This window comes from Ceratotherium simum, chromosome 26, assembly GCF_057802395.1.
Source record: "Ceratotherium simum simum isolate JZ-2026a chromosome 26, ASM5780239v1, whole genome shotgun sequence".
In the NCBI taxonomy this organism is placed as follows: domain Eukaryota; kingdom Metazoa; phylum Chordata; class Mammalia; order Perissodactyla; family Rhinocerotidae; genus Ceratotherium; species Ceratotherium simum.
Window position 1 is genome coordinate 11,809,512 of NC_141925.1, and position 72,089 is coordinate 11,881,600.

Below are 72,089 nucleotides of genomic sequence, written 5' to 3' on the forward strand. Positions count from 1 at the left end.
TCACTAAAAGGATGGGAGAAAAGAAAGTGAAAGGGGCAGCAGGGTGGACGTCTCCCTCTCTGGCCAGGCTACTGAGCTCCAGGCCTTGGAGAGAATTCAGAAGAATGTGATGGAGCAGAAGGAAAAATGAAGCAGTCAAACTCCCTGCTGGCAGGGAAGCCTGCTCAGATCTGGCTGCAGCCAATGACTGGCAGCAGGAATGCTCTGGGTGTGTGAGGGGAGGAGGAGGAGGAGCAGTGCCAGGAAGCAGCTGGGGGTGGGGGGTGCCTAGGAGCTGGGGCGCAGGACTCCCTCCACCCTCCGAGGACAGACTTGTGGAGGGGGCCCTGGAGTGACCATGTGAGCCAATCAGACCTCTCAAATCTCTGTCCTGCACCCCCCACCCACCCAGACCTCAAGAAAGCCAGCCCTTGCCTTCCTCCAGCCAGGGCAGCCTCCTGGCAGACATGCAGATGGCTCTGACTTAACTAAAGCCAAAATTACCTTTCCAGGAAAATGCTTCCACCTTCTGAAAAGGACTCTGAGAAAATATTATACACTGCAGAGGATTTCAAACTTTTTTAAAGCAAAGGAATCTTTCTGTCAGTGAACAAACATGATCATCATTTAAGGGTCTGCAGTCAGAGTTTCTAAAAAGTATTTGGCTGGAAGAAAGTGAGTACACAAAAATGTATTTTTTTTTTTTAATAATTTTATTTATTTATTTATTTCCCCCAAAGCCCCAGTAGATAGTTGTATGTCATAGTCGCACATCCTTCTAGTTGATGTATGTGGGACGTGGCCTCAGCATGGCCGGAGAAGCGGTGCGTCGGTGCGCACCCGGGATCTGAACCCAGGCCGCCCAGCAGCAGAGCGCACGCACTTAACCACTAAGCCACGGGGCCAGCCCTCAAAAATGTATTTTTTAAGTGAATGTGTATATAAACAAAAGTAGAGCTGCTCTGATTAAAGTTGCCTGGGGGTAAGGGGTAGGTTCCAGAACTCCAGCTCCTTGCCCCCACTCTGTCACCTCTTGTAAGTAGCTAATCATAGACTGAAAAACACTGAGCCAAACCATCCACGCTGCTCCCTTTCCTGCCATGCTGGAAGAGCCTTGAGCCCAGGTTTCTTTTGGGTCTAAAGTCTCCCGTATTTGAAGAATCAATGGTGAGAGAAAATAGGAGTCTAAAATAAAAGTGCTCCTTATCCAGAAAAATCTTGACGATGCCAGAGATGCAAAATCAAAATTTTCAAAACTAAAGCTTGGATTCTCCCAGGTGTTTTAGCTCATTGAGCTCTGCCACCCATCCCTACATGATCAGTGTATTGGTTATCCATTGCTGTGTAACAAATAATCCCAAAACTTAGTGGCTCGAGGCAACAGTCATTTATTTCACTCACCATTCTATGGGTCAGGAATTTGGACTGGGCTCACCTGCATGGTTCTTCAGCCCTGGGCTGGCTCAGCTGATCTTGAGTGAGGTTCCTGAGTGTGTCTGAGATCAGCTGATGATTGGTTGGGGCTGCCTGGGGATGGCTTCGCCCATGTGGTTGGCAGTTGGCAGGCTGTGGGAGGGGCAACATGGGTCTCTAACCATATGTCTCTCATCATCTGTGATGCTATCCTGGGCTTGTTCACATGGCGGTGGAGTTTCTAAAAATATCACAAGGAAGCTGCAAGGAGGCCACGGCTCAGCACTGGTGCTGTCACTTCTACCACTTTCTACTGGTCAAAACAAATCGCATGGACATCCCTGATTCAAAGGATAGATAAGTAGGCCCCACTGCTTGATGAGAGGAGCGTATGGGCAGTTTTGCAATCTACTGCAGAGACACAGAGAGACTTGCCAGAAGTGGTGGGAAGGAGAATAGCTTATTTAGGAAGTCCCACTTGCCTGGTGGGTGAATGATTCACCTGTTATCCATGGACTTGTATCCACAAGGTCTGGAAGATTATGGAAATGTGCTCTCAAGTGTCCCATCCCTCCTGACACACCCAGCACAGCACGCTGTCTCATCTGCTTCTTGCCATCCCCCCCAAGAATAAGAAGTAACTGCCTTCTTTCATCAAAGGCCAGGCCCCCAAGTCCCCAATCTTCTCTCAACATCCCCCACTCACAACACACCCCTCATCCAACCCCACATTCTGGCTTTTCTGGCAGGGCACCTTGTCCCCTCCGCCTTCTACAGGTCAGCCCAACACACGCAGATGACTGGAAATGCAAAGAAAACTGACCACAACGGGAGGGAATTCAGGATGCAGATTATCTCACAGGGTAGACAGTGTAGCAGTGATGCCCACAGACCTGAATTCAATTCCCAGCTACTCTACTTCCTACCTGAATGACTTGGGCAAGTTAGTCAACCTCCCTGAACCTCAGTCTCTTTATCTGTAATGCAGAGCTGCCTTACTCAATTATATCAATGATATAAACATGCAGAGAGTGCTTATTATGTGTCAGAAATAGTTCTATGGGCTTTGCACACTTATTAACTCATCTAACTACTCTATCAGGTAGGTTCTACTTTTATTCTTATTTCATGTAGGAGAAAATTGAGTTTCCTAGAGGCTCAATGCCTTGACCATGGCCACACAGCTGCTAAGTGTCAAAGCCAGGATTCACACCTAGACAGTCTGCTCCCAAATGTGTGCTGTAGCCACTACATTTAATTTTTGCATGGCATATAGGTTTCATTACAATGCCAATTCCATTTACCCAATAGTAGAGATCTGAGGGATTATGTCGGGAAAAATTATGAGACTGAGTCCATGATCAGTGGAGAAATGGTGCTGTGATTGATTAGCAATGTCTGCCATGGTACAGGGCTTAGGAGCAGTGGTATGGTTACAGCACATGGCTTGCATCTCTGTCTTATCTTCTCCATACTGCTTCCAGGCACTGTCTGATTCTAAAAAGAGCCCCCTCCAGGTTTCCAGGTTGGAAAAAACATATGCCTTTATAGAATCTCTACCCGGGAATTCACATTGCATATTTGCACATTGAAAGCACTCCCCCCTCCCCGCCTGCCCCTTTGACTTCTATACCTAAGTCACTCACATGTGTTCCTACGCCAACACCTCTGGCTTTCTCAGACTGCTCTCAAGGTGGGCTAATAATCCACAGTACCATTTGGGAGAACGGACATGTCACCAAACACGCTCCACTGGTTTTCAGAAGATGGTACTATGCAGTGCCCTGACGTTTGTCGACCACAAAGAACAAATGTTTGGATGTTGTGGGGAACGGATTTTGAAACAAGCAAGGAACTTCTCTGACGTCTTACATCTTATCTTTAAACCTCATGTGACTTTTGCACATGACTCGTGTTACATCTGTATTTACTTTAATAGATGCCTAATTTGTTTATAACTTTTCATCAGGAACGAATGATGCTCTAGGATGATGGGTCTCATTTATCTTGTGGCTTGTCATTCTGCCTGGAAGCTGGTCTCATCTCCTCTACTCTAGACAAAACTCAACCTGCAAATCATGGCATAATAAAAAGGTCATAAGATGAATAAGCCATACAGACCCAGGCTCAAATCCTAGCTCTCCTGCTCACTAACTGGATGACCTTGGGCAAATTCTTTTACCCCTGAGCCTCAGTTTCCTCACATGCAAAACAGGGGTGTTGTAAATACCTTTGTAAAGTTCCCCAAACCTAAAAAGTACTTAATAAATGCTGCTTCCTTTCCCCTCCTTTCATATCCTCCAGGTTATTTCAAGCTTTCTCAGCAAGCTTTGGTCTATGCCATGAGAAAATGCCTCACTGCCAAATCAACATGGCAAAGGAATCAGAAGGCTCTCACCACACCTTCCTTGGGACCCCTCCCCACCACCTTTGTTCAGTCCAGAATAATAAACTTGAATTGAACAATTTGGGGTCTCTCTTTGTATCTGGCAGCTTAGAAAAGAAGATTAAATCCTGTAAGCTGCAGTTTTTGCAAAAACTAGATTCTGTCTGGTAAATTAACTTTAACTTCCAACCCCGGGCGCTGTGTGTTCATATGTGGCTGGCTTTTTTTGTTCAATCATCAGGAAAACGCATGTTTTAATCAAATAGTTTCTAATTTAAATTTTTTTTAAGTAATACATGCGAATAGTTATTTCTTTTTAAATCAAATAGAATGAAAGGATTTCAAATGAAGAATAATTCTCCTCTTGTTTCTGACTTCCCACCCACCCCATCCCCCAGTTCTTCTCCATAAAGTTAACAAAGGGTATTAGATTCCTATAAAGCTTGCCAGAAATATTCTATTTGTATAAAAGTAAACAAGATGGATATAAAACATGGTTTTAGATAGGTATAGGTATAGTGTAGATATAGATACAGATACAAATATAGATATGTAGACTCATTTTTATACTAATGTAACTTAGTTTACACAGAGTTCTTCATGATATATCCTAAACATTGTTTTATTTCAGTATGCATGGATCCGTTTCATCCTTTTAATATCTGTTTTATTATTATATGTATTGCTATTCCGTTATTTGGATGAACTATAATTTTTTCATCAGTTTTACTGATGGACAAACAGGTTGTATTTAATATTTTCCTATTACAATGTTATATAATATACCTGCATATGGGTCCTTGTGCAAAGATTTTTTTACAGTACACATTTCGAGTGTAGGATGGTTTGTTATTGCCCTGTGAGTTAATACATTCAACAAGAATTTAGTAGAGCAAAAATACCCTTCTATTAGACAGTTCTTATGCATCTCACTTCCTGGCAGTGATCCTGGTCCAAACAGCCCAGCATATTGGTACATTCCAGAAGTTTGGTGAGCGCAGATGCTTCCTAATGAAACACTTCTATCAGTGGTGGATGAAAATTAAGTAACCTCCCCCAATCTTCTCCCCACCACCCTCAAAGGAGCCAACCTTGATTATCATAGCTCTAAAATGCCTCTTGCTATGCATAACAAGCAAAAAATTTTACTTGTACTAGCTTGGAGATTCTTGATTTTTTGAGGTCATATACCTGCTAGAGAACCTTATAAGAGCTAAAGACTCTCATTGCTCCTCAGGCACCCCCAAAAAAATGAACATACAACTGATTTGGGGTCTCAAGTTCACACACATTACCCCACAGATATGCAGATAAAATGCAGTTTATTTTATGACCGATCTGGTCTTTCTCATGAGCCCCTGCCTACTAGGAAAAACAACACACAAAAATAAATTTTAGTCCAGTTGGATGCAACAATTTTTTTTTTTAAAGATTTTATTTATTTATTTATTTCCCCCCAAAGCCCCGGTAGATAGTTGTATGTCATAGCTGCACATCCTTCCAGCTGCTGTATGTGGGACGCAGCCTCAGCATGGCCAGAGAAGCGGTGCGTCGGTGCGTGCCCGGGATCCGAACCCGGGCCACCAGCAGCGGAGCACGCGCACCTAACCGCTAAGCCACAGGGCCGGCCCTGGATGCAACAATTTAAATCATTCCTTCAGATAATGTACAGCCTCTCAGGTTACTCATCTTCTACCCAGAAGACCCCTCTGAGTCTCTGCCTGGGCAGCCCACCCCCTGCTTCCACTTAGGGATTATCTCAACCTTGGCCATGACAGTATGGTCAGGTGGAAATAGCCCTGGCTGTATAACACTGGTCCTGAGTCATCGGTAACCCATCAGATGTGGATCACCAGATATTTCCAACAAAAATATGATCTCACGTATGGGATCTTAAGAAGATTCACTCCTTCACTTCCTTCAGGTCCTTATCAAATGTCACCTTTTCAAAGAGTCCTTCCCTGGTGACCCTTTTCTTACTATTAAGGCAAAATTCATATAACATAAAATTGTGCATTTTATTTGTACAGTTCATTGGCATTTAGTATATTCACAATGTTGTACAACCATCACTTCTATCTGGGTCCAAAATATTGTCATCACCCCAAAAGGAGACCTATAATCATTAAGCAGTCACTCCTCATTCCCATCTGATGCCCCTTTATAATAATAAAAATAAGTAAAGAAAACACAACATCCCTATTCTCTTCCCTGCTTTCTTTTTCTCCCTATGACTTATTGTCATCTCACACATATAGTTTTACTTATTTATCTTGTTTATTATCTGCTACTCTCCCATCCCCTCTAGAATGTAAATACCACAAGAGAAGAAAACATTTTTAACTGTTTTATGTGCTGCCTAAAATGGTACCTGGAAGAAACACATAAAATATGCTAAAAAGAAATCTTTGTTGAATGAATTAGTGAATGGCTTTTGCTTAGTGAATCCATGTTGGTTCCTAAGGATCACCGCTATCTTTCCATTTACCTAAAACCCGTATTTCCAAATCCCATCTGAAATTTGACTAGAAACTGACCCGTAAGTTCTATAGCCACTCGTTCTTAAGAATATGCCTTTTTTTTTTTTCTTAAAAACCAGAGAATTCATCTCAGGCAGCATTACAGAAGGTTTTTTTCTTAATTAAGAAATCAAACCTATTTCAACACACAGGCAAGTCCATAAACAACATAAGATTCTACTGAATCTCATTCCTGAAAGACTTCCCTTTCTCCATTAGCATTATTTTCTTGCTGCAGTCATGCAGCCCTGTTTTGGCTTCCTTACTAACCCTGTGATCCTACAGTCCTGGAGAGACCCCACCAGTCACTTGGTTAAGTCCTGCCAATTTGTAGACGTGAAAAGTAAGGCCCAGAGATAAGGATTGGTGTGGCCAAAACCAAACAACCAGTAAGCCCAAGTAACAAAAGCCGTGACTCAATTCCCCATAAGACAATGAGCTCCTCGAGACCAGACAATATGTCTTATTCGTCTTTCCACTCCCATTACCCAGAAGATTACCTAGCACATAGTAGGTCTCAACAAATGCTTGTTAAATGAATAAATGTCTCTGCCATCTATTCCTAGATAACTAACCATACCACATCAGGCCCAGGGGCTTGGACCCTCCCCAGGTTGAGCCTGCAGAATGATTTAACAGATTTCTTATCTCACCTGCTGGAAGCCAGTAGCACCCAGACCTATCTGTGCTCATACAGGTCTGAGACTGTTTTGGGGGGAGACATGAGGCTCTAGATTTCAACAGAAGCCGATCAACGGCTTAGAGATTTTCCAAAATTGAACAGCAACCCAAACAGTGCTCACTGATCATGAAGGTCACCATTCTGTTCATCCCCAAGTTGGATTTGCTCCCAAGGCCTTGATTAGATCTTGGGTGTCCCTAGACTGACTTGATCCAGAGTATTGTGCTGTTTGGCAACCCAGAGTTAATAAGTTATTATTCTTTAGAGAGGAAATGTGTGGATCAGAAGTCAATGGGAACTTTGGTCAGAAAATCATTTAATACTGACACCCGCTGTTCCCTCTAGCCTCATCTCCCAAACCTTTCCCCAGCAGGCTGCTTCTGAACCTCCTCAGCTCAAATGACATCCCTCATAGATCTCTTTCCTGGGTACCCCGTTATGTTGCCCTCTTCTGCCAGCATCCTATCACTATCATATCGCTCTGTTTTGTTTTCTTCATAATGCTCATTTCTACCTAAAATTATCTATTTGCTTTCTTGCTTGTTTATTGTTACTCTCTCGCTAACTGGAATGTAAGTTCTCAACTACTTCCCTCGTGCCTAGAACACAGGCAGGCACATCGTAGACACTCCATGAACATTTATGGAAAGAATGGTTGACCAGATGTTTCCCACGGTTGGCAGAGCTAGCTGGAAACACCTCTGGCTAGTGAAAGGTCTTCATGCCAGCCCAGGGTCTTGTAGAATGATCTACCAGTTATCCCACACTTCCTGTGACCACCTTCACAACAGCTCCATAATGGATGTTCTATCATCATCCCATTTCTCAGGTAGAAACTAAGAATCAGAAAATAACATGCCTAAGAGAACTCAACTTGTAAAAGACAGAGCTGAGACTCAAAGGCAAGTCTATCCAAGGTCAAAGAGGATGCTCATCAGTACGCTGCTGCTCCCACAGCCCAGCTGAGCAAAGAAACAACAGCCACAAGAATAATAATAGCTAGCAATGATACAGCACTTACCTTGTACCAGGCACTGTTTTAAGTGCTTTAAAAGGGGCAGATGCAAGAGGGGGAAATGTGGTCATCATGAACAAAAAGAGTCCATCTCAGTCCATAAAATATAGATACTCCACCTACCAACAGCATTGTTGGGTGGAATAAATCAAAGCGTGAACAGAGAGCACCAGGCACATGATGGGCACTTTGCCTCTCCCCCCATTTCCCCCTGTGCTCATCTCTCTTAGTGTGGAAGGGAGTCTTCCATACTGAGCATCCAGCCGCTCAAAGGGGACATGATACAGCATATTTGGTAAATGGCCATCATAGGCCTTTGAGGAGAACAGAGGGGGTGCTCAGGGTAGAGGGTGGAACTCTGTGCAGTCATCGTCAAGAATAGCAAGAACCCAGATGGACGCATATCCAATGCGCCTCATGCACGTGATTCGGCCACCTCCCTTCGCACCAAGCCAAATATCCATAACTTAGAAAGTTTTAAAATATAAAGGTTGGCTGCTGATTTTCCATTCCTAAATTTGGGAAGGGGTAGTCATCACTTGCCTGGCAGCTTTAGAGGTCTTCCGAGCACTAGATGCTTCTCAGCATCCTTTGGAATTGTTTTAGATGACCATGCGCTTGCTGGTTTCTAAAAATGAGCAATACAGGGCTCATTATGTGTGTGCAGGGGAAGGAGAGGGGTGGAAACAGACAGGGTGAGGAGGGCAAATGGCTGTGTAAGGCAACAGAGGCTATGCAATCTTAACTAGCAGACTAGGGCAGGTCAGACATCCTCAGAGATGCATGCAGCGATGTCACGTGTGTGTGTAGGTGCATGTGTATGTGTCCTGAGGGAGGACAACTGGAATATTATTGCTCTCCACGTCACAGAAATAAAATATTCCTGATGCCTCTCTCTCACACCAAGTGATTAACTCTTATGGCTCAACCATTCATCACAGCCCTTCTTGGTTCATTTTAGCATAACACATTCTCGGAATGTCCTGGCCTCTGCAAACAGCATTCCAGACCCTCCCGAACACCCAGAACTAGAGAGGAAATGCCACGTTTTGGTTAAATGAGTTACCCCCTTCCCCCCACAAGCAACACAGCACTCAATGCTGAAATTCTACTGAGCTTTTCAATTCAATCTTCCTCTGGAATCTAAAAAGTACTTCAGGATTTTTCAGAACCTGGGTCATGGGCAGAAATCTGATTTTGGATGAAAAGGGATACAGATGACTGGGCTGACTTGAGGCAGACCTTTTAATCACCTTGGACAGAAGACTTGCTCCTTCTGATAGAGTCCAAAGGGAGGTGGTTTCATCCATCACCTTCCATAAAGGTAGAACAAACACATATTATAATACTTAAAAATTCTAGTTGTTCACCTTGTTTTTTAAAAAGGCACTTATAGAAAAATGCCTAAAAGGAAATAAAAAAAAACAAATTATTAACTGGATTATCTTTTAGTTGTGAATTTTGCTTTCTTCTTAATGTATTTTTTAACTTTTTTCAAAATTTCTACAATAAGAAGGTATTTACTGTTATAAAATTTTTATAGTTTGGTTTTATGTTTCAAATTCCATTTGTCTGACCTTTCTATTTTAGATTTATTTTTTCAACTAATATTTATAAAGCACCCATTATGTGCTATATCTGGGTCAGCAAACTCGATTCCTCAGGCCACAGCGTCCTTTCGTAAATAAAGTTTTATTGAAACAGAGCTACGCCCCTTTGCTTAATTATTGCCTATAGCTGCTTTTGCACTACAAGAGCAGAGGTGAAGAGTTGGAACAGAGACCACATGGCCCACAAAGTCTAGTATATTTGCTCTCTGGCTCTTTCCAGAAAAAGTTTGCTGACTCCTGTGCTAGATGAGAGGCTCTAAGTTAGGTAATAGGAATCAACAGTGAGCAAAAGCAGAAAAGATACATCCCCAGGGTCATGAAATTTGTCATTTTTTTGCCTACAACTTTCCCATATTCCTAAAAACAGCTGCCTGTGCTTGCAGGAAATGTAACCTGGCTTATGGTATTCACAGATCTATTCTCTGTGGTTAAAGCAGATTCTTGGTGGCTCAGAGATGGAGAGACCCCAAGTTTTGTTTTCCCTTCCCAAAGGAAGCACAGTATTAACCTGTGCTCTCCCTCCCCAACACAGTGCCTGGCATATGCTTAAGCAATCAACCAACTTCAGCTGTTATTACCAGCATCATCCAGGGGCCCCCAAAGGTATTCACCATTGCTGATACCGGCTCAAGACAAGATTGACATAAAGGAAGCCATATTGTAGAAAAGAAACACTATTGTAACTTTGAATGACCTCTGACTAACTAACCCAGCCAGATATGCACTCTCCAGGAGATTTACCGGCTCTGTAGATTTTACGACTCCTGCTTGTGCATGGACCTCCCAGTGGCGATAAGATGATAACTTTGTTCTTTTGAGTGCCTTAGGAATGTGAAGACCCCCGAACAGAGAGTCTATGCTAATAGCCATCATCAATGAAAACTGAAAGAGCTGGTGTGGCACTCCCCGTCCGTAACACCAGAGGGTCAACATTCCTAACCCATTCCCCTATAACACAAAGGCCTATATAACTGCTGTGAGATTCTGTGCCCCTTAAGATAGTTCTTTCGAACATTAGTCAGCCATCTTCCCTCTTGCTAGCAAGCTGTAATAAAATGCCCTTTCTCTGCCACTATCTTGCCTCTTGACGATTGGCTTTTGTCTCGCAGCGAGCAGATCATGCCCTTTGTAGGGTAACATTGCCTGCATGGGACTCAAACTTCACCCCAGGTTTAAGAGGCTAATGTCTCTTATGTCAAGGCAGCAGAACTCACAGGTCTAGAGAATTTAACACGCTTCTCTTTATTTACCTGAAATAGCTTACTTGAGGGCCATGAAGCTGGGAGTTCAGATATATGGTACATGGAGGGCACCCAATTCCTTCTCAAATGCAAGCATCACCTGGTCCAGGAACTGGAGATGAATAATCAAGAAATGAGCTTCCAAACCCAGTTCTGTAAACAGGCTCCCAACAACACGCAACCATCCTTTGCCTTCTGCTGAACTCCATCTCCTTGGAAACATCCTAATAGGCTTAACAAAAGCTCAGAAGATTCGTAGAAGATCAGCTGTTCACTGCACAACAGGAATGTGCTTAAGTATTCTATTAAAGAAGCGTGCATTGGGTTGGCCCCAGCATTAACCTGCCAGGCAGGCAGAAACACATCAGAAACAGGTGGGGAGAGAAGCAGGGCTCTGAGGCTCCTCTGCAAAGGGAACTCGGTGAGTAAATGCTCTAATTAGGAGCTTGGAGTCTGTCCAGCATTCAATAGGATCGTTCCAAGTCTGTCTCCTTTATCCAATTAAGGAAATGATAGGAACCTTCAATTTTCCCTATGATTTAAAATAATGATAAATGATCAGGTAGAGTTTGGGGATTTTTTTAAGGCACATTTCTAAAAGAAACTTCTGCTGAATTTAATTATGCCTGCTTCTGGGAAATAGTCATTAAACACGCTATTGGCAATTCAAATTGTCTCCCCCACACAAACACACCCTTTGTCAGCAGCAGTATCCATCACAGAATGAATCATTCAGAACTGGGAGGGAGGCTGTGCATTTCAAACATAAAGCAAAACAATAACAATAATTATTATTATAAAGCTAATTTAATCCAGAAAGAGAGAATAGAAATGATTCAGGTAAATGTTCAAATTGGAAGGAGTAACAAAAGAAGAAAAACAAGAAAAACACACACCCAGCGACACGGGTAGATATATTTAGTGAGCCACTTCACCTGTACAGGACTCACTGTGCTCTGAGGACTATTTTTTTCACTGTCTACTGAATCTAGTATGTCTAGTATGCCTGAATTTTTTCATATAAAGTATTCTGTATTATTCAGGGTCCAACTACCCAAGATTTTTGCTTTATCTTTTGAGCCATTTCTGGAATGTGGAACTAGGAAAAGGAGGTGAAATCCTATGAGGTTTGAGGACTTGAGTGGAATAAGTTCCACCTAAGACTAAAGAGCATAGTTCCTGGGTTCACAGGGTCTGAGTTTAAATCTGGCTCATCAGATAAATGACCTTGTGTGAGTTACCTAACTTCCTCATTCACCATGTGGGGATGGTATGTCCCCATGGGGTTATTGTGAAGAGGAAATGAGATAACACTTATCCCAGTGGCTGGAAAACAGTAAGTGCACAAAACTGTTAGCCACCATTATTGTTTTTATTATTAACCAGCCCAATCCTGGAGTTAACACTTAAATCCTCTTGAGGAAATCACTTGTAAGCGGTTACCCAGCCTTCGAAAACCCCCACGGATAGGAAGCTCACTATCTACATCTACGAGTATCTCTGGTTCTTAGAAAGTTCTTTCACGTATTCAGCTGAAATTTCTCTCACTGTGGCGTCTGCTCCTTCGTCTTAGTTCTCTTCCTTGGGAATCTTAAACAGCAGGGATAATCCCTCTTGTACTTTGTACTAGTGAAGGTTTGGTATTACTGTAAGTAATGAAAACCAACTCTAGCAAGCTTTAGCATTAAAGGAAATTATTTGGAAAGATCCTGGGACATCTGATTAATCAAGAAGAAGAAGAAAAAAAGAAGAAGGCAGAGAAAGAGGGGCAGGGGGAGAAGGAGTTGTTGGGGAGAACAGAAGGAAAAGGAAAAGGAGAATCAGCCTCAGGGAATGCATAAACCAGGGCAAGTGCAGGACCAACCTCGTCAGGAGTCACCAAACTTTCATTTCTAGCACTATCATTAACAAGCCTTACCCACAGCTCTAAGAAGATGATTGGCTCAGCCTGAGTCAGGTGTCTGTCCTTGGATCAATCAACTCTGGCCAGGGGGCTGAGTCACCTACTGCAGATCTTGGCACTAGGAGCCCACCTGTGTACTGGGGAGTAGAAAAGCATCCCATAGAAGGGCAAATTGCTGTGAACTGAGCAGCCTCCCAGCCACCATTCTATGAGGAAGCCCAAGCCATGTGAGTGAACAAGGGCATAATTTTTAGATACTTCAAGAAACTATTCTCTAGAATAAGTATCCTTCAGTTCTTTCAACAACTAAGATTGAATTATTAATTTAAAATAATTGTGGGATTGGTTATTTAGTTTTCTCACTAGAATGTTAAGCTACATGATGACAGAGGACCATGTCTAGCTCATACACTGACATATCTTACCACTTAGCCAGGGGATTGGACCGCAACAGGTTTTCATATAATTGCTGAATCAGTTAATTGATTGATCAATGCATTAATTAAATTATCATTTTTGAGATCTTTGTGGTTACTCGCTTCCAAATGTGGCAAAACAGAAAGGAAGGTAAGATAAACTCAAGAGTCTTATTTTCAATCGCCTGAGGATTTTAGTTGCCCATCTGTTCTGATTATCTATTCCTGCATGACACATTCCAAAACACCGTGGCTTAAAACAACGATAATTATTGACTTGGCTCATGAATCTGCAAATTGGGCAGGACATGATGGGACAGCTCATTTCTGTTCCACATGGCATTAGTTGGAGTAGCCTGGCTAGGGGCTGGAGAATCCACTTCCAAGATGGCTGACAAGTTGATGCTAGCTATCAGCTGGAAGCTCAGCTGAGGATGTGGACCAGGACCTCAGTTGCTCTCCATGGGTATCTCTCCACACCTGTGCTGGACATGATCGCAGCATGGTGGCTAGGTTCCAAGAGTGAGCAACCCAAGAGAGCAAGACAGAGGAGTACATGGAATTTTTACGATGCAACCTCAGAACTCACATGGCACCATATCTGCCATATGCTATGGGTCAAGGCAATCACAAAAGTCTGCCCAGTTGAAGGGGAAGGGACGGAGACCTCACCATGTTATGAGAGAAGTGTGAAGATCACACTTAAAGAAGAATGTGTGGGATGAGAGATCCTGCTGTGACTGTCTTTGGAAAATACAATCTGTCCCACCATCTCTTCTCTTTTGGCCCATGCAATCAAATTGAGTTTCAGAATTGCTAGTTTACTGTTGCCCAGTCCTCCACTCAATCATCAATTTTTGAGTCATCTATGCTGGGCATAGGATTACGTCCTGGAAGTACAAAGATAAATGAGAAAACTCTCTTCCAGTGGAGAGTTCACAGATGGGTAGAGAAGATGAATAACAAAAATCCAATGTTATGAGTGATTCAGCCAAAATATGTACACGCAGTGTTGGCAGAGAAAGAACTGATTGATTTTTCCTAGGATGGAAGTTAGTTTACTTAAACACTTTTCTTCAGTGGACATAGGTTCTGTCATGCTGCTAGGTTACCATTTTCAGAGTTAACATGTATTCTCCAGATAAGCATGTGGACAGCCAGATGGCCCAAGTTGTGCCATGTGGGAGCCACACTAACCAGGACCAAAAAGAAGAGGATTTCTTGGCTAACAAAGGTAGTAGCAACTGGAACCAATGTCTTGGACTTAATAGATCCTCCTGGGAGTCTTGAAATTTTCACAGGAGAGAGAACTCCAGAAAACAAATAATAATAACTTTTTTAAAAACAGACTTTATTTTTCAGAACTTTTTTAAATTTACAGAAAATTTGAGAAGATAGCACAAAGAATTCTCATACCCCCTGATCCCAGTGCCCTCTATTACAAAGAGATTTGTTGTTAATTTATTACAATTAATGAACCAATATTGATACATTACTATTAACTAAAGTCCATGGTTTCTTCAGATTTCCTTAATTTTTACCTAGTGTCCTTTTTCTATTTCCGGATTCCATCCAGGATACCACATCACATTTAGTTGATGTCTCCTTAGGCTCCTCTTGGCTATGACAGTTTCTCAGACTTCCCTTGTTTTTGATCATCTTGGCGGTTTTGAAGAGTACTGATCACATGTTTTGTAGGATTCCCCTCTATTGGGATTTGTCTGATGTTTTCCTCATGATTAGACTGGGGTTTTGGATTTTGGGGAGGAAGACCATTGCCATTTTCATTACATCATATCACGGACACATAGTGTCAACATGATTTACCACTGTTGATTTTAACCTTGATCACCTGGCTGCGGTAGTGTTTGTCAAATTTTTCAATTATACAATTACTCTTTTCTCCTCCTTTTTATACCATCACCTTTGGAAGGAAGTCACTATGTGCAGCCCACACTTAAGGAGTGGTCTGCTAAGCTCTTCCTCTTTGAGAACAGAGCATCTACATAAACTATTTGGAATTCTTCTGTAAGGGAGATTTGTCTCTTTTCCTCATTTATTTACTACTTCAATCATTTCTTTGTGTCAGTATGGACTCCTGGATACTTATTTTATACTTTGGGTTATAATTCAATACTAATTTATTTTGTTGCTCAAAGTGTTCCATCTTTGCCATTGGGAGCTCTTTCAGTTAGTCCCTCTGTCCCCTTGAAATACTTCCCATCACTGGGGTGTAATAATGACTTTTTTGCATATATGTGCAAGCACTAGAATAGAAACAGGATAGTATTGTGTGTATTTCTAACTTAATCATTCAAATAAGCCTATGGTGTAAGTGCTCCCATTTACAGATGAGGAAACTGAGATGCAGAGGGGCTCGGTAAATTACTCAAGGTCACAAAGTCCGTAAATGATAGAGCTAGGATGTGAGTCCACACTGGCTAGCTCCAGATCCCCCACTTTTAAAAAGCTGAGTGTTAAAAGGAATACAACCTCAAACATTGGTTCGAGACACAGAGCCAGAGGAAAGAGCTTCCAATGACCACAAACAGTGGCAGCCACTTTTCTGTATCTTTTGGCTTCCATTCCTCACCCCACCGCCCCCTATACACAGTCGAAAGGAAAAGCTGGCCAGAGAAAACCGCCCACGTGGAAGTGCTATAGACTTAATGTGCTGCTCCCTTGCAGGAAGTTGTGGAAAGATGTGATGGACACGTAGAGATGGATGTTAAAGCTGACATTTCCAAAATCTGAAGGTGATATTTTGGGGCTTGAGTGGGTCTTCTTGGAGTCCCTTAAATTAGATTTCATGAGCCTAGTCTACCCACTCAGGAGCAAGCCCTTAGCTCAGAACACTCCCTTCCAAACTTTGGAGCTCAACTCCCTCTATCTTCCCCTCCAACCCTGCAAGGGCCCAAAATGGCTTCAAGGGAGTCTGCTGACACTTGCCAATCATTTTTACCTTGGCTTGGATAAAACCCAGAGCCGAAGAAAAAACGTAGACCCAGATCTCCTTTTGAAAGCCCCACCGTAATGAGAGACCTGGGTGCAAATACAGAATCCAGTGTCCCTGTGCTGTGTACCCAGGACATAGGAAACTCAGGTAGGCTGGTTTCTGCCTCCCCATCCAGTGCAGCCTGGAATTATAATGTGGGATGTTACCTCCTTTCCCCTCACATTCGGCACCTGTGGTCTTGCCTCCCCCAAATCATGGCCCCTTCTTCCAAAGCTATCAGCTTGCTTTCCATTGGTTAGAAGACAGTCGCATCTTGCACAATGGAAGGCCATTTTAGCAATTTCTCTGCTGCCTCCGAGAAAGGGGGAAAATTCTCAGCATGAGGGCAGCCTTTCTTTATCAGTTCCTGCTTTGGAAGATGACAATGCCATCCTTTAGATTTCTTAAGGAAATAGAGCAGAGCCAAAGTAGTCGCCGGCACTCAGCTGGAGTTTAAGACCTTGTTCATAATGCCTAAAGAACTTCAAAAAGTTTCAAGGACAATACCCACTGTAATATACTCATTGACATCTAAAGATCCCAAGAAAACTAGGCCATGGGCATAATGAGAGGCAGAAATACTGATAAATGGAAGGGGAGACGCACCGGAGTGTCCCTGCGAGCTTTGGCTTCCTACTTTAAGAATAAAATTGGATGGGAGAAGAGGCTTTCAGAAGACGTCAAAACCGCCTCCCAACTCTGGCAGGAGCTAACTTTGTTTTCTAAATTTAAAGACATTGCAGCTTCTATAATTTGTCTCCAATGAAGCTGTGCCATTTTTTGAGTCCTGGTTTTGTTGCTAACTCACTGTACGGACACAGTTACCCCCATTGAGAATATCCAATTTACTCATCTGTAAAATGGGGACACGCACATCCTCATGGAGAGATTTTTACCAGAAAGTTTTCATCATCAGGCGCTTTGACGAGATGTACGTTAAGATGCCCCAGGGCCCTCCGAGAAAAAGCAGAGGCGTTCCTGTCCTCTAGAAGCTTAATTATGTAGCAGAGACTGTGAAATTCACATGGACACATGATGAAAAATAGTATGGAATACACACACACACACACACACACACACACAAGTCCCAGAGCTACTGGCAACTCACTAAGTTCTCATCTCTTCCTGACTAATATGCTTTCCAGAAAATAGCAGTTAATTCACTTTAAAGGCAAAGGTGGTTATTTTCATGCAAGGACACTTCCCTTCAGATTATGTCAAGGCCGTTGGTCAAAGTTAAAGAGTATCTTGACCCTCTGCTGTGCTCTTCTCAGCAACCTTCATCGCCCATTAGCATGACCGTTAACAGACTGACCGAAGGTTGGAGAAGGAAGACGAATCAAAGTCAGTTATTTTCTGCTGGAAGCAGCTATGTCCAAAGATCTCATTGATTCCTTTATTTATTCATTCATTCAACAAACATTTACTGAACTGTGCTAGCTGGTCAAGTACTTTACTAGGCACTGAGAACACAACAGTGAGAAAGATACTCAGAGCCTGGAGGAGAAGACAGAAAATTTTAAAAGCCGATTATGACACAGTATTACAAGCTCTGTGATGGAGTAAGCATGAGACACTGTGGCAGCACAGATCTCTCCCGTGAGGCAATAAGGGATGACTTCCTGGAGGAGGTGACATAGAAGCTGAGATCATCTGAACAAGTGGAAGCCGACAGGGTGAAATGGGAGGGAATGTGATGAGAGGGTTCAGGAAAGGGAACAGCAGGTACAAAGGCACGGAGGTAGGAAAGAACATATTGCATTCCTGATGGGGGCAGCAGGGGAGGAGGACGGGGTTGAAACACGAGGCTGCAAAGATGAGTTTGGGTATATTACGCGAGTCCGTGGAAAACCACAAATAGCTTTTAAGGAGAGAAGTGGCAGGGTCAGATTTGCATTTTAGGAAGAGCTCTGTGACTATGGTAGATTAGGTAGAGACGTAAAATTTGGGGACACCCTAGAGATCTCAATAATCAGCGAAGATGGCCACCACTTATAGAGAGAAATCTCTCACACATTACCGTCTTCAACACTTAGAACCACCATGTGAAAGAGGCAGAGCATCTACTCCCAGTTTACAGATGAAGGAATTGAAGCTCAAAAACAGGGTTTCTCAACCTCGGCTTTATTGATATTTTGGACCCGATAAGTCTTGGGCGGGGGGGGGCTGTCCCGTGCATTGTAGGATGCTTAGCAGCATCCTTGGACTCAATTCTCAAGATGCCAGCAGAACCCTCCACCAAATGTGACAACCAAAAATGTCTTCAGATGTTGCTAAATGTTCCCTGGGAGGGCACAATCACCCCTACTTGAGATCCACTATTCTAAAAGATCAGACCCCACTGTTCACACAGCAAGGATGCTAACGGGGGCTTCTGTCTGCGCGGTCTACCCTCTTTTGACTCCATCAAGCACGCTCCTCTTCCGTGCTAGCCTCATCCCTCGTGGCCTCGGCCAATATATCACCTGCATCAATTTGCCTCTTTCCAACTGAAGTTTTCACAGGGAATCTTAAGAACAGATGTCACTTTCCCCCATCATTTCAATTTTCTAGTACATTAAAGCAAGGACTTTTTTTTTCTTGTGAGCTAAAAATTGTTAGCACACTGGAAGCTAAAGAGATTTCTCTCATCACATGTGCATTTCTATACATTTCCTTTCAAACCAGTAAAGCACTGACACCAAAAATGGGAATGATTCACATGACATTGGAGTCAGTCGATTTCTGCCCAATTCCAAGGGTGTTTGCCCCTGTCTCGGGCACCACCATCCGTTCGGTGATTTGAAGTCTCTTCTTATAAATATGCATTTTAAAAACTCATTCTTCTCGCTGATCTGCATCAGGAAGTTAGCCTTGGGATTAAAGATATAGATATTAAAAAAAAATTGGAATTTCACAGAGTGGGTACACGCAGCAAGAGCATGGTCGAGCCAATTTCCTCTGTTCTCTCTTTGAAAGTGTGGCGGCTGGGGAAATTGTCTTCCCTACACTTAAATCACCGTGCCAGACAAAGGGAATTTTTTAAAAGAGTCTTGAGCATGTAATTTTATTACCTTAGCACCGATTTTAATATAATTCATGTAATTTCTTCTGCAGGAGAAAAGTTGTTTTCCTGAATGCCTGGTAAAAGGAGAGCTGAAGGATTTTTGACTCCCACCAACTCTCTCTCTCGAATTTTCTACTAAAAGAAGAAACACGGAGAGGTGCTTAGCTCAAATAGCCTCATCTTGGAGCAGAGAGGGTTTGCAGGGCCTTTCAAGCTTGTTGATATCTAATGACTCTGTACCTCAGAAGAGACAAAATACATCTCAAAAATTGCCATCTGATCAAGAGCAAGCCAAGGTCAAATTTGGTCAGTGTTCTCAATCTCTGCACTCACAGCCGTTTGGGGTGGGATAATTCTTTGCTGCGAGGGCTTGTCCTTGTCAGATGTTTGGCAGTATCCTTGGTCCTACCCGCTTGATGCCAGTTGCACACTGCCCCAGTTGCCACAACTGAAAATGTCCCCATTCATTGTCGCATGTGAGAATCAGTGAATTTTGCCTCTTGGTTCCAGGACCTCTCTTGCCCTATTCGTGGGACCCATCCAAGTAGTGGAGAAGAAGAAGCTGCATTTGGTGCTCAAACTGAATCCATGGGCAATCAAGAGTTGCTGATGGGTGACCCAAGAGAATCGAAAAGGTAGATCTACCAGGTGTCCTACACCAGTGCATCTTGTAATTTCCCTCCAGTACCTCAGGGCCCATCAGCACAGCAGAATGCTAGAGTCGGACATTACTCTCCTTTCTATTAGTTATTTAACAAATGTTTATATAATCTGCCATGTACCAGGCACTGTTCTAAGTGCTTCAGAGAAGCAACTCATTCGATCCTTATTACAACCCTACGAGGTAGGCACTTTTATCACCCTGTTTCACAGATTAGAAAACTGAGGCACAGAGGCATGAAGTATGAATTAGTGAGTAGCAAACCAGAATTCAGACATTTGATTCCATAATCTGGGCTCTTGATACAGCAAGTGTGCCATGTATTGGCAAAAGGGAATTGAATTTGGACTCAGGTTCACCTGGGCTCAGCTCCCGACTCTGTCACTTCCTAGCTGGTGAACTTGGTCAAGTTCTCTGATGTCTCTAAACCTAATTACCTCCCATCTCCAAATACCCTCACATTGGGGGTTAGGGCTTCAACATATGAACTGGGGGAGGGACACAATTCAGTCCATAGCAAACTCTTTGTCCAAACAGTTGCCAGCATTATCATTTTAAAATCTAAATCAGAGTATGCCACTCCCCTGACTGTGACTCTTTAATAGGGACTCATCACACTTAGAATAGAATTGGGGTCCCAAACCATGATCTACTACTTTCGGCATGACCTTGCCCCAGCCTATGTCTCTGACCTCATGGCCCACCGCTCTCCCCATTGCTACACTTTGGCCACGCTGGCACTTCTTCTGTTCCCAACACATACCAACTTCGTTCCTGCCTTGGCACTTTGCACATACTATTCCTCTGCCTGGAACACTCTTCCCAAACCTGTTTGAACGGCTAGTTCCTTCTTGCCATTGAGGTCTCAGCTCTGAAGTCAATTCTTCAGAAGGGCCTTCCAGGCCACCCAAAAGTCACCCCTGTTCACAGTCGCCCTTTGCATTCTATCTGCTTTGTTTTCTTAAAAAACGCTTATCAGTATGTAAAATGATGCCTGCTCCTCCCCACAGAGCAGAAGCTCTCTGAGAGCAGAGACCATGCCTGTCACGTCCACCAGCATAGCCCCAGCACCTGCCATGGAGCCCAGCACATCATAGGAGCTCATTAAGTAATTGGTGAAGGAGGCCAGGAAGGTGGGGGCGCCTTTAGTTCAGGCACGAACCTCTCCCTCTGCATCGTCTCTCTTTAACCTTCCTTCTAAGGTAAGTGGCTCATGAAAAATATATATAGAATTATGTCCTCCAATCGCCAGATGTGCAGCTCAAGAATGAAGTGGAATTAGACTTGAAAATTACATCACAGGCAAACCCATGCTGCAAGGCTCTATTAAAACCAAAGACAGCTGACTGCTTGTCGCCTCCTCCCATCACCAGATCACGAAAGAAAAGAGAAAACCAACCCCCCACCCTTTTTGTGGTTCATAATGCGGGTGGGGAAGGGGTGTTGATTCTCCTCCTTGCTCCATAAATCTCTTCAGTCTTTCAGTCCTATGTATTACTTTCCTAACTAACAAGAAGAAATACACAAAAGAAGAGAAACCCAAATCCTGTCTGTCCTAAGGGGCTCAGACACAGGCAGCGACAAACCTCTTAAGATCAGGGGCCCACGGTGGTTCCTCTTCTAAATCCCACCCCCAACAGAGAAAGAAATGAATTTTCCTTACCTTCATCCAGCTGCAGTGCTCACCCCAGCAGCCCCGAGCCAGCTGTGCTGTGCAAATAAGAACACGGAGTTGCCCCTATTCACATTATATATGTCAGAGGTCCCTAACTGCCAGCTCGTGGGTTCACAAAGAGCCTACAGATGTTTCTTGTTTCACCCACAGTACTATTTTTATTCGAATTAGTTGTCAACATTTAAAAGTAAGGATATTTTATATAAAAATCTATGTTTCCAAGTTCTCTAGAAAACCAGTCTGACATTGGGCTCACATTTCCACAATGCAAAACTGCTGGGACTAAGAAATGACTGCCCACTGTGGCATTCTGCAACTTCCCATTTCACCACAGTATCCACTCAGCCCACTTCACTCATTGACATCACCTGCCTGGATCTCATAGGTACTGAGTTTGCAACCCCTGTTATACACAAGCACACACACACACACACACACACACACACACACACTCAGTAGTGAAATTAATAGACTCAGAACTTTTTTTGCTGGTCAATAACATTGCACACCTTGAATGGAGGAGATCTTTATAAGACAGCCCTCTTGAATCAAATAGGAGGATCCAGAATTCCAAACTTCTCCTTTGCCATATCTCTGCAGCCTCCTCGCAGGGAGTAAAGAGGAGCCACAAATCCTAGTCAGTCTCCTCCCTGTAGAAGCAGCATTTGTTAAGATGAACAGGAAAATATCATTCCTGTGAGAATAGGGACACATAAGGGCAAGAATCTGATTTTAAAGATACCCAATGTGGCAGAGATTACTAACTGTTCACCTAAATCCATTTCCTCTTCCTGGGCACACAGCTAGCTTATTTCTCCTGTCCTCACTTGTGGTTAGGTGTGGCCATGTGATCATTTCTCACAAATGGATGCAGCTGGATATTGATGATGAAGGGGCCCTGGGGGATAATGCAAAGGCACAACAGATAGAAGGATCTTGGGTCCCTGAATCACCACATAGAAGTGAGTCATCCAGCTCAAAAATCAGAAACATCCAGGGCCGGCCCCGTGGCTTGGTGGTTAAGTGAGCGTGCTCCACTGCTGGCGACCCGGGTTCGGATCCCGGGCGCGCACTGACGCGCTGCTTCTCCGGCCATGCTGAGGCCGCGTCCCACATACAGCAACTAGAAGGATGTGCAACTATGACACACAACTATCTACTGGGGCTTTGGGGGAAAAAATAAATAAATAAAATCTTAAAAAAAAAAAAATCAGAAACATCCAACTTGAATGGGTACATGAGAAGAAATAAACTTGTGTTGGAGCCACTAGGCATTTTGAGAACTATTTGTTGCCTCAGCTTTGTCTACCCTAATACACCCTAGAAGCTTCCAAAAAAAACATAAAAATACTGAGCCATTTTAGTAGCTGCCATTATTAAGTGCCCATTACATGCCAAGTGCTTTATGTATTATTCTTATTATAGCAATAAGGAAACAGAGACTCACAGGAGCTAAGTAATTTGCCCAAAGTTACAGCAACTGGGTGGGTAGGTCTAGAATTGGTCCCAGGTCTGACTCTGAAGTCCATGTTTTTCCACATGGATACTAATTTCTGAGCTCCTATGACAGACCAGTCTCTCTATGGTTGTCTTACCCACTTTTCATTTAATCCACCCTACAAACCAATAAGGTAGGCAGCATTACTGTCTCCATTTTATAGAGGAAATTGGGGCTCAGAGAGGAAAAGCACCTTTCCTGAAGTCTCCATTTGTAAGTGTGAAATTCAGACCTATAACTTTCTGACTCTTTCCACTATTTCCCATGGAATGGCAGGACTGAGAAATGTTGACATATTTTGTCATTTTGAATAAATGAATTGTAATGTATACGCATTCACAAATTAGAAATTATAAATTTTTGCTTTGCAAAACCTTGTTTATCACTACATTCCTTGTAATAGCATTATAAATAATTTTCATTTATATACTTGGAAGACCTAGTATATATCTAATCTACGTTACAGCGTCATATGGTCGACACTATATTCTAGTGTCATATACATACACTACATTCTAATGTCATATTATAAACAATAAATGCTGAATGAATTATTGTGAACAATGAACTCCTGGGAGCTGCCCAGAGGTGTGCTATTTCATATTTCCATGACTTTGCCCTTTCTGTTTCCGTCGCCAAGGATACCCTCATCTTTGTTATCTGACCAATTCTGTTACAGACCAATTTCTGTACATCTCTCAAGACTCTGCTCAAGCATCTCCTCCTCCAGGAAAACTTCCATGAACACCTAGGCAAGGCTAAGTGCCCTTCCTCTGTGCTCCCACAGGATGTTCTGCCTACTTTTGTCCTTGTGTCTACCACATTAGATTGAAATTGCGTGTTCTTCTGTGTCTCCCCCCAATGTGTAAATTCCTTAAGCCCAAGAACTAAATATTTTTCATATGTAAAATAGTAGTACATAGTAGTTGTTCAATAAAAATAATTTCCTAATCTAAACAGAGGCAACATGGGCTGGAAGCATAAAGAATTTCCAATGAGGTTTTGGCAAAACTTGGGTCTTCTTACCCTTGAGGGAACCAAGGCTGTCTGATAGTAACTCCTTGCACTGGAAACTGACTATTGCTTCTTCCCTTTGATTAGTACTCTTTTAGCATGCAGAATGATAAACCACATGGCTGAAAATGGACCAGACATATGGCAGGTGTTCAATAAATATTTGTTGAATGAATGAATGAATGAGTGACTAATCCCTGTCATTAAGGGGACCATTACCATTTATAGGATGATGAAATGCACCAATAACAACCAAAACTCTTTCTATCTATGAGCCATGTTACTGAATGCCTTTGAGCCCTTGCACGTGTAACCCAAATAAATTCTGAGGGCCCATGCAGCTCAGGCCCTACATGGAGTCAACTATAGTGAAGCACAATCTGGCAGCCAAAGAAAATGAAAAGTAAAGGGAAGCCAGGTCATAAACCTCAGCTAGATTTCTCCAAACACCATTTCCTCTCCTCAAATTTCTCTCACCTCAAAACATCTCCAGATCCCCTCTCTTGCCAACCTCCCAGAAAATTCTCCCCAGCCTCCACACGACAAAAATTCTCTCTTCTTCTCTCCTCTCCCCATTTTCTCTCCACTCCTTATGTTGCCTCTCTGACTTCCTTCTCCCTCTCTTCCTTTCTGCTTCAAGCAAGAATCCTTTCCTGCCATCTACAGCCCTATCTCTCTCTTTACCCATCCTCCCATTTTTCATCCCAAAGAGCCTAGAGGTACTGGACTAGCAAAGACTCAACTCTATGGAACACGAGGATGGAGGAGAGAGGTGAGAAAATCTGGGAACACTCACACGTTTAAAAACATTCCTGTCCCCATCACACACATGCTCCTCCCTCTACCAGGAATGCATAATTTTATCTTGCCCACTCAGTGTTTCATCCTTCAAGACTCACCTCAAAGGTCCCTTTTCCAGGACTATCCTTTTCACTCCCATCAGTGTTAGTCACCAACTCCCAGCCTTGCTTCCATAGCATCCTGATCATTCTGCCTTTAAAGCATTCCTGACGGAGTGTCATGATAGTCTGTACACCTGTCACCCCCTGTCTCGGGGGCTCCTTAAGGAATGGGGCCACATCCTCTGCACCTCTGTGTCCTCAGAGCCTTGTACGGAGTCTGGGACACGGCAAGCACTGAGTGAATGTTTGTTGAATGAATTCACGGAAAATGCTTGAAAGCCCACATTCAGAACTTTGCCTCTTTGAGGTTTCAAATTTAATTAAAAGGTGAATACTCCTATAAAGCAATATTTTAAAGTTTCACTCATTTTTACCCTAGTATCAGGAGAAGGAGAGGCCAGGAGGGCACTGAACATCAAAAGAAAAGGTAAAATAAGTTAGAGAAAGATGAAGACCCTGCCAACAAATTTCCTTTCCTCACAATTTTATCCAGATCCCACAATTTTGCACTTGTTCATTGGTGACTCTTAAGAATTCTGGAGTTCCCAGGAATTTATTAGGTAAAGAAAGACGTATGAATCACCAACACAGAAGTATCTGTGTTCTTTCATACATACTGTTATCTGGTCAAAGTGGTAAATACAGTCCTGGAATCAGACAGATATGGGTCCACATTCTGGCCTCACTATTTTTGCAGCCTTTAGCAAGTCTCTCAGTCTTAGTTTCCTCATCTGTAGAGTGGGGATAATAATTTACTTACTTGAAATGTTTGTTAGGCATAATAAACTAGTTAACGTATATAACGTGCTTAGCACCGTGTCTGGCACACAGTAGGACTCAATAAATATTTCCATCATCATCTTTTAAATATGACCTCGACTCCCCGGAGAGCCCCAGTGTCTCTGTCATGGGCAGACAGATATAGAATTCCTTGAACAGATGTCAAAACAACAACCAATGCTGGCACATGTAAGAGATGAGCTGAGACGACAGAAAACACGAGAAGGGAATAGTTGCAGAGGGGACGTCAAAGAGGGACCTACAGACACACAGAGATCAGCATTACGTACCTGACTTCTCTCTAATACACCATCCCCTGCCATTGCCAGCTGCTGAGATAAGCCGCCTGCTAGGAATCATCAAGAAAGAAATGCCACATCACAGTTCCAGAATTCGAGCATAAAATACTACAGACTCAAAGGAAAAACATATGGTACCACAGGGGAAAAAAAATGGTTTTGAATGTCTCCGAGAAGCAGGACTAATCAGATGAAGGAGAGGCAGCCACCACCACAAAGCAATTTGCAAAAGAGCAATCTCCCCTAAATGAAGAGACTCTAAATAAACAGCTCCCAGCATTCCGGGAGCCCTGAAAAACCCCCCACCCACCAAGAGAGCTTCTCCGTACCCAGCATCCACAGGTAGGGGCTGCCTGGTGCATTGCACCAACCCACACTAGAGACTGGAGGAGTGTTGGAGAGAAGAGCCAGTATCAGGTAAGGTGAATTCCTCGTTGATTTCACCTCTCCCTCCAAACTCCTTTTTGTAGGCTTGACCCTCCTGGAGGAAGCAATAGGCGGGAAAAACAATGGAGGTACCAAGTCGCAACAAGAGATAGCAGCCTGTATTAACCACGTCTTTCTGTTTTCTGTAGTTTGATCTCTGATATATGGGGCCTTGCTGACCTGGAGTGACTGCCTCAGAGTTAGCCAATTCCTAGAGACAGCAAACTGTGAGTGCACCTTTCATATGCAAACCAGCCACCCCAGAGCCCATTCGCCAGCTGCCTTCTTTGTAGGGCTCTCACATTCCAGGCTACTGTCCCCTGCCCTAATCACCCTATGGCCAGGGACCAGACAACTAGAGGCAGCCCTTACACCCCAGAGCCTGCTGAAATTAGTCAAGCCAGCAAATCCTAAGCTTGCTTACCGTGCCTCACCTTTTCCTTCCTGCAGAAACCCTAGGAAAGGCTCTGGCTCACGTTTTCCCCTCACACCCTCTGCCTCCCGACCAACCCTGGTGCTTCCCCATATGGGTCAGAAGAATTTTTAATAGAACAATTTATCATGTTAATGCCCTGCTCTGAAATACCAGATGGCTTCCCACAGCCAATATAATAAAGTTCAAATTCAAATAGGAGACGCCATTGCAAGCCAACCCCATCCTTCTGGCTCCAGCCCCATTCCTAATGGACTAAGCACTGTCTTCCACATTCCTTCAAGTTTATTTCATGGCTTATCCTCCCTCTTCCAGAAATACCTGTCCATTCTTCCCTTTCTTGACTATAAAATCTGTCCCATCCTTCTAGAAATTACTATCACCAATTTGGGGACATCTTTGCTGACTCTCATGCTCAGAGTCAACCTCCCTCTTCTATTTTCAATAGCATTCATCAGGCTGATGTGTTCATGGTAAGAACATCTCAGGCAGACTAGAAATGCCTTGAAGATGGAGACCCTGCCTTGGTTAGCTCTGTGTCCTCAGTCCCCAATCCAATGATTGGCGCATGTGCACTAAGACATTAGTTTGTTGAAATAAAGTGGTTTGAAAATTTTCAAGGACACCCAAAGGATTTTTAGCAATGTGTCCTGGACTTTCTGAACCTCCTTGCCTCCATAAAAATGAGATCTGCAGCAGAGACCTTGGGAACTAATTGAGTACTGGGCCATTACTATGCTCAGACACAGGCGCCCATGCACTTCAGTAACACCCCCACAGAATGGCACCATCAGCCCATGCTCTCCTTTCTTAACTCATTAATATTTGACTTCTCTGGCTCTCAGATGTTTTGAATATTTTAATTACAGAATATTATTCCATGCTCAGGGATTTTAAAAGAAAGAGACACAATCTTCATAAAAGTTTTATGAATCTAACTTGATATGTGAATATATTTCAATCCAATAGGTATTAATAGCAATTAAAATTTATGGCACACTTACTTGGTGCCAAGCTTTATCTCATTTAATCCTGCCTACAGTCTTAATGAGGCTCAGAGAAGTTATGTATTTGCCCACGGTCACACAGTGTCTGACCCAACCAATATACCTTGCCAATTACCAAGGTTGGCTGTCTGTTTTTATTTTTTAATTCATAGCTACTACTTATGGAGCCCTTAGTACAGTCAAGGTGGTGTGCTTGTTCTCAGAAATGCCAGGAAACCAACGCTACCCTCCTTCCCCAAAGCAGCCCTCAACCAACGACTGATTTTACTCCTTGGGTAGAATAACTCAAAGGTGGTTTTCGACACTGATTCCCAGAGTTCCCCAATGGGATTAGGCTCCAGTGACCTGCCTTTATGGGCTGTCTTCTTTTTCTTACATTACAGGTTCACTCTCCCGTGGTGTTTCGTGGAATCACCTCCCAAATAAGGCACTTGTACTCAAACCCTTGTCTCAAAGCCTTTCTCTGCAGCAACCCAAACCAAGATGGTGCTGTACATCAGGGTCAGGAAACTTTTTCTGTAAGGAGCCAGATAGTAAATACTGTGTTTTCAGCTTTGCAAGCCAGGCTGTCTCTACCACAGCTATTCAACTCTGCCACTGTAGCACGAGATCATAGAGACAATATCTGAAGGACTGAATGTGGTTGTATTTTTATAAAACTTTATTTGTGGACACAGAAATTTGAATTTTGTATAACTTTCACCTGTTGTGAAATATTATTTATTTTGATTTTTTTAACCATTTAAAAATGTAAAACCCATACTCAGCTCGTCGACAATAGTTTGCCGACCTCTGCTCTACAATAGTCTCTTGCAATCCTGCCATTAACCATACGAGGCGAGAACTATCATTGTTCCCACTTTCTGGATGAGGAAAACTGAAGTTTAGGAAGGTTAAGCGGCTTTAAGAAAACACATGCCCAAGTTCCAACGAACAACCGTGGTCTACAAGGTCCTGGGATGATCCTCTGGAACGCCTGTTCAAAAGTTCTCAACACCCCATCACTCTGGAGATAAAGTGATGACTTCTCTGATGGTTCCTGAATTGGTACCTTCCTCTCGGCACACCTCGCTCTGACGGCAGTGTGGTGACTCAACATGCGGTAGTGGCAGCAGCTGTACCCAGATGCCAGCCGAAAATGGCTTGCTGGAACACGCCTTGGAAACAGCTGCTCCTCCTTACTTTGCTAAGAAACCATGCAGTGTCACAGCAGGACAGGAGAGCTTGAGAAGATGCGAGGGTCGACAGAGTGACACCTTGGAGACAGGACAGCTGGAGCAAGCCTCCATTCACCGCCATTCTGTTGGCATGAGACCAACCTACATTTCTCTATAGCGTTTTTGTACTTATATAGATACACCTGTAAGAGTGATTAAGAACACATACATTGCACACCTGGGGCTAAACAGAGCTTGGCTTAGACAAACTCAGAGCTCAAAACGTGTGCCAAGTCCTAAACTTAGTCAATATAGCATAACTGCCTCATTCCATCAAGTCTGCCTAACGCCCCTGTGGAATAATAATACCAGATAGGACTTAACACGGTCCTTACCATGTGCCAGGCACTGGTCTAAGACCTTATATACAATACTTCATTTAATTCTCACAGCAATCCTATGAGGCAGGTGCTATTAGAAACCCCATTTTACAGATGAGGAATCTGAGAGGTCAAGAGTAATTTGCCCAAGGTCACACAGCCAGTGAGTGGTAGAGCTGAGTTTTGAACCCAAGTGGACTGACTCTAGAATCCATGCTCTAAACCAGGGATTGACAAAGGTTGTAAAGAGCCAGATAGTAAATATATTGGGTTTTTCAGGACACGGATGTTTTCCATCACAAATTATTATTTATTTTTATCGTTATTTTACAACTCTTGAAAAATGTAAAAACCGTTCTTAGCTCAAGGACTGTTCAAAAACAACCTCCTCTAAACTGGTATCCTACAGTGTGGCAGTTTGAAAAACTGGCCCCAATTCTCCACTCCCCGCCATGTCTGCCCACACCCTTGGCCATGTAACTCTGCAGTGCCCGCCCACTCTGACCTTTGGCTTCACCATGTGACCTGCTTTGGCCAATGGGAGGTAGGCGAGTGTGACACACACACACAGAGGCTTGAAAAGTGTTTGCACATCTCTCACTCGTGAATCTTGTCTGCCATCACCACAAGAACATGCCCACCTTGGTCTGCTGGAGGATAAGAGTCACATGGAGCAGAACTCAGTTGCCCCATCTCCCACGCAGAAGCCAGCCTAAACTAGCCAAGCCCCCAGTCAACCCCCAGACTTCCTTGTGAAAGAGCTCAGCCAAGTTCAGCAGAGCTGCCTGCCCAACTCGCAGCCAACCACAGAGCATGAGCAGGCCAGCTGAGATCAGCCAACCCTGAACCCTGCAGACTCATGAGCTTAACACATGTGTATTGTTATATACCATTGAGTTTTGTGATTGTTTAGTGCCAATAGATACTGATACATACAATGTTAGTAAAGCCTTTGGGTTGCAGTTAACATAATCCCAAGTGTAGTAGGAGAAGAAAAACACAACATTCTCTTAAGGTTCCTAGAATGATCCTTGGAGGTCAAGGGCTAAAACAGTCCCTTCTTTTCCCTCCTGTCTCCAGTCAGCACAGCCACCGGCAGTTCTTGAGCTTATATTTTGAGAGGTGAGATTAACAGACTGCCCTCCTTCCAGTTCCAAGGAGATTCCCAGGGGAAAGGAGCCATTGGTTCTGGAAGGTGAGGTACCGTGATTTGCCTAACTGGAGTCAGGAGACTGCACAGCGGTCAGGAGGCTCACACTGAAACATGGATGCTCCTGCCACAACCCATGTATAAAACAGAGGGATGATTCACGGCAAAGGCACTGAGTGTCCTCCCTACGGGATGGTCCACTGCACTATAGAGGTACCTATAGTAGGGTTAAAACTGGGGACTCTGGAGCCAGACTACTTTGGTTCAAATCTGGCTCTGTCATTTACTAACCCACAAGTTATTTAACTTCTCTGCACCTCAGTTTCCTCATCTGAAAAGTGGTACTAATAGTAGTACCTACATCGTGGGGTACTATTGTTATCCTTATAAAGATTAAATGAGATAGTATTTACAAAACACTTAGAACAATGCCTGCCATGGAGTAAGGAGCACCCTGTCTGAGTGGGGAACAGTTGCACACCAAGGAAATAAGTATAAGAACCCACTAATGGAGATAGATAGAAAGATAGATAGATGATGACGATGATGATTGATAGATAGATAGATAGATAGATAGATAGATAGATAGTTATGTACGCATAATACAGCTGTGAGAAGGAAAAGACTGAAAGGCTGACTAGCAGCAGAGAAGAATGATGGGATCATTCAAACCCAGGCTAGGGTGAGAGCAAGTTGGAGTATTAATCAAGAGTAAAAATGATCAGCTGCCTTAAATGCTTATATTCTGCCTGATGCCATAATTCTTATATATCATACATTTGCTTTAGCAGAGAAACTGGAGTAATCAAGACTAAGCAACTGAGAAAAAGGCTGTAGGCTCATTGATGCTTGGATATTTCTATGAGCTCCAGGAAGCCGTCCAAAGACTCATCAATGTCCACCTAAGTGCAGAGTCCTGCAGACATGGCAGACTCTGTTATCTGATTACTCATTACCCACTCCTTTCTTTTTCTGTGTTAATAGAATCTCAGTTTAGGTCAAGCTGTGTGCCCATCATCAAAGAATAAATCATGATTGGTTTAGGCCAATCACAACAATCCTATTTCCAAATTTGCCAGCCTCCTTAGCAGCTAGGATTCACATGAGACACAATTTTGGCCATTAAGACATAAGGGAACTACAACAACTTCTAGGATCTGGGTAAGCTTTAATTTTCTTGGTAAAAAGTTAAAAATGCCGTTGACGTGACCCTTTCTTCCATTATTTAGCTTTGGATGAAGAAAGGATGGCTGGAGAAGCAGCAGCCACTTTGTGACCCTGGGGAAAGACCAAGAGGAACACAGAGATACCAGCCACAACAATGTTGAAACCATTGAACCAATGCCAGCAATTGCCTACATTTGGAATTCTCATTACAGGAGAAAAATCCAGTCTGAATGGGTATCCTGAAACTCGTGAGAATATAGTCCAAATGGATATAGTGGAGCACAGTCCTAAAAGATGCTCCTCCATAGAAAGGTAGTATAAGTAAGTCTGGGATATGCTGCATCCGCAATTCCCATCTTGGAACATACCATGTACTAAGTACTTAGTACAACGTACTAAGAGCTCCTGAATTTCGCATGTTATGAGGAGAAACTACTTCTCCTTGCCCTAGGGTCCAAGTACAGATTGCAGAAGGGACTCATTAGTTCAAGGGGATGGTATACTGCGATTGCCCTAGTTTGATTCAGGCGATCACTCTCTGGGGCCATGGGAGCACAGTGACTTTGTTACACAGCTGCTCCTGCTATACCATCATATGGCTAAAGAGGAGGGGCAATTCCTAGCAAGGGAGGTTGGGTATCCCAGATGCGTCACAATGTGAGTCCCCAACAGTGAAGAAATCACTGTGGTGAAGATTGTAGGACATTAAAGGCTCTGAAAAGTTCTGCAGTGAAGACACCTATACGATTTTGCTTAACCCAATGTTTCCCAAACTCACAGGATCATGACCCTCTTTCCCTTTTTTTATTTCCCCTTTTCTTAAGAATTAACTTAACATCCCATAACATCAAACCACGGATTTCATGTCTTCAAAACTCACTTTGGGAAACTAACCTAGAACAAACCCAGCTTCTCCAGTGTGCCAGTAGAGGGGCATTTTCACGCTGGAATTGATGCTAATTTATTTAAGCATAGACTTCTCCAGAGAGCAGGATAGAGATGAAAATGGTCAAAGATGGCCTGAGATGAAAGGGACCTCAGAAATGAGGGAGTTCAAGGTTTCCATTGTTCACATGAGGAAATAGAAGGTCCAGCCAGGGGGCAGCTCACTCGAGGGGCCAATGGCTCTAGCTGTTGGTGGAACGTGAGCTCCCTGAGCACAGAGCAGCCTCTCCACCACGTGTGGGCTCCAATCCTTCAGGGCTTCCCTGTTGAAAAGATATTCTACAGCACCAGCTTCCAGACGTGGAGGTTGCCCCACCGTGGAGGAGCACCCCAAGTGAGCACATGGCGGGGAAAGTCCCAGAATACAGCTCGGGATCATCCAATTGCTCAGTACTTGTCAGTGTAGGTTAAGAATGTTTCCAGGGGGCCAGCCCAGTGGCGTAGCGATTAAGTTCACTCACTCCGCTTAGATGGCCAGGGGTTCGCAGGTCCGGATCCCAGGCGCAGACCAATGCACCACTGGTCAAGTCATGCTGTGGAGGCGTCCCATATAAAGTGGAGGAAGATGGGCATGGATGCTAGCCCAGGGCCAATCTTCCTCAGCAAAAAGGGGAGGATTGGCAACAGTTGTTAGCTCAGGCTAATCTTCCTCAAAAAAAAAAAAGGAATTTTTTAGGACAGACTGCCTGGCAACAAATTCAAGTTCCACAACTTACCAGTGGTGTGACCTTGGAGAAGCCACTTAACCTCTCTGTGCTTCAGTCTTCTCATCTGATATATGAGTACGGCAGGTTTCCACTGGATAGGCTAGTTGTTAAGGATTAAATTAGATAATGCATTTCAAATGCTTAGAGCTATGCCTGGTATATAAAGTAAGTGATCAAAAAATGTTTGCTTTTATTGTATTATTCCATTTATATGAAATGTCCAGAATAGGTAAATCTTTAGAGACAGAATGTAAATGAGTGGTAGCCAGGGGTTGGGGTGAGGGAAAAATGGGGAGGGACCGCTAAGGGGTATGGGGTTTCCTGTTGGGGTGATGAAAATGTTCTAAAATTGACTGTGATGATGGCTGCACAACTCTGTGACTACAGTAAAAATAATCGAATTGTGAACTTTAAATGAGTGAATTGTATAGTATGTGAATTATATATCAATAAAGATGTTAAATAAAAAATAAGTGTGTATGGGGCCAGCCTGGTGGCATAGCAGTTAAGTGTGTGTGCTCCACTTCAGCAGCCTGGGGTTCATGGGATCGGATCCTGGGCACAGACATACGCACTGCTTATCAAGCCATGCTATGGCAGGAGTCCCATATAAAGTAGAGGAAGATGGGCACAGATGTTAGCTCAGGGCCAGTCTTCCTTAGCCAAAAAGAGGAGGATTGGCAACAGATGTTAGCTCAGGGCTGATCTTCCTCACCAAAAAATAAATAAATAAGTGTGTACTTTGATTAATTTCAGTGGAGGAACCACATCAGAGTCTAGACTTGAACTTTGCACTTAGCAAGTGGTCAGTATTGTGGAATTGAATATACTCTATTTTCTTGTTTCTAAGATGCATTTTTTCCTCCACATTTTAACTCTTCTGAAGTTGAGATGTGTCATGTAATGGATATGTATATTTAATGTCATTTTTACCCAAAAAAGAGCTGCTATTAAATCAATAGTTTGTCTTGCAATTCATAGCATCCAGGAATCAAGAAATATGGTAACATATGATCCAGCAACCCCACCTCTGTGTATACAGCTGAAGGAAATGAAATCACTATCTTGAAGAGATATCTGCACCCCATGTTCACAATAGCCAAGACTTGGAAGCAACTCAAGTGTCATTGATGGATGAATGGATAAGAAAGTGTGGTATATATATACCATGGACTATTAGTCAGCCATAAGAAAGAGAAATACTGCCATTTGCAACAACATGGATGGACCTTGAGGGCAAACACCAAACACCATTTCTTAATGAGGACCTTTTGGCTGTTGGTGAAAGGAATCCCAACTCAAAAGTAGAAGCAAAAGAAGGAAATCAGCTCATGAAAATGTAAATCACAGGGTTAGTTCTGGCTTCAGGTATGACTGGATCCAGGTGCTTAAACAATGTCATCAGGACCATGTTTTTCTCCATCTCTCACGTGTGCTTTCCCCTGTGCTGGATCCATTTGCAGACAGGCAGTGTCCTCCAGTGACCAGATGGCTTCTAGAAAAACTAGGCTTACATTCCTGGAGCTCCAAGTTAAATAGGAAAGAGAAAGGGTACCTCTTATCTGACCATCCAAGCCAAAGTCCCAGAATTGGATCACAATGACCTGATTGGCTTGGCTTGCATCACATGACAACACCCCTGATGGCTTGAAGGATACAAGAGTCTGATTGGCCAGGCCTGGGTCACATGCTCGTCTCTGGAGGAAGGTGGGGGTCAGGGGTACCATGATGAAGTCAATTCCACCAGAAGTAAGTAGACTAAAAGTAGAGGAGAGATGGTAACGAGAGGAAAATTGGAATACACTTACCAGAGAATGTATGTATGGATTTTGGGCAGGAAACAAGCAATCCTCCCTAACTCCCAGTAAAACTCAACCATTTCTTCACATTGTGTTTTATGTTAAGGATAAGGAGAGTCAACTTGAAAAAATCCAATCTCTCAAATAAATTTATTTTATATTTAAAAAATAAAATAAAAGTTCTTTTTAGGATCATCCAAAATCACAGTTAGGAATCAAGTCTTAGGAAATGAATTTTTCATAGAGACATGGATAACGTTCCTACTGTAAAAAAAATAGGTGTAGCTAACGAGATAAACTATTAAAAGAGATGTAGATATTAGGAGCCAGTAAACCTCAAACACCAGTAAGTTTCACTCCTGAAAACAACCTTCAAAGACACATAAAAAGAGCCATCATGTTTTGCAAACTGGAATTAGCTTGTTAGATTCTGTTGCCAGACAAGCAACAGGCAAGCAGTGTGTGGACTCTCAGAGATATTCATCCCCACTCAATCAGACCTTCTCCTGCCAAAAGAATAAAGGAGAAAAAAAACTGAAACTAAGGAAGACCTTCCTCAGAAATCTAGGGTTTAGATTTCTAAGTTTTCTTGGTGAAAAGGTCTCAGGTATCTCCCCTAAAGAAACCAGCCCAGCTGATACACTCTCGTCAATGCAGCCATGGCTTACTCACAGCACACCCAACTACTTAATTTATATTTCTTACAACAGGAAGGAAGATACAGAACCATCATCAATTTATAGTTACATTCTCAGGATATAGCAGTTATCTATTGCTAAAATAATGCTGCATAACAAACTGCCCCAAAACTCAGTGTCTTGACACAATAGATAGTTATTTCAGTTCATTAGTCTACTTGGCTGGACAGTTCTTCTGGTCTCCACTAGACGTCAGCTGGGATGATTGGGAGATTCAGGTCTGCTCCACGTGTCTCTCATCCTCCCCCTGGGACCAGTGGGCTAGCCTGGGATTGTCTTTCTCCTGGCAGTGACAGAGGGTAAGAGCAGACAGGCCCAATCGTGAAGCATTTTCATGCCTCTACTTGTGGCACATTTGCTAACATCCCATTGGCCAAATCAAGTCACATGGCTGTCCAGAGTCAGATGGGGAGGGCTCTGCAGAGTAACACGACATGGCTCTCGGGAGAGGTAAAGAATCAGTGCCATTTTTACAAACTACCAAAGGAGACAGCCAGGAAGATGATGATACAGGCAGTCTTGGGTCTAATTAGCTGGTACTTGGGCAACAGAAAGTGGCAGGATTTATTTATCCAATGTAATTACATTTTTTCACTTTTCCTTAGGTGGTTTTTATTTAGAAGGAGGATGGAAATACAAGCCCCCTGTGGACTGGGATGTCAAAGAAGAAAGATTCAGATACCCAAGGAAAGAAAGGAAGAAGAGAAGACTTTAATATCCAACAAGGAAAATCACAGCGTCTGCTGCCACCCCTTGAGAAAGGAGCTCCGGGGGGCGTCTCCTGCCTAAGTAACTGGCACTAAGGGTCTGCTCAACACCAGCTTTTTGCCGAGAAATCTTGAAGGTGACCCCATGCAGGAACTTCAGGCTGTGGGGAGGAGGGAGCATTCCACCGAGGCATGCAAAAGGAGCGGGAGCCATTTGCTTTTGCAAGTGGTTAAAAAACCCAGAGCCGAACCTAAAATTAGGAAATTAAAACTAAATAAGCAGAATCATTTCCATCAAAAGCAGCAAGCATATGGGCCACGCTGTCAAGTGAAGACCATCAGACTGGAAAGTGTAAATGAATCTGGGAGATCAGACAGATAAGTTGGAAAAGGAGGAAAGTGCCTTCTGAAAGCCCAGATCTGGGATCCGATTTGTCACCTTGTCACCAGCAAGAAAGCTGCCCTCCACTTCCGTCCAGCCCTTTGAGACAACCGCCTGCCTTAGAACATTTGGCGTTGCCCCTGGAAAACTTTCTCCAAAGAAAACAAAACAAAAGTCCCCCGGGATATTACTCAATGGAAAGCTCCTTTTGAAAGTGTCTATAAGAGCCTGTTGTGTGTTTTAATGAGCTGAAATGTGCGCCTCCATTGGCTTAAAGAGAGCCTCTTTCTGCCTGCTCCCTCTGGCTCCTACTAGCTCCTGTTTGATTCTGCATATTCGTAAAATGCTCGACAGGACTCATCACAGTTCAAACACGATTTCAGCTTTGACAACTTCAATAAGCCTGTTCTCCACTCGGCGGTTAATTCACTGAGCTCATAAGACACTCCTACTGGGCATTTGGAGCTGTGAGCTGGCAGAACAAGGTGCAGATTTCAAAGGCTGGTTAACAACCTTTGTTGCGGGACCAGAGGAAAGAGGTTTGCCAGATGGGCTCTGCCCACTTCTGATTAGCACGGGGTTGATAAGACTTTCCCCCATCCCCGTTTGCAAAATAGCTTATATCTTACTATCTTTCTTCTTCTTATCCTTTGGGAATTTCTATTAAGCAAAAAGGCAGTTGTAAAATCCAAAAAAGAAAAGAAGAATGAAGAAAAATGCCTGCCAGGAATTTCTTGACAAAGCTTCCTTCCTAGCTCTTGGCATCATCTTCTTCCCTCCATCCGTGTTGTCACCATCTTAGTTCAAGGCTGTCTTGACTTTTCATTTGGTTTGGAGCATCAGAGTCCTCGTTGGTCTCCCTGCCTCCACTGTGGCCCAGTGTCCTCTCTGCCATGTGACCAGAGTGACATTTCTAGAGCACAGTGCTGATCTACGTTCCTTCATTTGTTCAGTAAATCATGTCTTGGGCATCTACCATGTATCGGGCAAGGTGCTAGGCTCTAGGGAGATACTGGTGAGCAGAGCAAAGCCCTGGCCTTGCTGAGCTTACAGACTAGTGGAGGAGATTGGTTTTGTCATAAAACCACACAACTAAATGTGAAATTACAAGTGTGGGATGGATGGAGGTTGAGGATGTGGACCCCTGGGAGCATATAACAGAGGGAGGTGGGAGGGCCGGCCCCATGGCTTGGCGGTTAAGTGCGTGCGCTCCGCTGCTGGCGGCCCGGGTTCGGATCCCGGGATCGCACCGACGCACCGCTTCTCGGGCCATGCTGAGGCCGCGTCCCACGTACAGCAACTGGAAGGATGTGCAGCTATGACAGACAACTATCTACTGGGGCGTTGGGGGAAAAATAAATAAATAAAATCTTTAAAAAAAAAAAAAAAGGAGGAGGTGGGAGATCAGGGAAGGCTTCCCTGAGGAGGTGATGGTTGAGAGCCACCTGGAGGACCCTTGGGAGTTAACTAGATGCAGGATGGGTTTGAGACAGGAGACTAAAGTAAAGCATTGTAGCAAAGGGGACAAGCTTGTACAAAAGCCCTGTGGTGGGAAGAAGATGACAAACTTTGAGGATTCAAACCTGTCCATCTCCTGCTCCATTTGATCTCAAGAAAAAGACAAAAATCTCTCCCCTGACCTCAAGACCCTGCATGATTTGGCCCCAGACTGCCACACTCCTTCCAATCCTGTTCTACCTTCAGCTGAGGCCAAACCCATCCCCCAAGTGTGGGACTCCTTACAGAGAAAAGAAAGGACTCTCATTTGTGAGGCATCTAGCCGAATATCATGCTAGATACATTGTATTTACACACACACCCCACCATACTCACAGTATTTCCTATGAGGTAAATGCCAGTGTTGCCTGCATTTCACAGGAGGGGAAGTTGAGGCTTGGTGCGGATAAGCAATGAGACAAAGACCACATAGACTAGGAGAAGGAACTGGGATTCAAACCCCAGTGGTCTGACGCCAGAGCCCTAACTCACATGCTATTCTGCTTCCCTCCAACGTGGTGAAAGTTGGGAAGAGGAGATGGGTTAGGTCTCGGAAAGGCCCAATACAGTTCTTCTCTCATGCCAAGTCCATTCGATTGGTAGTGGCTGCCTAGAATGCAGTGTTGAAAAGAGCTGTGAAGCCACATCCAGGCTTCGAGGACAGTTCACTGTGATTGATTAGTAATGTCTGCCTTGAGCTCAGGACAGGGAAGGGGCAGCACAAGTGCTAGCTATTTTTCACCCCAGAACCGGCCAAATATATACTCAGGATTCCTCTCTGCAGTCCTAATTTGGGAAGTGTGGACCAGAGTTCCTTCTCCATTAAGACTTTCCTGGGCCTTCTCCAGCTGCTCCAGGGCTCTATTCCAGAGATCTCAACTCAATTGCAGATAAAGTTAGAGATATGGCTTAAACTAGGTCAGCTGACTCTCCCCCCACATTCTTCCCACCAGGCTTTTCCTCCCAGGACTCCCATAGCCCTAACTCGTAAGAGCACTAAACCCATCTCTCCCCACCATGCGTGAAAACCATTAGCTAGTTGGCTTCATCTTCATTTCTACCAACAAAAGTCAAACACAGAAAAGCAAGAACTTAGCGATCTCAGAACCCACGACCAGCCTTCAACCACCTGGATGCCTCCCATTTTTGGAGACCGTTGCTGATTTCCCAATGCCCCTGCAGAAACTTCATTGGCACTTGGAAAACCCCAGGCTGTTTCCCCTATCAGTCTATTACAGTCTTGGCTACTGGGCTGGCAGGGTCCGGAGCTGTGCCCAAATCTGCTGGTAGAGTTCCAGCAGTTTTGACCACGCCATCCACGTCAAACAGAGCAGATAGAAGTGGCTCCTCCTTTTCACCACACGGAGCTCCCCGAGCTTGGGGTTTTCTTGATGAAATATAAATATGCATGCCCCTTTCATCCCTGCCCCCCCCTCCATTCTGATGCTCACACTACGAAGAACACTTTTGATGACTGGAAATGCGTTCAGCTGTGTCTGCCTTTTTTTAAAGGCAGCCTTTAAAATCATCTCTCTGGATCTAATTATCTTTTATAGCGGGACTAATACTTCACCTCATTTCTCTGTGGTTTTAGGGTTTAGCGGCCATCTTCCCTCTCTGTGATAATCTAACCACATTGCGGTAACACACGAGGACGGGGGCTTCATGGGACCCAAGGGGGCTTTCTGTAATGGAGAGAGAGAAGGAAATGGCCGGGTCTTTACCAAGCTTTCCCGAAGCTTTAACTGCCATCAGAGTCAGACCAGTCTGGGTCTGGCTCATTTGCATTCTCTTCTCAATTCCCCCATTTTAAGGACAACTCTACATTATATAGAAAGCAAAGGTGGATTTTTCTGCTTTGTCTTGGAAGGCTGTTCAAATAGAGGTTTAGAGCAGGGAGTCTGGAGTGAAACTTCCTGGGTTTGAACCATGGCCACATCCCTTACTAACTGCACGATGGCAAGACAGGCAACCTCTCTGGCTTCAGTTTTCTCATCTGTAAAATGGGATTAATTGTAGTGGCTCCCTGTGGCATTATTATGAGGGTGAATCCAGCTTAGAACAGTGCTGGAACACAGTAAGCAGTACATAAGTGTTTATTAAATGAAGTTAATATTTTGGTCAAAAATCTCCACCCTAACATCTCTCTCCCATCTCGACTAACAGCTGACTGTGTCTCAGAACGGCATGTGGATGAGTGAGGACAGACAGATACTCAAAAGGCAGCCACTGTGGATTTTCCAAAGGAGATGGAAGTTCTTGCTCCATTGTTGCAAGAAGGACAAGGTCTCAGGAAACCTCAGATTTTTCTTTTCCTTTTTTTATTTCTATTGTTCCCCACACAACGTCTAAAAAGTTTTAACTGTTGTCAATATTTTAAGAGGGGGCTGTTTCAAGTGAAAATATAATTTTATGGCTTCTCTTGAAAAAAATGAGAAGGTCTGCCCCAGTGGGCTCACCTCCCCACAGAGCAGCCATCCGATGGATGGGCGGCACCCTGCAGCTCTCTGCGGCCCCCTCTCTGCCCACCGTGCTCATTCGCCACACCTGCCTGGCCCTGGTAGCTATTTGAGGTTGTCACCGCCACCCTGTGTCCTGGGTGTGATTCTACAGGAAGGAGCCAGCCAAAGTTCAGACACACGTGGATGGATCTGAGCAAGCCACCTCCTGTTTCTGGCCTGAGCATCCAACCAATTGTCCCCTGAAGGGCAAATCCCCTTGCTGAGAACCACTGCTCTAGAGGTCATCAGGGTCTCTTGTTGGAAAAAGAAGGGTATTAGTATCCTCTGATGTTGAGAGTTTTAGAAGAGAACACTGCCTCACCCTTGGGGTATGGGTCCCCAGGGAAAAGATGAGGGAGCGTGGTTACAAGTCTAGATGAGGCAGAGGCCCAGATCACTGTGCCACCCATCACCAGTGCAACTGTGCTTGAGACCGGATGTACTGAATACTCAGTTGTGATGTCCTCAGCCAGATTTAGTACCAACAGATCAGCTAAGGAAGATGATCCACGTACACCACAGGGAGCCCGGAGTTAGCGGTGGACCAGCTTTGTCCGTCACACTGCGGCCCGGTGTTCCACAGTGACACCGTGTGGCAGTGAGAAGTAATGGCAGCAGCAGACTGCTGTGGACTCAGGTTCTCCCTGCTGAATAACTCTCCCTCAGCCTAAGTCCCGGATTTTCTTGGCCAGTTTATGGAGCGTTGTCAGGGTGGAGCCCCTAAAATAGATATTGAACTTCCTGCTAATCTCCCACGTGGGGGCTCTCACTCATTCTGATTTTAAGTTAAAAAATAAAACAACACAGCCGTGTTTGCACCCTACATTTGTGACAAAGATCATCCCAGTTACTAGAGGTTTTGGAGTGAATTGGAAGGCACTGCGTGATATAGGAGAAAAACTCTGCTGGCAATCAGGAACTTCAGCTCTGCCACTGTTTGCTATGGGGTCTTAAGAGAATGACTTCACTTCCCAGACTCTCAGTGTCTTGAGGGGTCCATGATCTCTAAGGTCCTCTGCATCCACGCCCTCTGCTCATAAGTGGAACTTTCATCTAATTTATTCGTCATTTGGAGCTTCGTGGTTTGGTCTTTCATATTTCACTTCCCCTTTGGCACCTTAACGTCCCTTTTATCTTTCACACGTTCCCAGACACATAACAAGCTCACAAAGACTTGGAAGAAACATCCGTGTGATTGTCATGTTAAGAGGAATTACTTTTAAATAACTAAAAGTAAGGGAAACAAGTAAGGCCAGAATCTTTGACATCAAGTGGTCAAATGTCAAAAGATACCTATATAGCACAAAAAGGTAGACAACGAACCCCAAATGTCAAAGGTCATCTACAGGTCACTGCTCCAAACTGTAATGGCTGAATCAGGATCGGCGTTTGTTTGAGGTTTATGTTCGTAAACAACACATTGGAGACAGTTTAACAGGGCACCTGAGGGGTTCATTATTTTGTAAAACTAGAAACATAAATTTTTACATGCTAGAAGAGCAGCTTAAAGGCATATAGAAGGATGGAAAATGCATGGCTCCTGCACTGCTTCTCCCCATCCTGCAGCCATGACAGACATCACTAACCGATCATAGTGTTGAGCCTCAGAATTCTTCTTAACACAGAATTCCAGGCGGCCATCAGCGGAGAGCTTGAGTTGAAATCTATTTGCTGTCCCTCATCTAGGATCATTCTCCTATTTTACAGGTCAAAACCTTCAGTCCTTTGAGATTAAACACATGGCCCAAGGTCATAGAACATATCAAAAGCAGAACCAGAATCCTCGTGCTCCGATTTTCCTTTACTCTTTCCAAGACCGTGCCACCCTAAACTTTAATAAAATAGGATTTAAAGGTTGCCTTATTAGAACTAAAAATCAAGTTTACCGTGTTGCTTTAAAACAAAGTCAAAGAAAAAACTCTTACAAATGAAATATAGGACTAGTTGACCACATTGAAAACTCAATTTCTTTTGTACCTCATCAGAAAGGCTTTCTCAAATGCCTTTCTTGCTTAGTTACAGCAGCCATAGAGAAAAAACCTGAGAATTTCTAGAAATAAAATGGCAAAAATGAGGCGATTTCACGCACTCTAGTGGGAGATTTTCAAGAACTGGAAAATCCATGGTGTGCTGTTATCAATTCAGAAGACAATATTAAGTCCCAGAAAAAGTCATCATCAAGAGCCACAGCCCCTTTGAACAAGAACTGCCTAACCTATCTCTAACCTATCTCACCAAGAAATTGTCTCAGTGCTTTACACAGAAAGTGCTTGCAAATAAACCTCAAATGGACATCAGTGCCTGGCTTCATATTAATATTGAGTTAATATTGAGCTATATAAAATAATTAAAATTTACCGATGTGTTACTATATCCATTATTGCTTATCTAATTGCCCCTAGAATCTACAAGTGAAGTCTGGTCTTAAAAAGCTCTTATCTCATGAAGGTATTTGTAATAGAAAAGTGAATGATGGGAACCAGGAGACAAAAAGAGAGACAGTAAGATTTAGTCAAAGCCAAAGGATATTCTTTATGACACTAGAGCTAAGAGAGGCTCTAAAAGAGACAATTAAAGAGTTCTGATGGCCAGTTAAAGAATGCAGAAAATTTAGAAACAGGAGGCCAAGAGACCGGCTAAGGTCTATGACAATAATCCCTATGAGAAACGATAAAGTCTGAACAAATAAGCCAGTGGCAGTAAGCAGTTAAGTAAGACTGTAGGAGATAGTGGCTTCACACAATTGTTTAGATCTGCAGCCAGCTGTGGTCTTGTGAGTGTATGGCTGCCCCCATCATATCAGGGCAGCCTGCAAGCCTCAGCTATTTGAGCCACAACCCTGGCTTCTTAGCAACTGTGCCTTCGTTACTGTTCCCCCAGGTCATTTATAGATCCCAGGCAGGGCTGAGGAGGGCTGAGCGGGCCAGTCCCAGTCTCATGGGAGTATTTCATTGGGTCTGTTTCCCAAAGACCAACATGCTAAAGGTAATGCATGTTGTACAGGAAAGCAGATCCACAGCCCTCAGAAGCAGATGCTGACATCATAAAGTTCCACCTTCCTCTGGGATCCTCATTTACCTGAAAACATCAGCCAGTCAGGAGTTGGAAAAATTGGGTGGGAACAAGGGTCTGGTCAGATGTCTTCAAAAGGAGACCAATTAACAGCCTCCTTGTCTGCCATAGTTACTCTACTCCTCCATATCCCTTATCAAATCCAGTCAGAGATTAATATATCCCCTTTCCCTGACGGAGCATTGGGGAACCAAGCTGCAAAATGTTGGTTCAGAAGGGAGAGACCCAGTTGGGAAACTATGAAGACATCAGAAAGGTTGGGAAACCTCTCTGAACCTTAGTTCCGCCATCTGAAAATGGGCCTAATAATTAACCTATCTCACAGGGCTATTGAAAGAATGGCATGAGCTAATGAGCCAATAAAACACTCTGAAAAGAGTTCATGTTGTTACACAATGACCAGCCCCCTGTGTTCCTCCAGCCCACTGGCATCCTGGATCACCTTTCTCTACAAGATTTATGGAGAATGGCTAGAACCCTCATCCCACCTTCTGTGTTGAACTTAACAACCACCCCCCAGTAGTTCTGAGGATTCTTAGGAGCAGGGATAAAGCTCACCTGGTCACTTCTTGTGATGTTTTCCTGCTTCCGTAGAGTGGATAGATTCTGAAAATCTCCTGAGATGTCCACGCTCTTTCTACACATCATATCACAGTGAACTCGCCCTCAGTTCTTTCTCTATTCCCCCAAGAAACAAGAACGAGAAGTATATTGCAGACTTTCACTGAAGGTTTGGGGTGATGGAGGGGGGTTACAGCACAAAACCGGCCAGGTGACGAGTCCGAGGTGGACATTAGATGTCACTGTCCTGGTATTTATGGACCATTCGTCATCCTAGGAAATTCCCCTCTGGCCACGTCCTCCTGAGGCCCCAATCACCACCCTCCATCTTCTCAGCCTCTCCTTCCCTAGACCCTGCCCACATTTCCCTTCTGCTCTGTTCCCGCACCCCTCACCCTCTTTTCCTAGGGACTGCTAGAAATGCAAGATTCTGTTGCATCACACTTTAACCTACAGTACCAAGAAGTCCAACCCTCTCTTATTTCAATCTTTCATCCAGGCTCTGCTGGGGGATGAGAGGAGTGCCCCATATTGGGAACAAAATCTCCATCAAGGCATTTTTCTAGACAATAGAACCTTCGAATCCCTGAGATTAATCATGCCATACCTCTAGAAAGCTGAATAGTCTGCAGCCAGCTTTTGTTGAAAATAGCCATAACATTCCTTCCTGCTCTGCAGTACTGACATCAAAGCATCTAGTGAAGTCTCTTCCTCAGTGTTTTCTCCTGCCACAGGTACCCACCAGACTCACCTAGAACCACATTATAGCAAGACAGGAGAACACAAAGATAAAGAGAATCTCTAGGATGTCTCTCTCCTTTGTCACACAAGGAAGCTGGGGCTCAGACAGGGAATGTGACTTGCCCCAAGTGGCTCAGCAATTTAGTGGCAGAGCCAGGGCCAGAACCTGGAGGGCCAGTTCAGTGTCCCCTCCATCTTTCCAGCAGTTTCCACGCTTAAGCGTACATCAGAATCAGCTGGGACAGGTTCGTCACCAGAGATTCTGATTCAGTGAGTGTGTATTGGTTAGGGTGCTTTGGCTGCAAGTAATGGAAAGTCCAACTCAAACAATAAAAGAGTTCATTATCTCACATAAGAGGAAGTCCACAGAGAGGTCCAGCCTCAGGGGAGGTTGATTCAGCCACTCAATGATACCCTCAAGAACCCAGGTTCTTTCCCTCTCTTCTCTCTGCTCCCTTCAGTGTTGGCTTCGTGCCCAGAGAGTCACAAATGGCTGCAGCAGCAGTTCCAGGTACAACACTCAGAGTCAAGAGCATCCAGAGGAAGAAGAAAAGACATCTCTTCCCAGTTTTTTTCTTTGGAAAGGGGGAATTTGTTCTGGAGCCTTCAACAGGCTTCCTTTTACCTTTTACTGGATCAAAACGGGTCAAGTGCCCATTCTTGAAGCAATCACAGGCAGAAAAATAGCAATTCCCTGAGAGTAGTCAAATTATATCTAAGAATAGTTTTCCTGGAGTTTTATGATGACTTGGGGGAGGGGTGTACAACTGAATCACAAAATCTTGATTCTGTTAGGAAAGAGAAGAGAATGGGAGCAGAGCTGAGATGGATGCTAGATAAACAGCTAGGAGTGTCCAATTCCAAGGGTCTAGGATAGGACCCAAGGATGTGCCTTCTAGAAGCTTCCATATGATTCATGAACCACACTCAGAGAATCACAGCCCACACTATGCTGCATGTATAAACAATCATTCACATTCACTCCTTCACCCCATGCTAGACATAGAAATTCCAGAGACCACCAACGGCTGAAGAGGGAATTTTTGATGTCCCAGAACCTTTGGGTGGTATAGCTCATGTTAAACCAACTCTAAGGGGCATGTCAGTTTCTTAAAATGACCTTTTCCCAGTTTCCTTCTCATAATCCCGGCTCTATCGACAGCTACAAAGCTGGTCCCCACTTCTCACTGAAGCCCAGGAGTAATCACAAGACGATCCTGCCCTTGTTTATATGCCCAAGTCCTGCCTCCTGTCTTGTAAATTACTTCAGTTGCCATCTTGGTCACATGAAAATGAAGACCCTTAATAGCAATGACACTAGGCACTGAATCAGCACCACTGTATTGTTTTCTGAGTTACAGGAAAAGTCCTTTTGGTCTCTAAGAGCAAGAGGAAAGAAATGCCTTTCAGGAGAATATCAGGTTTCGGTAAATTGTCTCAGACCCCAAGCGCTTCCCCCAGCTGGGTCAGTCCCCACTGTCACCACATTTAGCTCTGTGTTTTGAACTTACCTGTTCATCTGTTTGTCTAGATTTGAGGCTCGGCGAGGGCAAGCACCATGTCTTGCTCCCCTCTTGGCCTCTATGACAGCTTTGCCCTCTTCCCAGGATGCTGTCCCCCGAACCCCCTTCCCATATTTCCATCACCTGGCCATTTCCAAGACACCTTAGAGCACTTACTTGGGGCACTTTCTCCAGGAAGCCTTCCCAGACCTCCAAGGACTGATGAGCCTTTTCAGCGCCTCCAACACATCCTGTGCTTGTACTTAACACTTACCTCACTATCTCACTATATTGTAATTTCCTGGCTCCCTGTGCCCCTCCTAGACATTAACTCTGTCCAAACCTCGGTTATACAGCCAATGATTTTTGTGAGTTCTCTCAGCTTCCTCCTGCTTCTCTCTGCCCCTGGGTCCCCACCTATACTGGTGTCTCTGTTTTTCCCCCGAGGAGACTGACGCAAAAGGTCCCAGAGAGCCCCAGGAACTGGACTTTCAGCCCACATAACCCTCGTGATTCTTCTAATCCGGGAAGTCTGAACAGCACTGACTTGGGCCCAGCTCCTGAGTTTCACTTCCATGCTGAGAACTCTCCTAGAGGATTCAGAAGTCTCAGGAAATGCCATGTTATTTTCTCATCTCAACCCCCCAAAAGACAATTACATACAGTACTTTAAAAAAGGAGAGAGAGAGATGTTTAAATGAGCAATAAATTATACAAGTGGATCAAGATGTAACCACAGAGATTTTCATAGCAACAATAAACATCAAAATCAACCTAAATGTCCACCAATAGGGAACTGGTTAAATACGGTACATTTTAACCACACAGGAGAATTTTAAGCAGCCATTAAAATTGATGAGCTATTTCTAAATTTGTTGACCCAGAAACAGGACCATGGCATAAGGTTAGGTAAAAAAGCAGGTTACAGAATAAGAAAACAAGCAGGATGTGATCTCATTTGCATAGAAGTGTGTGGGGGTGTATTAGTGTGTGTGCGCGCAAGTGTGTGAAAGAGTATGTGTGTATGAGAAAGGGTGATAAGTGCGTGCATGTGTGTGAGCGTGTGTATGAGTGTGTGGGTGGGTGTGTATGTGTGTGTCAGTGTATTTGCGTGTAAGCATGTATGAAACAGTGTTGTGAGTGCGTATGTGTGTGTGTGAAAGAGAAAGAGTGTGTGTATGTGAATGTGTATTTAGAAATATCCAGAAGAACATTTATCAAAACGATAACAGTGATAATCTCTGGGTAGCGGGAGTTTGGAAGGTTTTTCTCTCTCTTTTCCTCTTTCTATATATTCCTCTCTCTATATATTTCTCGGTGCTGTATGAATTTTGGTTTTATAATGAGCATATACGGTTTTTACAATGGGGGCAGGCTCTTTCCTGGTTTTTGTTACTTTCAAGGAAAGCCTTGAACAGGGGCAGGAGCCACAGTGAAACCACCCCCCTCTTGGCCTTCATGATGAGAAAAGAGAAACGGGTCAGAAGCTGGCTGACTATAAATAAACGTGGCTTCTTTTTTTAAACGTTTTGTGCCCGCAGCCGAGAGTCACTCTCTCTGCTCAAAAGAATCTGAAACTACAGACGCCCTCCTGGGCCCCAGTGGGGGCATTTGCCCCAATTTTCCACTCCCTGGATGTCTCTTTGCCCACAGAGAGCACGGATTTTTCAATAGCATCTACAAGTTTCCAGGAGGATCTGTGGTTAGCTGAGCAATCTCTTCATGAATCCTCCACAAGAAGGAAGGGTCCTCTCCCCTGAGATCAGCGCAGCAGCTGCCAGACTCCTTTGCAAGTCTTCAGATATCATCTCTTAATCGGCTACCCATATGGAAATTCTGGTTTAGAACCAAGAGTCCCCCCCCAATCTGGGGCCTTCCAGAAGGATACAGCTCAAAACTCACCCACTGCCATCACTAATCCTTTAAGCACAATGGGATGGTGATGGACCACAAGGGAAAGAAATGAAAAACGCCCTTTAGAGATATCTGGGGGCTGGAGCCATTGGCACTCAAAAGGCTCACTTGTACCTTGTGGAGTTCTGCCAACAGTTCCAGCAGGTTCGCCCTTAAAATGCCGCTAGTGAAGCATGGCTGGGGAAACGGGCAAGCACAGTAAGGAACAGTAAGTAGGGTCTAAAGCGGTGAGCCTTGTTCTGGAGCAAGATGTCAAAGAGGCAGATGAAATCACTCAGAAGGGTGCAAGGTGAGCCGTCCAAGCCTGACTCTGGCCAAACCTTGGCTCTTTCAAGTTGAAAGGTTGTGGACAAGGGATAATTGTGTGGGCTGAAGTCTGGCAGTCCTTGATCAACCGCTTTTCTGCACCCCTTCCTTCAGACCGTCAGCAAAACCTCGTCTTTGAAATAGGTTCCAAGCCTGTTGTATTAGGCCAGGTTCAACAGAGAAGCAGAACCAGGAGGCTGGATAGATAGTGGGTTGTTAAATCGATTTCAACTGTGTGTTCAGAGGACGGCCAGTCAGGTGTGGCCATGGGGGAAACAGGAGATGCTTGTAGCAGATCAACCTTTATTAAACTCACAGGTCCTAGAGAGGGGGTCATCGTACGTGACACAGGGCCACAGGGGAAAACACCAGGGTAGTCAGGAGGCAGAAGACAGGGGAGAGGGGAGAGCTTAGGCCATGGTCTTTATTGGGGTTTCCACGGGGAAAGCAAGGACAGACAGGTAAACAGTTGAGAACCGGCTAGTTTGAATCATTCCTGTGGGCTTTGGGCCATAGGGGTGGTCTCTAGGGCCTGGTCCCTGGCCCTGGGATGATCCAGGCAGAGGAATATTGTCTCCTGGGGTGTGAGGGCTGGGTAGAGGGGTGTGGCTCTGGATTGGGTAGTTTGCATACGAAAGGCACGCTCCTGGCTGGGCCTTTGCCATCTCTAAGAATAGGCTAGCCCAGGAGGGGCAGTCTCTCCCCGTCAGAAAGGCTTTTTAAGATGTCAAAACATCATAATATAAAGAAAGTTTAAAAATATATACAATATAGATAGATAGAGATGGAACTCTCTATCTAGCTATCTAGCTATATATATGCATGTATACATGTGTGTCAATAGTTAAATGTCACTAGTGCCGATGCTAAGAAACCCTGGTCTATGTTATTTAGAACATTGTCTGAAGCAGGGCAAATGTCAGAGGCCAAGAGTCAAAGGTCAAGCAGGTCGAGTGTCAGGGACTCAGCAGTATATTAAACACTAGGTCATGAGATATGAAGTCAAGTCATTGGCATTCGAGCAAATTTAAACAAAGGCCCACTTTTGGCCTGTTGCATTAACAAAGATGTGTGAGATGCTTACATGCTGACCAGGGTACCGGGAGGCCAATGTGAGCCGTGATGCAAGCCCATTGCTGGAGGGAGTGTAACTGGTCTGACTTTTCCAGGAAATAATTTGGCAATTGTTGTCAAGCTCTTTACAATGCTCCCACCTTTGACCAAGTAACTCCACCTCTAGTAATGTATCCTAAAGGAAAAACCAAGGAACTAAAAACTCGAAGCAGCCTAAATGCCCAATGATTAGGCAGTGGTGACAAATTAGAATACGGAACAAGCCATTTTGAATAATGCTTACAGTTTTTAATGACATGGAGAGATGCTTGCAAATCATGCTAAGAGAAAATAAGGAGGATTAAATTAATTATGCATATGATCTCCACTACGTAAAAACTAATAAAATGCCTTTTATGGAAACATTGAAAAATTATCTTCGGCCACCTTGACACTGGCCAAACTTTTTCGATATTTTTATTTAACCAAAAAGGTCCATATTGGTTAGCACATATTCAATCACAAGTGATAAAGCACCCAACTCAAACCACCTTAACAATAATGGGAATTTATTGATTTACATAATTGAAAGTTCAAGACGAAAGTGAGTCGCAGTCAAGGCATAATCCAGCCTCAACAATAATGTCACCAAGAATCTGGTGTCTCTCTATCTCAGGGCTCTGCTTTCCAAATGTTAGCTTCATCCTCTGACTCCAAGCAGTGGTCTTGACTCTCCCTCCTACCCTACCCTACACACACACACATACACACACACACACACACTCACACACACATGCATGCAGCTCCAGGTTGGCTCTCTCATGGTAGCAAAATGACAGAAGTTCTTCCATATATTCACACCCAAAATAAAAGAGAGGGTCTTTTCTGACTACTCTAGCACAAGTCTGAGGATTCTCTTTTCCTATTGGCCTGAATTATATGATGTGTCCATCCCTCACCCAGTCACTGTAGCCAGTAGCACGTGACTTGCTCATTGGCTTACATTGGGCGGAGCCCACCCACTACGGCAAGAGTCAACCCCATCTAAGTCACAACACTGAGAATGGTAGAGGGTGAATTCCACCAAGGAAAGTCGAAGTACTTTCTGTTGTGCTGACAAATGGATGCTGGAGAGGCAGCCAGCAAATGTCCCTAGCACGTTTGTTGCTAGGGAGGAGCTATCCAACCATGGACTACATTTCCCAGCATGACCTGTGTCTAGGTTTGACTGTGTAACTAGTTCTCACTAGTGGAATAAAAACCAAAGTAGAAGTGGAGGACCCCCAGGCCACAGGATAGAAGGAGGATGCTTCCTCAGTTCACCACATGGAAGGCTACCTACCCCCTGAGAACACCCACACTAGACTGCCATGCAAGCTAGAATTTTTTTAATAAGCCACCAATATTTATGGGTTTTGTTGTTGTTGTTGTTATAGCAGCTAGCATCACCCTAACTAATACACGTCCTAAAAGTGTGTATTACTCTTTTTGGGTTCCTAGACCCAATTCCAATGTGTGTGTGTGTGTTTGTGTGTGTGTGTGTGTGTCTGTGTGTCTGTGTGTCTGTGTGGCAGCTTCCCCACACCAACAAGCAATTCTTGGACACCAGCAGGGTGTCTGAGAATTCAACTCAATTCAACTAAATTCTGACACTCTCCACTCAGAGATAGTCAGATTCCACAGGTAAAGGGCTCAGTCCCACAAGACGGCCCTCAACTTCAGACAACAATCAAGTCCAGGTTACCTGTGCTTCTGAAGGACAGGCTACAAACTGGAGATTCCAACAACCCCCTCCAACCCAGGATGCCAATCGCAAGTTCACATTGTTACCGGTACTTCTGACTGACTGGCTATAAATCAGAGGTTCCCAGGACCCCCTCCTCAGGTTCTATTAATTTGCTAGAAAGGCTCACAGAACTCAGAGAAAGATTTTACTTACTAGATTATATAACTCAGGAACAGCCAGACAGAAGAGATGCGTAGAGCATGTTTTGGGAAAGGGGTGCAGAGCTTCCATGCCCTCTCCAGACACGCCACTCTCCCAGCACCTCCACATGTTCACAACCAGAAGCTCTCCAAACCCCATCCGTTTGGGTTTTTATGGAGGCTTCATTACATAGGTACGAATGATTAGCTCATTGGCTGTTGGCCATTGATTCAACCTCCAACTCCTCCCCCTCCTCAGAGGTCTGGGGGTGGGGGGAGGTGACTGAAAGTTCCCACCCTCTAATCACATGGCTGGCTCCTCTGGCAACCAGCCCCCATCCTTGGGTGTTTTCCAAAAGTCACCTCATTGACATAACAAAAGACATTGTTATCACTCTCAATGCTTAGGAAATTCCAAGGGTTTTGTGAGCTCTGTGCCAGAAATTGTGGAGGAAGACCAAATGCATATAAGAAATATATATTTGGTCATTCAGATGACCAAATATGTATTTCTTATAAATCACAACATTGCAATTACTTTTTACATAAATAATAATAATATTTTTAAAATATGGATCATGTTTCAGAGAAAAAAGTCATGAGTTTGTGTTTCATGATAGCAAACCATTAAACAAGTGATGATTAATAGGCAAACTAGAATAAAGTCATGAAGCTTTGAATAGAGCCTAGTATTAAATCCACCACGTGTACAAGTTTAGGGGAGCGGGGATTTCTAATGCTCCTGCCTGAAGATCCTCAGTCCAAAGTCCCTGATTGACATCTAGGAGATTAAAGGACATGTGATCCACACATAAAGCATTCAACCTCTTGGGCGAGAGATTCACATAAAAACAATGATGTCTCCATTGTGTGTGTGTGTGTGTGTGTGTGTGTGTGTGTGTGTGTGTGAGGAAGATTAGCCCTGAGCAAACATGCATTGCCAATCCTCTTTTTGCTGAGGAAGATTGGCCTTGAGCTAACATCCGTGCCCATCTTCCTCTATTTTCTGTGGGATGCCTGCCACCTCATGGCTTTATAAGCCGTATGTAGGTCTGCGCCTGGGATCCAAACCTGCGAACCCAAGGCTGCCAAAGCGGAGCGCAGGAATTCAACTGCTACGCCACCAGGCCGGCCTCCACTTTTTTTTTTTAGTGGCTATATTCCTAGAAGGGTCATTTATTCCTTCCCTTTTTTCATGTATTCAGTAACTATTTAGTGAACGCCCCACTGTACGCTGTATTGAGTTGGGTGCAAGAGACGCAACGGGGAATGGGTTCTAATCCTTTCTCTCAAAAAGCTTATAGATTTGGGACTTGGGTGGGCTAGTAAACAGGCAATACAAAAAAAAATGAGAAGTGTTATGATTGGGTGACTTGAAAACACATAAGGAGGATGTTCAACCTAGTCTTGGGGGTGTAGCGGAGACTATTGATGGTACTCAGGGCAAGTTATCCCAGAAAGCACTACTCTGGTATGCCGATTATTTCGAGCTGAAGACAATAAAGACTCAGAAAACTCAGGAAGAATATTTGAGTTTCCCCTCCCAAACTGCCTAAAGAATTTAAAACAAAAGATCTGTTTCAGGAAGGAGTTATTGTCTTGATGGCTGTAAAGATAATGTAAAATAGAGCCACATCTCTATAGATGGCCCTGAAAAGAATCGTCAGACAAACATTTGCATTTCTATCTCCATGTGAATTGTCTTCCCCTCTGAAATCCCAGACCACTACCCACCCCCAATACCTTCCTTGCCTTTAGCTACAATACTTAAGCAAGCAGCTTAGACAGAGGGATGAGCTGCTCATTTCTGAGTTTCTCCCATGTATACATGTTATTAAACTTGGTATTTTCTCCTGCTAACCTGTCTTGTTGATTATTTCGCCAGCCATAAGAACCTTAAGGGAAAGGGCAGAGGGGGATTCTCCCTCTTCCCCCGACACTATCAATCCTGGACAAATATTCCCTGTTCTCCCCTACATTTCCCAGCTTCCTCTGCAGTTGGGATGGGGCCATGTGACTAGTTCTGACCAATAGACTGTGAGTAGGAGTAACACGCGTCACTTCTGGGTCAAAGCCATTGGGAGGTTTTGTGCCTCCTGTCCCCACCTCAGAGAGCTTGAGGCCACGTGTTCTAGATGCCCAGCAGCAAGAGATAAGATGGAATAGGATCAGGCATGCAGAGATGTGGCTGCAAAGAGTGGCCCACGTAGAGGGAGCAGTGTCTGCCAAGCCTTGGAGATGGTCGCTTGTAAGCAGAATTTGGGTTAAAAAGATCTATTTTTTTTTAATTCTTATGATTAATTTATCTTGGAGTTTAGAAATTTCCTCACATCCATTTCTTCATGTTCGATGACAAAATTTCTGACTTTTGATTTGAAGCTTCTCTGCTTACTGTGCCCTGTCATCTCCTTTAAGCAGCTAATGACCAGTAAATAAATCCATGAGGGGTCAGCGGAGCTGCTGTTTAAACAAACATTTTATTGGAACGCTTTGCCAAGAGACCTAGCCCCAGAGCTCTCCTGAAAGTCTGCATGTTTGTGTGTCGGCATTACTCAACTCCCAGTTTTGCAGCACAAGCCTTTTCCTTTACTTTCAACTGGGCTGGAAATGGTCTGCTATGAACTGCTTGGTGATTCGGGCTGTTTCAACCCATCCACTCCCACGCCCCAGAGTTGGCTTCCTGTACCACATCCCAGCAAAGCCCTCTCCAACAACACACCAGCGTTCACCCAAAGCACTTCCCACAAGAAGCCTACAGATTCCTGGCCCACAAACAGTCAGTTTAAGTAACCGGTGGGTGGAGCTTTATCTTGGGGCCCGCACCAACTGAATTTCCAATTTATTTATTTATTTTTTTTACTCAGAGACCCTTTCTAGAAGAAGCAATTCCAAGTAGTGATAAATGGAAGGAGAGGGAAGATCAATTTACAGCAGGTAGACAGGCAGAAATCCAGGTCCCAGTTCTCAAGAAAAATATTTTCAACACCAATTGCCAGAGCAAGGGGATCCATCTCATCTTCTACTACACCAATAAAAAGGAAAAGTGAAGCAGAGGGTCTGGGCTGCCATTTGGAGCTCAAGTAATACACGCGATCAGGCAGCAGGGAGGCTGGGATATTCTGCAGCTCTAAAAAAAGTTGTCAATGGAGAGAAGACCTATTTAGCAGTGTGATATAAGGGAGAGAGCACAGACATTATTGCATGATGAATCTGAGTTCAAATCTTGTGTGCCCCTCTTACCTCAGTTACCTCTTCTGTAAAATGGGGCAACATTATCATTCCTGCATAGTTGTTGTGAGGGTTAAGAGATAACATGTTGGGATGTTGCTGCTGCCGCCAGGCAGCTTCTAGAAGCTGTACATACATTAGCTCATTTAATCCTCACTACAACACTACGAAGCAGGTACAATCAATGCCCACATTTTGCAGATGCAAAAATTTATTGGAGAAGTGAAGGGGCTTGTTCAAGACTACATGAAGAGGACCGACCCCGTGGCTTAGCCGTTAAGTGCGCATGCTCTGCTGCTGGCGGCCCGGGTTCGGATCCCGGACGCGCACTGATGCCCCACTTCTCCGGCCATGCTGAGGCCGCATCCCACATACAGCAACTAGAAGACTGTGCAACTATGACATACAACTATCTACTGGGACTTTGGGGGAAAAAAATAAATAAATAAATAAATAAAAATTTTTAAAAAAAGACTACATGAAGAGTATGGATGGCACAATTTCATCTTTTTTATGGCTGAGAAGTATTCCATTGTGCCATTTTCAACAACACAGATGGACCTTGAAGGTATCATGCTAAGCGAAATAAGTCAGATGGAGAAAGACAAATAAATACTGTATGATTTCACTCATATGTGGAAGATAAACAAACAAATAAACATATAGACATAGAGAACAGATTGGTGGTTACCAGGGAAGGGGGTGGGGGAGGGTGAAAGGGGTAAAGGGGCTGTGGGAGATCAAGATTTGACCATCCTGAAATATATCTCTTTACCTTGATTGTTTTCTCTGAGGGACATTTGATCTCGCCCACTACCTGCCTAAAGAATTTGACATAGTAGGGCTGGCCTCGTGGCTTAGCGGTTAACTGTGCGCACTCCGCTGCTGGTGGCCCGGGTTCGGATCCCCGGCGGGCACCAAGGAACCGCTTCTCTGGCCATGCTGAGGCTGTGTCCCACATACAGCAACTAGAAGGATGTGCAACCATGACATACAACTATCTACCGGGGCTTTGGGGGAAAAATAAATTTTAAAAATTAAAAAAAAAAAAAAAAAAGAATTTGACATAGTAACTCCTTCCTGGAACAGATTTTCTATCTGCTGGCTGTAATATAATGTAAAATAGATGTTACAATAGGAAAGGCATCAACAAGCCCATCTTATCAGAAGTTCTGTCTCTCTGGCCACATTCTCTGGATGGCCCTGCAAGGAGCTGCCAGACAAACATTTACATTTATAAGGGAAATCTCCATTTGTAAAGGTATCTCCCTCTCTGTTTTGGGAAGAGGGGGGATGGCCTCATTTCTAGAGACTTATCAATATGGAAGTTGAGGCCTTAAATCTGCATAATAACCTTACTCTTTGCTTAGTGGTAATCTCCTGTAACTGACTCCCCCCCCCCAACATCCTCCTTTGTCATTGGCTGAACATGGTATTTAAGATGAGAATTTCTGCTATTGTGTTGAGAAACACAGTGTCTGTGCTTTCTCCCATGTATACATGTTATTAAACTTGGTATTATTTTCTCCTGCTAACCTGTCTTGTTAATTATTTGGCCAGCCATAAGAACCTTAAGGAAAAGGGCAGAGGGAGATTCTCCCTCTCTCCCGACAGGGCACATGTGTACAGTGACAGATGGAAACTAGACTTTTGATGGTGAACATGATGCCATCTATGCAGAAGGTGAAATATAATGAGGTACACCTGAAATTGACACAATGTTATAAAACAATGTGACCTTGATACCAAAGCTCTTAATCTCAAGCTTGTGTGCCTGAGCACAATAAACCAATCACTGAACCATCAGTGCTTAGAGATGGAGAAAGGTTTATTTGAATCGGCCAAAATGAGAAGGTGGGAGGATAGGTTCTCTCAAATTTGCCTTCACAAAAGAAGAAAGCTGGGGGGTTTATAGAGCTAAGGGTCTTAGGAGGAGGAGTTTCAGAGAAACAAAAGGGAAATCAATGTTTCTTTCACTCCAGATAAGCCCTTGGGCAATCTGATTTTTGGGCATCAACAGCAGCTGGGGGCTGGTTATCTGGTGATCGTAACTTCCTTAAGGACGTTCTTTTCTTCTGCAAAACAAGCTCATAAATCCTTGTGACCCTTAAGTCACCCCTCAGGTTAAAGAAGAAAACAGCAAATTAACAAGATTAACTTTTCTTCACTGTGTCTGTGTTGGGAACAAGGTCAAAGGGTAATCATCTTCCTATTGAATATTTACAGAAACCTTTGGGTACCTGGCTTCAACCTCAATAAAATAATAAAAATAAATAAAACAATGCAGATGAGATTCAAACACATGAAGTCTGGCACCCAAGTCTGTGCTCTTAGCTGTCTAGTATGTAGTAAGTGTTCAAATCAACAGAAGTTACTCATGGTATTAAGTCCCAGGGAGGTTAATGAACTGTTTGTAAAGCCCCATGTTAAATATTTTACAGACAACTCCTCCAGTCCTCACAATAACCAGGTCACAGCATGATCCTTACTCTGTTTTATGATCATAGGAAATGGAGGGGAATCAAAGACTGAGCATTAACCACTGTGAAATACTGCCTCTCTAGGATAAGAACAAAAGGCTAAAAAAAAATCTGACTGAGCACTCATATTACCACTTTTTCTGGTCTGTACAGAGGGTCAGTTTCTCTTTTCCCTTGAGTGTGAGTGCTTTGTGGTCAGATAAACCCATAGGCAAATCCCAGCTGTCCACTTATAGTTGTGCCACGGGGGGACTGAGGGATGATCTTCACTTCCCCAAGCCAATGTGTAAAATGGGAACCCTAAAACCTGCCTCTCGGGACTGTTGTAAGGAGTGTTCCTGGTTCCATGCCTGGCACATAAAAAGCATTTAATAACAGCCAATGCTATTAACTCCAGGCCAGATTATGGAGCAGGCAAAATAAACCCCATTTCTTGATAGTCCCATTTGGGTTTTGACCCAAAATGACCCCAGCCTGCCCAATCTTAACTTACTCTCTAGACCTGACTGCAGCATCTTTTGATATGGCTTCTTTGCAAACAGGAAATCTTCCCCAAAGAATAAAGATTTGCTAGCTCCAGGGACTTGCAAGTAAATGAGCTTCAGGCTCTTGTGGCAATTCTAAAAGTGTCTTGTAAAGTGTCTTGATGACTATAATGGGATAATACATAGATAGAGTCCCAAAGTGAGGCCTTAAAGAGGCCAACACTCATGAGATGCTTCAGTTGAGCTGAGTACATTTGGATTTTTTGTATTTTTTAATAACACCAAAAAAATTCCATTAAGTTGTAGGCAAATGTATCAGTCAGGATGGGCTAGGTGCGGTAACAAGCATCCCTCCAAATCTCATTGACTTAACAAAAATTTATTTCTCACCCATGCTACTTGTCCAATGCAAGCCAGTGATTTAGGGGGTTAGGGGAAGTGTCTGCTCATCATAGTTACCAAGGGAATCAGAGCAAAGTTGGCTCTATCTGGACATGATCACATGATCACCACAGCCATGTGATCACCATGATCGCATGGGAAGGGATGTGGTGAGTCCAGCACTGGCTTATAAAGCCCCTGCTTAGATGCACTTCCCTTTTGCTTGCATGTCATTGGGCAAAGCAAATCACACTTAATTTCAAGGGGGTAGGGAAGTGAGATGCTGTCATGGAAATATTTGGTGAATAGCACCAATGACAGCTACACCTCACTTTCATTTACTCATTCTTTTATTTGACAAATATGTACAGAGCACTGACTATGTGCCAGGCACTGGAGATGCAACAGAGAATATGACACACAAGATTTCCACCATCCTGAAACTCTCATTGTAGCATACTGATCATTGGGTTTCCCAGGTAAAAGAGGGAATTATAGGGGCTGGCCCTGTGGCGCAGTGGTTAAGTGCGCGTGCTCTGCTTCAGTGGCCCGGGGTTCAAAGGATCAGATCCCAGGCACTCACTGACGTGCCATGGGATCAAGCCACGCTGTGGTGGCATCCCATATAAAGTAGAGGAAGATGGGCACGGATGTTATCCCAAGGCCAGTGTTCCTCAGCAAAAAGAAGAGGATTGGCATGGGATGTTAGCTCAGGGCTGATCTCCCTCACAAAAAAAATAAAATAAAATAAAAATTAAAAAATTAAAAAGAAAGAGGGAATTATACTGCTGATGTAGCGTGCATGAGAAATGAGCTTTTGCTATGTCACATCACCTCTATTTGATTTTGGAATAACAATAATAGCTAATACTTGCTGAGCACTTACAAGCAACTAAGCATTGTGCTATGCACTTCACATGTGCTCTCTTGGGTAATCCTCAACATACTCCTTTGAAGGAGGTACCAACTATCCCCATCTCACACACAAGGCAATGGAGGCTCAGAGAGGTTAAATGACTCAAGAAAGATTGCACAGCTAGCAAGTGGGAAGCTGAGGTGTGCAGCAGGCAGACTGACTCCTGAGTCAACGCCCCTTTTACTCTGGTCTCTTTCCCTTCTCCCTATGGTCTCTGCACATAATGCCCAGAATTACTTAAATGTAAGTGAGGGAGGAAGTGTGGAGTGCTCAGATGACCTAGAATTTGCTCTGCATGGCCATTCACCACCTGTGTGACCTTGGGAAGGTTATTTACCTTTTCTGGATTCTGTGGACACATAGATGGATCAGACATCATCTTTGACTTCAAGAAGTTAATACTCTAATACAATTAACTATCCTTGTGCATGACGGTTATAGTATGCTTTTTCTGAATGCAAAGGCAGTATGTGTGTGATTTCCTGGGAAATGCAGCATAGTGGTTAACAGCATGGGTTTGAGAATCAGGGAGACACACAGCAGCTCTGTGATTTCGGGTGGGTTACTGGATTGGTCCAGATCCTGGCTGGAATCCTGGCAGCACACTCAAAGGAGGTGAGTAAAGAGAATTTAATGAACTGTTTACAAGGTGTGAGCAGGATTAAGGGATGGTGAAACACCCAAGGACTGAGCAACCAGAAGCTGTTACCACCCTGAACTTGAAGGCAAAAAGAGAGATGCTCTTACAGACCCCGGAGACCTGTTGCCTTCAGCGGAGGAACACAGCACTGACAACCCACAACCCAGCAGGGAGGAAGCCAGAGGAATAAATACCGCAACCTCTCACTCCAGTCACTCATCAGTGCCTCCCACTGGACAAATGCAACAGAAGCCAGACCATAAAAGAATTCAGTTGATGATGTCTGTAGATTCAGCATTGATTGCACAGAGCAGAGTGGAAAAAGGAGAAGATCCAGCACTCTTCCCCCCCGAGACTCCACTTCTTCACCTACTAAGCAGGATACTAAAAGTCATTACCAATCAGGTTGTGAGAATTAAATAAATAATTGTATATAAGGGGTTTAGCAAAGTGCCTGGCACACAATAAATGCTCAGAAAATGCTCACTGGAGATGCTGCTCTTGTTAGAGAGGAGAAAATTAAAGAACTTCCCCAGATGGCGTAGCTGGTAAATAGTGGAGCCAAGACTTAACAACAAATCTGACTCCAAAATTCATTGTAGCAGACGCTGTCAGGTCCTCATCCATAGCCCCTTAACCAGTCCAACTTCCACCACCTGCAACTGTTTTCCTTAGGGATCTCTCTGGCTGCCAGAGCCCACTCCAACCATGCACATGGTGGATCAGAAGTGCTGGGTGTTCACAGTCTCTATCAGTAACCATGTGTGTGCATGTATGTCTATGTGTGTCTGTGTGCACATTTCCAGCTCCAAAATACAGCAAGTCTCCAGTTGGCTGCATTGGATCATCTTTGGGGAAGTCATCTGTTGTTTTGAGTGAGCCAAGCAGTGTTCTCCTCCATTAGTGTAGACAGTCAAGAGCAAACTGCATTGGAAGAGTTGATACCCTCAACCCAAAGGAGACATGGGTATTTACTTTATAGAGGGGCTTGTTTTGAGGAACTCTCTGAACACTCATTGTAGTAGAGTTTTAAGGGTTGAATTGTGTCCCTCAAAAGCTTATATGTTAGAGTACTAACTCCCAGTACCTTGAAATGTGACCTTATTTGGAAAAATAGGGCCACTGCAGATGTAATTAATTAAGATAAAGTCATACCGAAGTAAGATGGAATCCAATATGAGTGATGTCCTTATAAAAAGAGGAAATTTGGACATGTACACACACACAAGGAGAATGCCACATGAACATGAAGACAGAGATGAAATGGTGCGTCTACAAGCCAAAGAATGCCAAAGATTGCCAGCAAACCACCAGAAGCTAGGAAAGAGGCATGGAACAGATTTTCCCTCACAGCCTTCAGAAGGAACCAACCCTGCCGAAACCTTGAACTCACACTTCTAGCCTCTAGAACTATGAGACAATAAATTTCAGTTGGGGCAATTTCAGTTGGTTAAGCCCCAGAGTTTGTGGTACTTTGTTACAGCAGCCCTAGCAAACTAATACTTAGAGAGACCCAACCTAGACAAATCTCTGGGAACATATCCTCCAGCAATTCAATAATGACTCACAAAGCACCTACTCTATGCTAGGCATTGTGTCTGGTGTTCAAGGAAAAGGGTAAATAATACAAGATTGGGTCCCTGTCCAGGATCTCATGGCCATAGCGATGCAAACAGATCCTCCCCATGTAATATGGCAAGAGCTATGGCTAGTCAACCTCTATTGAGCACTTACAATATTTCTGCCTGGTGCCAAGCACTTTACATGCTTCACCTCCATTCAATTCTCAAAATGTCCCCTATGATATTATGCAAAGTGAAATAAGTCAGAGGGAGAAGGTCAAATACTGTATGATTTCCCTCATTAAGTAGTAGATAACAACAACAACAAACAAACACATAGAGACAGAGATTGGATTGGTGGTTACCAAAGGGGAAGGGGGGAGGGAAGAGGGCAAAAGGGATAATTCAGCACGTTTGTGGTGATAGGTTGTAATTAGTATTTGGGTGGTGAACATGATGTAACCTATGCAGTAATAGAAGTATAATGATGTACACCTGAAATTTATACAATGTTATAAACCAATGTTACTACAATAAACAAAAAATTTAAAAAAAAATAAAGCTATTGGATTTTTTATTATAAAAAAATAAAAATGTCCCCTAGGAGGTAGGTTCTATTGTTATTAGTCCCGTTTTACAGATTAGGCTCAGAGAGGTTAAATAACATGCTTAAGGTCATAGAGCTACAAATGGCAGGTCCAGGAAGCCTGATTTCAGAGCCTCTTTATCGTCATCATGACGTGATACAGGCCAGGATTCCATGAGAGCCCAACATTGTCAGCACAAGCTAGGCGAGGTTTTCTTGGAGAAGATGGCACCTGAACTTGACCTTGAAGATGAATAGGAGTTAGCCAGGTGAAGCTGATGGGAGAAGGACATTCTGAGTAGAGGGAGGAGCATAAGCAAAGGCACAGAGGCATGAAATGGTGTGGGGCAGATACTTGGAGATTGCCTTCTTTTTCCAGCATGTCTTTGGGGTGTCCGATAAAATTCTTGCTGCCAGGACTTTCTAAAGCTCAGTTGAAAGGCTCCACATGGTTGTTTTTTTATCACTTTTACTGGAATGTACCAGACAGCTTTCATTGTCTGCCCTAATCACCACCATTTTGGAAAGCCTGACACAGCTTCTAGAAGAAGCAGCCTACATACCACATGACCATTTCCCCCACCCAGCTACAGCTGATTGGGCCAAGAACAGACACCCTATGCAAGACCTGGCAACCCATTGGCTGGCCAGTGAACAATCAGATGTGCTCTCTCTATTTCTCTGGAATTTCAACCAGACACAGAAACTCAACTCAAAGGTCACTTAGAGTCTGAACTGCAGGGGGCATATTCAGCCTTGAGCACCCTCATAAGTAAACAGAGAAAGCTGGTCTGTAGAGAGGTGGAAGGAACTGTCTGGACCCAAGAATAACAGAAAGCTTAGCCCAACCCTAAACTTTCCAACCCCGGTCTCCTGGAGGCTCAGCTGTGTACTTTATTTTTGGTCTTTGGGTGTCTATAAGATGGCCTGTTGTATCCTTCCAGTAAACCACTTTTCTTAAAATAATTTGGGTGGATTTCTAATTCTAGCAACTAAATAATCGCTGTCTAGGGTGCGCCATAATTGTTGCCAGCGTTTATCTCCATATTTCAAACAAAGATATGGTTGACCACAAGATGCTTTAGATCCACTGTTCCAAACTTTCTAATTTAGAAGTTATTGTTTATAGCATATACCCAGAAGAATTGAAAACAGGTACTCAAACAAGTGCATGTACATGCACGTTCATAGAAGCACTATTCACAATAGCCAAAAAGTAGAAACAGCCCAAATGTCCATCAACTGATGAATGGATAAATAAAATGTGGTACAGCCATGCGCCATATAATGACATTTTGGTCGATGTAGGACAGTGGTCCCATAAGATTAGTACCATATAGCCTAGGTGTATAGTAGGCTGTACCATCTAGGTTTGTGTAAATACACTCTATGACATTCACACAATGAAAAAATCGCCTTATGACACATTTCTCAGAATGTATCCCCATCGTTAAGCAACACATGACGGTATATACATACAATGGAATATAAAGGAATAAAGTTCTTTTGTTTTTTTGGTTGTTTTGTTTTGTTTTGTTTTTTCCCCCAAAGCCCCAGTAGATAGTTGTATGTCATAGTTGCACATCCTTCTAGTTGTTGCACGTGGGACGCGGCCTCAGCATGGCTGGACAAGTGGTGCGTCGGTGCACGCCCGGGATCCGAACCCAGGCCGCCAGCAGCGGAGCGCGTGCACTTAACCGCTAAGCCACAGGGCCAGCACAAGAATAAAGTTCTGATACAAGCTACAATATGGATGAATCTTGAAAATATGTCCAGTGAAAGATGCCAGGCACAAAAGGTGATAAATTGTATGATTTAATTTATATGAAATACTCAGAATAAGTAAATCCATACAGACAGAAAGTAGAATGGTGGTTGCCAGGGGCTGAGGGGAAGGGAGAAAGGGGGAAAAACTGCTTAATAGGCACAGGGTTTTATTTTGGAGTGATGGAAATGCTTTGGGACTAGAAAGAGTTGGTGGTTGGTACTAAATTCTACTGAATTGTCCACTTTAAAATGGTTAATTTTACATTATATGAATTTCACCTCAATAAATTTTCTTTACAAATTATTTTTTATGCATACCCTACAATACAACACTTCTACTTCTGGATACATTTCTTTAAAATAAAACAAAGGTATAAGGGTGCTCATTGAAACATTGTTTGCAATAGCAATATATATGGGAAAACACCAATGCCAATTATGGGGGGGTTGGCTAATAAAATGTGGGGCAGTCCTACAACGGCTAAAATTGCCACAGTAGTTAAAAATTACGAACCGGATCTCTCCTATCGAGTGGAACAATCTCAAAAGCATGCTGAGCGAGGAAAGCAAGCTGCAGAACCACACACACACAACGATACTATTCAGGAAATTATGTAAAATCCATTAAAGTATATGTTGTTGATGTATCAGCCAAATGTTTAAAAAATGTAGATCAGGCACATTTACACCAACTTTGTGAAACTGATTGCCTGTTATGAGTGAAGAGGAGTATAAGGAGGAAGGGGGTGTCCTAGTTTGGGTTCTTCTGAAAAATCCTGAAACAAGGATTTGGGCACAGGTAGTTTTTTGGGGTGACAATTGCAGGAAACATAGTGAGGATGTAGGGAAAGAGACAGGGAGGGGAGAAAAGCCAATGAAGTGTGTATTAATTAAGGGTTGCTATTGTGGGCAGCTGGGTTCAGTCTCATTGGGGACCCTCTGACGAGCCACAGAGAACATGCCCTAGAATTGATTCAGCAAGGGATGAGGAATCTGGGATGCTTATTTCTAACTCCCATCTCCCATTGATTGAGAGTTGGCCTCCCGGCGTTTTACCTCTGGGCCCTGTGGGATTGCCCTGTGGACAGGCTGAGCAAGCGTCCTTGCCACCAGAGGGAGCCCTCCTCCAGAGAAGCTGCAAGGTACCAGCTCTTGAGGTGGTATGCAGTGAGGATGCATGGGAACTGTCCACCATAGCTGCAAGGGGACTCAGAGACTGGCCACAGGGGTGTGGCAGGGGCGTTAACCACATATGCTACAAGGGAATGGCTTTATCAGCAATGTTTGATTTTTATTTTTTAAATATCTAAGGTAAATAGGATAAAATATTAATATTTGTTAATTCTACCCAGTGGGCATGTGAGAGATTGTTATATATTGAGTTGTTGTTTATTTTTTTATGTATTTTTTCAACTTGTATCTTTTCTCTATTTTTTCTTTAAATTTTATTAATTACATTCACAACGTTGTGCAACCATCACCACTATCTATCTCTAAAACCTTTTCATCACTCTAAAGAGAGACTCTGTACCCATTAAGCTATAACTCCTCATTCCCCTTGCCCCCAAAACTTGGTAACCTTCAATCTATTTTCTGTGTCTATGAATTCGCATATTCTAGATATTTCATATAGGTGGAATCATACAATATTTGTCCTTTTGTGTTGGCTAATTTCACTTAGCATAATGTTTTCAAGGTCCACGCATGTTGTAGCATGTGTCAGAACTTCATTCCTTTTTACAGCCAAATAATATTCCTTTTTATTCATACACCACATTTTGTTTATCCTTTCATCTGTTGATGGACGCTTTGGCGCTTTCCACATTTTGGCGATTATGAATAATGCTGCAAAAAACATTGGCATACAACTATCTATTTGAGTCCCTGTTTTCAATTCTTTGGAATATATGCCTAGGAATGAAATTGCCAGGTTGCGGTAACAATATTTAATTGTTTGAAGAACCACCATGCTGCTTTCCACAGCGGCTGCACCATTTTACATCCCCACCAGCAATTCACAAGGGTTCCAATTTCTCCACATCTTTGTCAACACTTGTTGTTTTCCTTTTTATTATTATTACAACCATCTTAATGGATGTGAAGTTATATTTCATTTTTATTTTGATTGGCATTGCCCTAATGACGATATTGAGCATCTCTTGAGCTGTTTGTATATCTCTGGAGACATGTCTATTCAAGCTTTCTGTATTTTTAAAACTTTTCAAAATAAAAATTTAAGGTCTTGCAGCGTGCAACGGAGATTTAAATAAAACTGCTACATTTTCCAGAAAAGTTACTGTTTTGATATTTCTGACAATCAAAATTTCACCCCACTTCATCTCTCAGCAAATTTCAGTCCCAACTGCGTCCTTCAATCCCTAGGGCAGCAAGTTCCCTGAAAGCGCTTCTGCAAAGCTTCTTTGCAACATCTGAAGTGACAGGCAAATCCACCTTTGGCCAAAGGTCCAAGAAGTCACACTCCAGGAGGCAGGAGCAAGGGTAGAATCAAGTTGTCATCAGTTGTCAGCTTGTCTTTCATTCCGGACAGATGAGACATTGGGGATTGGGGCTTCTTCCTTTGGTTTTAAATAGGAAAATGATCTCTTCTCATGCTCTAATCACAGCAAAAAAAAATAGAGAGGAGGACGATAAAAAAAGGGGATGGTGTTTCCTCCAAAAATATATAAAAGCATCAGTTTTAGTTTTATATCTAATATCAAGTCCTATGAAGTTTATCAAAATTTATAGTATAACTGTTTGTCTCCACTAGAGTTTGGATCTAACCAGTTTTTCCCGTATGGCATGTCCATTGTCCCATGTTCGATGGGAATAATGAGCCTCAGTCAATATTCCCCAGTATGTCGCTTCCCTGGTTGTAAGTTCTTTTCTATCCCCCTTCCTCAAACCCCTAGCAAACTCCCAAACACTTTCTCCATTGTATTCACTGGGAGGCAACACCATGGGCTTGGATTCAGGACTTGAAGTGTGGGTCATGGGTTACAATCCTGGCTATGTCACTTAGTATTATTGATGTCGCTGATTCTGTTATGTTGTTTAACCTCTCTGAAGTTCAGTTTCTTTTTTATCTGCTGAAAAAAGACAATAATATTACTAAAAATAGCCAAATACCAACTTTATCTGGTTTAAGCAATAAAGATATTTTAATATATCTCCTTTAGTAGGAAGTCCAGAGGCTGAGTGGGCTTCAGCGCTGGTTGATTCAGCCACTCAATGATGTCATTAAGGACCTAGCCAAAGCATTAATGTCTTCCTAAGGCCAGTTGCCTTCTAGTTATAAGAAAGCTAACAACTACAGGCTTCTCTGTACATATCCCACAGAAGGAAGCAAGCTTTACCCCCAGTTTGGTGATGGGGGTGGGGGTGCTCTTCCCTCAAACTGATTGCATCAACTTGGGTCACATACCCACCCCTGGTCAGTAACAGTCTCCAGAGGAGTGCTGGGCACTAATTGCCTTATGCCTGGTTCTAGAACCAAACGCTGGCAAGAGGGTTGGATGTATCATAAATGGGTTACACTAAACAGGACCCACCCATGGTGCTGGGAAGGGAGGGATCAGCTACAGAGGGATGGAGAATAACTGAATAAAATCAGAATTTTATTGGGAAGGAGAAAGGGAGCAATGAATGCCGGGAAGACCACAGTGGTAACCACTACATTAAATATCAGACTTCTTTTAAGAGCATATAAATATACATAACTTATATAAGCTTATATATGTTCTATATAACAGATATATTTCTGTGCTCTTAAAAGAAGTTTAATATATATTATAAATATATATGAATTATATAAATATAAACCTGGTATATAGCAGGTGCTCAATAGATGGTAGTTTTTATAATTATTTAATAATTATGAGCATGTCTGAAATTCCTGATAAGACTCTAGGCTTCTTAAGGACAGAAACTATTAAACGTGATCTTTAATTTTCGTAACACAAGGTTAACATCCTATCTACTCATCTGTTACCAAAATCATGCAATCCCCTTTCAGCTAACAATAGAGGGATTCAATTATTCATCCATCCACCGGTCTACCCACCCTCCATCCGTTCAATCTAATATTCATAGAGCTCTTACTACAAAGCAGGCCTCCAGGCTCCTGAGAAAGCACTGGGGGAGGGGGGCAGCTCAATGAAACTGGAAATCCTCTGGGTGTCCCTGGCACATGAGAAGCTGGCTCTCTGAAGCTGTGACAGATAAAAAGGAGAGTGACTCCAGGGGGAAACTAGTTCCTCTCGCACCTCCTCTTCTGTTCAACTCAGAGAAGACCTGAGAATCCCCAGCTGGACTTGTTGGGAGTGTTGACTTGGACGGAGACATGTGGCCTTCATTCATTAAAATGGTGAGTCCTGAGGTCTCACCTTCAAGGGCAGCTGGACCTTCAATTAAACAAGGTATCAGATAATAATCAATCAGAAGGAAAGAGATCCAATCAAGGGATCAGAGACATGAGAGAAGGCAAACCACAGCCTGGGGAATCGCCTCTCTGCTTCTGGAATCCTTCACCCTGGCTTTAGTACAAACAGCAGAATAGCCTCCCACCTAACTGAGGTCAGAAAATGGGGTCTGTATGAGCCACAGTCCCAAAGCATGTTAATATCAAATGCATAAATCAATGGAATGAATAGCTAAAGCAAGCCAGGAAGGGCAAGCTTTCCCGCTCCTCCTCGACCCTGCTTCTCTCTCCCCACTCCTCTCGGTCCTGAATGCCAGTCCTCTGTCCCAGATTCAGGCAACATCCTTGACAAACTCAATAATATTTATGCATTTGGAATAAAATTACCACGTCTTGTTAGCATAGAAATGTTAAGCAAATATGTATGAGAGCAGCGGCTTTCTGCTTGTGCCGTCGCCCAAGGAGCCCTCTCTCCAGCCGACCCAGTTTCCAGCACAGGCATCGGAGTGCCATCTGATGGTAAGGAATAAAAAGGACACTGCTTTCCAAGCTAGGAGCATCCTGGGGGGTTCCAAGGCCATGGCCTGCGCACGTCTTTCTGCGCAGTGAAAGGAGGAGAGAAGCAAGTACTTCAGTCCATATTTTCTCTCCAAAGTTGAGCCATGTCTCAAAAACTCCCACTGCAGCCTCCTGACCCGGAGTCTCAGCAGCTCATCTTTCTTGTTTTCAGCTGCGGGAAAGGTTGAATGTCTTAGAAAAATCCTCCTTTTTGTACACTCAGCAAAGCTGTGTTTTGGGAAAGTGGTCAGCGATTTGACCAAGAAGCAAAGGGATTTTCTCTTTCCAAATTGAGCTTTATTGGTTAAGCTTACCCGTGCCTGGACTCCCCTCACCTATAATTGTGGCCTCCCCTGGGTAATGCAGGGAACACGGTGAATATGGAGGTGAGTCTGCTGTGCAGAATCTCAGGGAATTTTCGCGGCTTTACCAGGCCTGCCACATTATGGCATTATGTGCTTCCAGGTCACAGGAGCAAGCTGCTGCAAAATCTTGCAGAATGCAAAACTTTGCTCCTTTGCACCATGGCCCAAAATCTGCCCTGAGTTCAAGCCACTCTTGTCACCATACCAACCAATGTAAGCAGCATAGGCTGTCATCAGGAGAGCTAGGAAGACCGGGCACCTACCTACTGGATTGTTAAAGGGTTAAGTAAGTTGATACAAGTGAAGTGCTTGGAACCACACCAGGCATATAGTAAGAACTATGTGTGTTGGCTCGTATCACTTTTATTAATATTATTATTATACAAATTTTGGTGCTTGTTTTCAGATGTCCCAACCCTTGTAGCACCTGGATATGTAATAATCTGTACCACCAGCCTCCTGATATTTGAAATTCTCAACAATTGCTAAAAAGAATTAGTATTTTTTAATGCCAGGCATTGTTCTGATCTAATTGTCCCCAAGTGGAGGCAAGTGTGGCCCCCAGGGGGCATTGGCAATGTCTAGAGACATTTTTGGTTGCCAAAATCAGAGGGAGGAGTGTTACTGGCCTCTAATAGGTAGAGACCAGGGATGCTGCTAAACATTCTACCATGCACAGGACAGCCCCCCTCCCCCAAGCCAAAGAATTATCCAGCCCAAAATGTCAATGGTGTCAAGGTTGAAAAGGCCTGCTCTTATCATTTTGCATGTGTTATCTCCTTTAATGTTCTCAACCCTCCTATAAGGTAGGTATTATTATTACCCCCCTTCTACAGATGAGGAAATTGAGGCATAGAAGTTCCACGACTCACTCAAGGCCACACAGTTGGCAAGAGAAGATGGGATTAGAACCTAGACCTTTCCAGCTCCAGAGCCTGGGTTTCTAACCTCCCCGCTGGGGCCCTTCCAGCATCCTCATGTTGGAGACGTGCTCAGAACGCCCCTAAATAACACCAGTTAGCAAATTCCAAATTACATGTATCCCACACAGAAAATACAGGGAAGGGAGAATTCCGACTCTAATTCCACCCCAATCACTACAGGAGACCTTAAAGTGTTCTGAAACAATAAGAAATGCAGCTGCCCCTCTGTAGCCCTAACCAGATCACCAGGCTTTGAAGACCCTAGAACAGGGATTGCCAAACTACAGCCCCTAGGTCAAATCTGGCCCCCTGCTTGTTTCTGTAAATAAAGTTTTATTGGGATATAGTCACGCCCATTCATTTACATATTGTCCATGACTGCTTTCGTGCTCCAGCAGCAGCACTGAGTGGTTGCAATGGAGACTGCCTGCCCCGTAAAGGCTAATTTTTCACTATTTGGTCCTTTATAGAAAGCATTTCCAGCCTCTGCTCTAGAAAAACACAGGCAACTGACTCAATAGGTTTGAGACACCCATTGCCAATATTTGTTCTTTATGTCCCTGGATGAGAAGGGTTACCCCCATGCTTCCCTGAGCATCTCTCTGCCCCTCGGAACATCCTCAACACAAACAAATCCAGGATAGAAATCAAGAAACCTTGTTCAGTCTAAATTCTCTGTGTTCTGCCCTTTCCGCCCACAGATCACTGTCTGTCCATCAGTAAAACACAGGCTGTAGACTGTGGGAAGGCCCTGAACCAGTCTAACTTCCTTCTACCTACCTCATTTTCATGAGTCCCAAACAGATGACATCATAGTCACCAAATTCACCAATAACAAACATTCATTAAGCACTTGAATGGTTTGTCAAGCACTTTTCTAATGTGGTATGAGCTCTTTTAATCTTGACAACAACCACATGGTAAGCATCATTATTATTATTCCCATTTTACAGATGGAGACCTTGTCTTTGCAGATTGCCTGACCAAGGTTAGGAAAGCAATCTGCCTCCATCAAAGAAAATCTTTGCCTTCAACAGTCTGGTTGGCCCACAATAGTAACCTTTCTCAACAAACATAATGAGTAAGCCAGGCTCAGGCATTAGCAGCAATACATAAGACACAAGCTCTGTCTTCACAGAGCCCACCTATTTATAAGGGGAGACAGATTGTGAGCAAATAACGAGAGCACATTAGGGACAAGCCTGACACTGTAGGAGCAGAAAGGGCATCTAACCTAGCATGGGGCTTCCCTGGGGAAAGGACACCTCAATGATTCTTGAAGAGTAAGCAGGCAGTGAGCATAGCCTTAAAAAGACGCAGTGGTGGGAAGAGCTTATATAAGCAAGTCCAGGGCCCTGAGGTCCTAAGATCCTAAGACCACCTAACCAGCAAACCAACTATCTGCCCCAAACCCTGACTGCTTGTCACTCTGTTGGTGATTCTCCAATGGGTGACCATCACTCCCCACTAGACCTCTCAAATTTGTGGCCCCCAGGTTGACTCCAACCTATAGATACATTTTGTTTGGTCTACACAATGTTGACCCACATAGTATTTTTTTTATTTGAAATAGTTGCCAATGTTTCTGCATTAGCAGTTGTATCATAAAAATCTAGATGTTCAGCTTCTGTTGAACAATCCTAAGACCTGGCATCACTGAACCTGGGTTTCCATGGTGCAACCATTGGCTGAGCTGGGTAATGGCTGCTCGCT

General features: G+C 43.7%; 1 long non-coding RNA gene across 4 annotated transcripts; it reads right to left on the bottom strand.

The window, feature by feature from the left end:
• Positions 1-9,436: 9,436 nt before the first annotated feature.
• Positions 9,437-52,231, bottom strand: LOC147913566 (uncharacterized). 4 transcript variants are annotated; one of them, XR_015548519.1, is made up of 5 exons: positions 52,079-52,231; positions 45,231-45,374; positions 44,621-44,740; positions 35,065-35,164; positions 9,437-33,506 (listed from the first exon to the last, which is right to left on the bottom strand). It is a non-coding gene; the product is annotated as an uncharacterized LOC147913566 (long non-coding RNA). The 4 variants fall into 4 exon arrangements; XR_015548517.1 differs by having other exon boundaries at positions 9,437-33,497; positions 52,079-52,230; XR_015548518.1 differs by lacking the exon at positions 45,231-45,374 and having other exon boundaries at positions 9,437-33,497; positions 52,079-52,227.
• Positions 52,232-72,089: the final 19,858 nt, after the last annotated feature.